The sequence below is a fragment of the Taudactylus pleione genome, unplaced genomic scaffold, assembly GCF_031769625.1.
Source record: "Taudactylus pleione unplaced genomic scaffold, aTauple2 ptg000016l, whole genome shotgun sequence".
In the NCBI taxonomy this organism is placed as follows: Eukaryota; Metazoa; Chordata; class Amphibia; order Anura; family Myobatrachidae; genus Taudactylus; species Taudactylus pleione.
This window is the reverse complement of record NW_028284418.1, coordinates 19,769,861-19,841,949: the sequence shown is the minus strand read 5'-3', so window position 1 is coordinate 19,841,949 and position 72,089 is coordinate 19,769,861. Positions and strand designations below refer to the sequence as shown.

General features: G+C 41.5%; 1 non-coding gene and 1 pseudogene across 1 annotated transcript; both read right to left on the bottom strand.

Moving 5' to 3' along the window:
- Nucleotides 1-13,910: 13,910 nt before the first annotated feature.
- On the bottom strand, nt 13,911-46,770 carry LOC148541859 (uncharacterized; annotated as a pseudogene).
- Nucleotides 40,021-40,127, bottom strand: LOC148541860 (U6 spliceosomal RNA). The gene has a single exon (XR_015878954.1). It is a non-coding gene; the product is annotated as a U6 spliceosomal RNA (small nuclear RNA).
- Nucleotides 46,771-72,089: the final 25,319 nt, after the last annotated feature.

The window sequence follows — 72,089 nt, the reverse complement described above, 5'->3', positions numbered from 1 at the left end:
TGTTTGGAGGAAACCAGGCACTGCTCATCACCAGACCAATACCATCCCTACAGTGAAGCATGGTGGTGGCAGCATCAAGCTGTGGGGATGTTTTTCAGTGGCAGGAACTGGGAGACTAGTCAGGATAGAGGGAAAGATTTATACAGCAATGTACAAAGACATCCTGGATGAAAACCTGCTCCAGAGTGCTCTTGACCTCAGACTGGGGCAATGGTTCATCTTTTAGCAGGACAACGACCCTAAGCACACAGCCAAGATATCATAGGAGTGGCTTCAGTACAACTCTGTGAATATCCTTAAGTGGCACAGCCAGAGCCCAAACTTGAATCCAATTGAACATCTCTGGAGAGATCTAAAAATGGCTACGTACTGACGCTTCCCATCCAACCTGATGAAGCTTGAGAGGTGCTGTAAAGAGAAATGGCTGAAACTGCCCAAAGATAGGTGTGCCAAGCTTGTGGCATTATATTCAAAAAGACTTGAGGTTGTAATTTGTGCCAAATGTGCATCAACAAAGTATTGATCAAAGGTTGTGAATACTAATGTACATGTGATATCTTAGGTTTTTTTTTTTATTAAATTTGCAAAAATCTAAAATAAATTTTTTTAAAAAATTGTCATTATGGGATATTGTGTTTAGAATTTTGAGGACAAAAATGAATTTATTCCATTTTGGAATAAGGCTGTAACTTAACAAAATGTGGAAAAAGTGAAGCCTTGTGAATACTTTCCGGATGCAAGGGATCCTGGAAAGGCAGGATGAATGTAGTAAAGAAGAACACCTTACCAAAAATGTTATACTTATACAAGCCCTAACAATTCATATCCTTCCATCATGGTTTCAGGCTATACTGTGATTTATTTGCCATTTTATTTTGGGAATAGTCACAACCTAGATCAGGGGTTCTCAAGCTCCGTCCTCAGGACCCCACAGAGGTCACGTTTTCCAGGTCACCCAGCAGGTGCACAGGTGTATTCGTTACTCACTGACACATTTTAAAAGATCCACAGGTGGAGCTAATTATTATGTGAGGAGACCTGGAAAACATGCACTGTTTGGGGTCCTGAGGACTGAGTTTGAGAACCTATGACCTAGATTGAACATAATATTTTAAACTGTTGAAAATATTTAGTTGGACTACAACTCCCTCATATCATAGTTACTATCATGCCATATTACTGAACCATATACATGAATGGACCCCCATGATAACAGTGGGTTATTATGAAGGAATGTTGTTTTAATCATCCCATAGATGTTCCCCCTTATCTCCTGTCACTTTCAAATGTTGTCCACACCCACTATGTCACTGGAGGAAGTTAAGAGTCACATCTCATCACCAACTTCTCTTTTTACAGCCTTATTATATAATCCTAACTCTGCCCCAGGTCTCCATACTCCCTCTTTCAGAAGCAGGTGTATTCCATGTCAACCAGATGGTGTGCTTGTGGGGCTTGTGCTCCTTCACAGATATACAGGCAGCCTGGCACTTGCCACACTCAGGGGTATATTTACAAAAGTGCGGGTTTTTAGAAGTGGAGATGTTGCCCATATCAACCAATCAAATTCTAGTTATTATCTTATATAAGGTGCTTGATAAATGTAAAGTAAAATCTGATTGGTTTCTATGGGCAACATCTCCACTTCTAAAAACCCGCACTTTATTAAATATACCCCTCAGAGTTTTGGAAAAGCCTTTTCTGTCCTCTCAGTGGCCCTTACCTCTTTTGAATATATTAGCATCTTAACTCAGACAACCTCCCACTCCATTCCAACAGATTCTAGAGTGATATGTCCAAAGGGACTCCAGTTTCTGGCTTTTAAATATCTCCTCAGTCATGACTGGTACCTATAAAAAGTTTCTTCTGAGGCACCATAACAACACCACAATGACTGTGATCTCAATCCTTTGGAGATCATCCTTGTCACCCTGCTTTAGGCACTGGTTTAAAAAATAGGTATGGATGATATTACCTTCTCCTTAGCAGGCACACTAATTTTTCAGCCACCCGGCTGCATTGGTTGGAGTTCAAGGAAACTGTTCTATGCCTGTGAATGGATATGGTGTAATTCATTGCCTCTTTTCTTAGACTTGTACTTTGTTGATTTGTTTTGATACCACAATTTGCCTCCTTCATTTATATGAGTGACTTACCCATTCATTATTCCTCTACCCATTCCCTTTTTAAATTTTTCATTCCCACCACCCCATATCTCAATAGGGTTTTATGTTTTTATGTTCCTCTTATACTCAGCTTATTGTGATATCTTTTGCAATGTATACAGTATGCCTAGACACAACACATAATATGTATTATGATTTATTCTCTTTTTCTGTATATGTTCCCCAGTATTACAATTTTCTGTGTTGCTATATGTTTTGGAACTCTTCCACCTTTTTTACATGTTATTGTGTCTTACAGTATATATCTTGTAATGAGATTTTTGTTCAATAAAAACAGTTTGAATGAAACAAATTGCACAAAAACTTACAGAAATGGATGGACACTATTTGGTGCTTTTCTATTACTTTTTATTTACCACATAATTTAGCTTAAGGAATCAAGTATTTCACTTTGATTTCAGATTGTATTTTTGCTGCTAAAATATTATACATGCAGTCACTGATTGCACAAAATGCCCAGAAATATTACAGACCACAAACAGCCTTTTTGACAAAGACCTCTTATTTTTTATAACATTTTGAATCAACAAGATTAATGTGTGTGTGCAAAGTATGGTACATGTTGAAATTGACCCAGTTGTAATGCATACATACTGTAATAATTCCTTCATTATCTGTATTGATGAATCCTGAAGAATGTCTTAATGGGGTGAGTCATTTTGTTATGACATTTTGAACAGGTTGACAATGGTATGTTTCTTCATAAAGGCAGTAATGCAGAGAGCTCATGTCTGTGAATGAACTAATATTGAAGCACTACTATGATAATAGCATAAAGATGATTCTACAGGTGCTTTTGCTGCCTTGGCCAATACACTGCCACAGTCATGTAGTCTTTAGTTTGACTAGAACTGTTTGTACACAGATTGGTTGTAAGTGGGCAAGTACAGTAGTACAATGGTACAATGGCAATTTCTAAGAAATCAACTATTGTGGATTTAAGCTCCCTGTACAACTAAGGAATTTTTGTTTGGGAGAAATGGAATACAGGTGGAATTCAGTACCTTGGACACATGGAACATGACCACTTCTTATCTGCTAAAACCATATGATGGCAGGAAAATGGATGAAGCTACCATGGTAACATAGCAGTCAGATCTTTAGGGATCTGCTGTGCTATTGGGTGCTGACTGTCATACAAGCAATTGTAATTTATTAACAATTGTTATAAACAGTAATTTGTATAGCACTCATAAATTATGCAGTGCATCAAAGAGAAAATTGTGGCCATTAAATCAATCCCTGTCCCAGTGGAACTTGCAATCTCTATGCACACTAGGTTTAATTTTTGTCAGAAGCCAAATATCCTGCCACTATGTTTTTGTAATTGTAACCACTCTCACTCTCTACTGCCCTTGTTTTGATTAAAAGTATATTCTTAGTCATCTTGTTTGCCTTCTGGAATTAAGTTTCACCTGTAGCTATAGTGGTTGAAACTTCATGGAAATTATGGATTTTATTAGAATAGTTAGTTTGCATTAGATAAACTGATGCTGTACTACCTTCTATTCCTAATGAGGAAATTGATGATGAAAGTGTTGAAATTAACAATTGCATGCTGATGGTAGCTGATGATGGACTGCTTCTTACTAGACATAATTTTACAGATTTTTGGTTAACCACCGGAGTGAACTTGCTGAAGATGATGTAAGAAGGAGGATGTTACATCAATTTTAAAGTTAATACATTTACCATTATTTGGACTACAGATGGACTGAAAAATGTTGTCTTGAAAATATTCTGCATGAAATAGGTGATTTTTTTGTCTTTTGCCAAGACAAGATAAAGTTTTTATAAGATACATGAGGTGGTGCTGTGGTGTCTGCCTTACTTGAACACAATCAACATCATCTGGATTATCTTGTTCAAGTACAGCACATTCACATTCATTATATTCATTATTGTCATAGCTATAATTATCCTCCTCATTGCATTTTTTTTTTGCAGAAGCATCCTCAATTTCTAAATAATTTTCAATTTCAAATGGAAGAGAAATTGTGGAAGGAGGCTGCTCCAAAATTACAATGTCAAAACCTGAAACATTAGATTCATATAGCACCTGGACACCTATGGATTTTCCTCACAATTCTTGAATGCCAATTTTGTTATTCAGCCTTGGTGTACTTTTCAGACATTGATGTCGTTGTTTTGCTGGTGACCCAACTCATTTCCATTAAGTATAATTAACTGGAGTAGCAGGACTACTACTTGAAAAAGGGACCATGATCTGAATATTCCCTTGCTACTACAGGTGGTTGGTTAGAGATTTTTTTTTCTGACCAAAACACAAATTTCATCAGTAATTTTCACTTCTTGCTTAAATCAAGAGATGATGTTTTATTTTGGATTGTCAACATTGTATTTGATTTTGAGTGGCTTTCTTAATCTTTCTTGCCATATGAACTTTTTCACTAGTAGATGTTGAAAAAGTATTTCTTCTGCTAGTACTCAGATGCTCCTATTCAATAGATTAATCCAGAGGATCTCAAACTCCACCATTACAGTCTAGGTTTTAAGAACATTGTGTACTCAAGCTGCGTATTGCAGTGGGTAATTTATGCATGCCACCTGTAACGGTGTTCAAATGCACTGACATGTCTGCATTTTGTCGACCATCCCCCATCAACACCACCAAATGCTCACTTCCTATCAATCACACTGCGTTGGGTCTGCGTGATCTCTGTGATCGTAGTGCTACATTCGCGCACTCGCACTGCGATGCATACACATGTGCAGTACGCAACAATCGCCTGATTGAATGCAGAATTGTACCAGTAATCTGTGTTTGTCATACTGTTCAGTTTTTCTTATGTATTGTTGCAGTGTTTTTTGTCTTTGCTCTTTGGGTTGTGTTTTGACTATGGGAGGGGAGCGGGTGCAAATTACCTGTGCCCGGGCTTCCAGAGGGGCCTGGGTCTGACCACTGCCCCCCCCTCCTTCACAGCAGCCCAGCACACAGCATCTCCTATGCCTGTGGAGTGGAGTGATCACACTGATTGCACCCCTCCTGGCTTTGCACCGGTCTGAGGGGGCTCAGAGTGCCCCCCTTGCCAGCTCCACAATTTTTTTCCCCGAAGGGGGCGTGACCACACCCCCTGCAATTAGGCCATGCCCTGTGTTACCCGGGCCCACCCTGGCTCTTGGCGGGCCTGGGTGTGTGTATATGGTGGATAGGTGGATGTGCAGGGCTTCATTGGCAGAAACATAACTAGACTTTTTGGTGCCCTGTGCCAGAGAGAGCATTGGCGCCCCCACCCACCCCCATTTTTTAAATAGAAACATAAGATAGTGCACCTGAAAAAGGGCCATGGCCTCATGGGGATGGGCCAGGGAAGACATAGGGGAGGCCAGGAGATGCTGGGGATAAAAGAAGAGGAAGCTACAAGTGAGAATGATAATAAACAGGAAAATTGACAGGCCCAAACAGTGCCCCCTGCCCTGCGGTGCCCTGTGCCATAGCACCCTTAGTTATGGCCCTGTTCATTGGTATGTGCTGTGCTATTTTGCTTATACAGGTTTTTTACCTTAACTCTGTGAGGTTTTAGTTAAATTACTAAGCACATTTACTGGTGGAGGAGAGACCTGACAGTGGGGGATTCCAGAGATCTCACTCGAGAGCATCAATAGCTGGGATCCTACAGAGGAAGTAAGCTTTGGTTTTGTACCAGGCTTGCCTACCCTCCCAATTTGGTCGGGAGCCTCCTGAATATCGGGTGCCACTCCCGAGCCCCCAGAAAGGCAGGCAAGCCTCCTGGCTGCTGCATGACCCCCCCAACTACTACAAGAACCCCTTGCAGCGGGGGGTATGATGACGCAATTCGTGCTGAATCGCATCATTGTGGCTCTGCCCCCTGCTTCACAATGCCAATATTTTTGGCATTGAAAAGAGGGGGCGGAGCCATGATGACATGATTGTGTGGCTTCACCCCCAGCTCCGCCCCTTAAACTGGATCATTATCTGCCCCCTGCAGTGCACAGACGGAAGGAGGGAACTGAATATCAGCATTTATGTTTTGTATGTGATCTATCTACAGTCTCTCTCTCTGGTGGGTTTCTACATTTATCTATTTATTTAACCAGTGTCTCTTTGTTCCTGGGGGATTTCTACATCTACACCATTTAGCCTTTAGACAAGGTCAGTGTCCCTTTTGGCCTTTTTGGATGTTGCTCTATTTTTGATATTTGCAAAGGTGCCCCCATAACAGCACAAGCATCATGTCCCCTAAAATGTAGATCCACCACTGCTCTTTGCACTTTAAACTGCTCTTTTAGTTTTGGCATACCATGGCATGACTTGGTAGCACCAAATGTGTTTTTGTGCAAATTTGTATCTTAAAATCCCTCTTAGTCGCACAGCGATGTGAATAGGACACACAGGCATCTTCGGATTATTAAATTGATCTGCGGTATGTCTATATTCTGTTTGCGGCTGTGGGTGTATCTGTGTGCAAAATGCTACTTTACAGTGACAGCACATGTGACGCTGTAACATAACATTTCACATGCAGATACACCCACAGATGCACACGCAATATAGACATGCCACATATTATTTTAATCAGTAGAAGCTGCTTGTCTGCACTGTACATGTCGGTGTGCATTTAAGATGCATTAGAAGTGAAAATTTTAATGTGAAGACACTCTTTGCTACCAAGTCACACTGCACTCACAAGTTTTGTGTACCGCTACTTGTAGCGCACGAAGGACAGATGTATGTTGACACATCTGGCATGTGAGTAGTCGAGGGCTCTTGCTATGTCAGGGGTGTGTATGCTCCAAGCATTCTCTATTGAGGAGGGTATGATGTCTATGACGAGACTGGTCATATCTATATGTTCTTGTTTTTAGATAAGTAATTTCATTTATGTCAAATACTATCTGTGTATGGGTGCATGATAAGCTATAAATGCTACATATTTTGAAATTTGTACGTGAACTTTTTTACTCAAAAATCTTTGAACTTACCCTTTTTTATGTTATACTGATTTCAGTTTAAAGGACCTTCTTTCAAATCTGGTAGTACAGACTGATACTGAAAGCATGTAAAAAAGAATAGAATGCACTGCACAGAAGTCTGGGATGGAGCATGTCGTGGATTAAGGAAGATAACATTCTGGCCTGAGAATTGCCTGTCATCTTCACTGGTTCCTGTGGTAATGCAGAAGGAGCTATAGATTTATTTGGCTCAGCCAGGGAATTTTTTAGACTTCTGATACAGTTCTTGCATAGTAGCAAATTGTTTGCAGCACCATATAATTTAAAGACATTGGCCCTCATTCAGAGCCGCTCGTTAGCGCAGTACGCTCGTTCCGAGCGATGTTTGCACATCTGCGCATGCGTACGGTTTTTAGTACGCATGCGCGAACCAGTCAGTGCGGCCGAAAATCGTTTGTACGCTATATAGCGAGTGCCTGCTATTTTGAGTGACAGAATGAGGCGTATGTGGGTGGTAACAGGGGAAGGTGCTTGAAAATGGGGAGTGGAGATCCGAACGCAGGCGTGCTTAAAGGTCAAAACGGGCGTTTTATGGGTGTGTATATTTAAAACAGCAGCGTCATTGACCACGTCACTGGGTTATTTTATAGCCAGAACTGCTCGCAAATTTGTGGTAGCAAACACCAACCACAAGAATAGCGAGCAGTTCATACGCTGGTCGATGTACTCGATTAATCTAATAAATAGCGGACATGACGTATGGTGCGAGCGGCCAGGGGGCGTTTGTAACAAATAAACGAGCGTATGTTTTGCTCGTTCGTTCAGACTTAGAGGTGTGAACAGACTGCAATGTGCGTACGGATCATTTGAATAGCCACCCCTTGTTTTTAAACGAACGACCGCAAATAGCGAACGGCTCTGAATGAGGGCCATTATACTTTATACTTTTTTCTTATAATAAATATATAAATAATAGATTTAACTGAAACATTTTGCCATGACTTTCTCTTTTTGTATTTTTCTATTTTTATGTGCTAATGTATTAGTAAACAAGGCAGTGGAAGATATTCATGAATACTTTATTTCTCTTAGGTCAAGTTGTACTATGGCAGGAAGGGCTATGTTTTCTGTTGATCTGAATTTTTTGGAGCACCTACATCGAAAACTTGACAGCCATTTAGAAGTTTTAATTGCAATACTCATTGTTTGTCACCATTTTTTTAGTGTAAACTGTGATTTGATTTCCATTCTAGAAGATATATGCTGGCATACAGTTTTGTTAACTGAGGACATCCAAAACAGAATCAATCATTTATGTGACTGTAATTCAATGCCAGGATATTCTGCATGCCTTCTAAATCTTGGTGTAGGTACGCCAAGGTAAGTGTGATTGTATTCCACTTATTCATCTTGTTTTATAAAAATACTAACAATAAGAAAAAACAAACTTTAAAGGTTAATGTACATGAAATTTGAAAAATTGGTGCTGCCATCCAATGCTTAAATGTACTGTAATCCCAAACTGTTTTATTTAAAAAAAATAATAAAATAAAGGGGCTGTCATCAGGATCCCGGTGGACAGGATTTCTATGCTCCTAATGTGGAGGTATCCCCACGTTGAGTTTTTTGTTTAATTTTAAGCTACAGTATTGCCGTAGGGGGAAGGTTAGTGTTGTCTGACCAATGGGGAGTGTTTAGTTTAGTCTGATAAAGGGGACTGATAGGGTTAGGCTATGGGTGTGTTGGTTTAGGGCTAGGCTTCGAATAGTCATTGGGATCCATTGTCATTGTTACTTTTGGGATGTTGTGATTCTGATCATAGGGATCCTAACTATCGGCATATCGTACTCAACTGAAATAAGTTATTAATTACGTAAAATCTAATTAATTTAGTACAAGAACATGCCCTTAATGCACCAGACCAACACCCCTTAAAATCCCGGCTTTTACCCTGCATTTGAGCGCCCGGTAATTTTTTTGCTTTTAGAATCAACCCCCTTTCACACAGAAAAGTAAATTAAATGGTAAATAACTTTTACCAGGTATTTTGCTGATCAACACGGGTATTTTTCTGTCTGAAATGGTCAACCCGTTTCGAAATTGCCAGGTCTCCGACCATGGTAAAAACCAGGATAAAAATTTAGTTAAGAGTTCCAATATTGCGCTGTCGATGTTCAATAAGCAGGTATATTGAATAAACAAATAGTCTCTTACTTCAAAACCAACCAACAAATATTCTCATAAAGTTCCAAAAATTGTTTCTAAGCTGATGGTTCTTTTCCTTGAAAGTTTGTCATCATACACCATAGGTTTCTTTCGATATGACTCTGAAATAAAAAGACATAGTGCAATTCCATTTGATACACAAATTATGACAATACTTTTATTGGTTGCACTCACATGATATTAAAATAGAAAAAACATATAGTGTTGCCTATATGATGCAATATATAATGGGATCAAATGGACACAGGTACCGCAAGGTCTCTAGATGGAAAACAGTGACAAGATGGGGGTCCCGGACACCAACCCACTGCTCACTAGACCCTTCAGTCCACAATCTCCACATCCCAAAGAGTAATCGACTCACCCGCTTAACGCGTTTCCGACTTGGTCATCCTTCCTCAGAAGTATTGTCATAATTTGTGTATCACATGGAGTTGCACTATGTCTTTTTATCTTTTTATTTGAGTCATATCAAAAGAAACCTATGGTGTATGACAAAAAACTTTCAAGGAAGAGAACCATCACCTTAGAAATAATTTTTGGAACTTTATGAGAACATTTGTTGGTTGGTTTTGAAGTAAGAGACTATTTGTTTATTCAATATACCTGCTTATTGAACATCGATAGCACCTGATTGGAACTCTTCCCTATATTTTTATTCTGCCTATGGGAAAATAAGGATGCCCTTGAGTCTCCAATAGGCTGCAGTTGTTGTGCATATCTAGAATAGTTTTTGTATTTCCACATGGTAAAAACCAGGGTCGGAAACCCGGAAAATGCATCCCGGGTTGACCCTTGCACACAGAAAAATATCCGTGTTGATCAGCAAATTGCCCAGTATGTGATAGGAGGAGAATGATATGATATATTTTGAATTAGTCATTAATGTACTTAAAAATTGACATTTTAAAATAAAAATTGCTGCACATGACCAGAAAAACTTATACAAGTTCTGCATAATGTTACAATAGTATACTTTCTGATTGTTTTATTTTTATTTCTTTATCAAGGTTCATTGTTTCTAGAGAACAGATACAATATTTGAGGGAACTAGGCTTTTCATGGACCAGAATAGCTAATTGCTTAAATATAAGTATTTCAACTCTGTACAGAAGACGACAAGAACTTAACCTGCCTACATCCTCTGACAACATATTCAGTGATATATGTGATGAGGAACTTGACCAGCATATTTTGGGTTTTCTAAATTCTACACCAAAAGCAGGTGAAAGTCATATTCAAGGTAGTTTGAGAAGCAGATCATTGAAAGTACAGAGGTGGAGAATTAGAAACAGACTGCAACTTCTTGATCCTGTTGGCAGAGCTGTTCGTAAAAGATGGGCTATTTAGCGGAGAGTTTACAGTGTACCAGGCCCAAATCATTTGTGGTAAGAACATGATTTTGCTTGTTTCTCTCTGCTATGGACATTTTCACATAAGAGTAAACAGTCTAACTAATAATAAATTTATATTGCTTTTAAGTGTCAATTTATTCTTGTTCTGTCTAATGTACATTATCTTTGCATAAGGTGCATAGTAATTCTACTACTAATAATGATGATATTTCAAATTATTTTTGATACAATATCAATTTAAAAAAAAAAAAAAAAACAATTACCCTGCATTGTAGACACGAAGGCTGTTCTGATCTCCTAGATCAATGAGACCTCTCCCAGTAGCAAAGAAGGTCACACCCTTTACATTTTACACACATAGAAAATGCCTTCTGAACAGCAGGGAAAGGCCTGCTTTTACCCAACCTCTTCCTTTTAACACACTGAAACATTGTGATATGTGGTTGATACTGCTATTGCAATTTAATTGGTGTGCAAGCGCTTGTATGCTCTGAGATATGCAGATTTTTAAAACAAAGACCGATCTGTATTCTTCAGCTACGTCGTGATGTACATCTTAAAGAGGTCATTGTGCTTAAATGTTTACTTAAGGATGTATGCCTTGGTTCAGTATTACACAATATTTAACCTACCTCCAGTATCATAATTGTATTATTATATGCTCAATTTTTAAAACCTTCATATCTTTTAAAGCAATATAAAATCTATAATTAGAAAGTCTTGTTAAATTTTATAGAGTATTAAATATTTTTTTTTATATTTGAAACAGGCTCATCATAATAACGAGTATTTCTCCATTCTTTTAGGCATATTGACAGCAACCATAAGCTAATATTTTGGAGATTTGTATTCCACGGATGCATAGATGGCTTCAGCAGAAATATAATTTATCTTAAAATGGCTATAAACAATAAGGCATCAACCACACTGCAATTATTTCAAGAAGGGGTATCCAGGTTTGGTCTTCCATCACAAGTAAGAGGAGACATGGGTGTTGAAAATGTTAACATAGCACGTTACATGATTTAACAGAAGATTACCTAACAGGGGAAGCTTCATAACTGGAAAGAGTGTTCACAATCAATGTATTGAACGCTTATGGGCAGAATTAAACAGAGTTGTTATCTATTACTTTAAAGATTTATTTTCAGGGATGGAGCAAAGAGGAATACTTAATACTAACAATGAGTGCCATGTATTTGCTTTGCATTATGTATATCTGAGAAGAATTAACAGTGCAGTTACAGAGTTTGTACAACAATGGAATAATCACCCCATGAGTACTGAACGATATCATTCCCCAATGCAGTTATGGACTACTGGAATGCTTCATAGTCCTATGTATGACACAAATGTAAACATTGCTGATTATGGCATAGATAACTATGGCTCTATAGCCACAATTGAAACCAATAATAATGTGGTTGTTCCAGATAATATCATTAGCTTAGATGTTAATGAGATGACAAATCTTTGTCTTCAAATTGATCCCACAATAAATGATTTTAACCATGGAGTAGAACATTTTAAAAGTACCATTGATTATCTGGAACAGCTAAATATTTTGTAGTAAAGTTAATGACTATTTATCTAAAGATTGTAAGCAGGGCCTTTCAACCTCTGTGACTGTATGTTCTTACACATGTTTCGTAACTTTTGTCTCCAGTTGTAAAGCACATCAAAATTTTCTGCGTTACATAATAAACTGTCAATAAATTAATATACACTAATTCTGCACTCTCCTTTATTCATTCATCTGTATATTAACACTGTAATTGAAATTATTAAAGTAGAGCATGAGACAGTATTAAGTTAGGGGTTTGTACTTGGTGGGGTCTCCATTATTTAGATATTGTTACAGCCCTATGTTCACTTTTATATAGGTGGATTCTCATTAGCAGTTATGGGCTCTGCCCTGCAGCCTGTCTTCAGCACACTTTAACAAGATAATGACTGTTGATTGCACATGGAGGTATACAATCAACAGTCATTACCTTGTTAAGTATCTTTTAACAGGTAAGGAAATATGCTCAACCCCTACAGACTGGAGAGACTGTAGGGGTTGAACATATTTCCTTATCTGGATTCCCTCAGACTCAAGGTTTCTTTGTTCTTAAGTCTTTGGAAACTGGTTTCCTTGATGCACCATGTTGTTAACGAGCATTACTGGATTGTCAACCACAAAATATCGTACCTGGTCACTGAAAATAGCCTCCAATTATTGTGTACAATTAACTGTATATTATGCTAAATATGTGAATGGAATCCCATAAAGAGCACATTACTGTACATCTATTCCAACGGTTCTCAAACTCGTTCCTCAGGCCCCACACAGTTCACATTGTACTGTTCATCCATTATGGGAAAATGTATCACCAATTGTACATTTTAAAACTCCACATGGCGAACTGTAAAACATGAACTGTGTGGGGTCCCTGATGAGTTAAAAAACCTGTGATCTATTCCTTGATACTGGCCAAGTATACCACTCAAACATCTTCATGTGCAAAGGGTCTCCTACTCATGCTTTAATTAGAATCATGTCAGAAACAGTTTCTATGTGCTATAACAGTTCATTCATTTATTTTAAACGAACTGTTGCACACTGGTTACATGTAGGACTGGAGGTGTTTTTACTCAAATTGAAAGACTAATTTTGTTATTTTTTTTTATTGAAGCACAAACATTAACATCTCCTAAACAGCAAAGTAGAATTGTATGACATGCTGAGAGTGAAATTACAATTTTCAAAATAGAACTTAAAAAAATTGTATATGATCAATATAAAGATAGTCACTGTAATAGATACAAATTAAAAATCCATAGGGATTGTTTGCATAATATACAGTATAAATGTTTAAAACGATGGTTAGCACAGATAAAATTACACAATTTCAGTTCAACAATGGGTCAAATGGGCAATGAAAGATATGGTTAATGACCAGCAGGAGCATGCATCACTGGTCGTTGATGGCATACACACTGGCCGATATTGTGAACAATTAAGATATAGTTATCGTTCAAAATAATAGCAAGTGTGTACGTGGCTTAGAGTTGATTATATGGAACTTTAACTCTCTCCTATTTATCACTTTTCAAGGCATAGTGGATCTTCCCATATATCTGTAACAAAACATATTTTAAGTTAACTTTAAAACAGGGTATAAACTACCATTTCCCTTACAAACATTTTTACCTTCCAAACTAACTAAGGATGACCAAATCCAGGTAAATTTTGGATTCCAAAATCCAAATTTGTCTTAAATTCGTTATAACTTCTGTAAAAGGGGAGTCTTAGAACATTTCCACAAGTGTTAGCCTCTGGAAATTTGGAATGTTCATCCAGAAATTCAATAGATGGTTGTGGGTCAAGCCCAATTGGTGGAATTTGGTTGGCTCCTGTCACAAACAATAGAATATCATAAAGGTGGGTGCTGCATTCTTTCTCTGAAAAAGATAAAGGAACAAGCAAATGTTTAAAAAAACTAAACACCTTTCTGTTATTGACAATTGTACTAGTCTGTCATAAATATATATGTTTTTTACACTCTCACCCGCATTCAGTTACAAAATAATTAATTTGCCATCACCCAACATGTAATAGCACATTCTTAATATATCAGTTTTATGCCAATGTGTCCAAAGGTAAATTGGCAAATTTAAAGAAAGAATAGCATCCCACCGGTCTGCGATCAGGGCTGCCTTGGATACTGGTTAAAGCAACCAACCTGAAGCTTGCCACTTTCTACAAGTGGGGCACAATTTGCCTATGCCACAGGTTCTCAAACTCAGTCCTTAGGATCCCAAACAGTGCATGTTTTCCAAATAATTGGCTCCATCTGTGGATCTTTTAAAATGTGTCAGTGAGTAATGAATACACATGTGCACCTGCTGGGTGACCTGGAAAATGTGACCTGTGTGGTGTCCCGAGGCCTGAATTTAAGAACCTCTGGTCTAGTGTAAGAGATATTGTATGATCAAACAGGTGCATGTCACCATGCAGAGGTGATAGTTCAATAAAGTTATTGCAGGATGAGGCCCGGTGGATTAATGTTTTAAATGTTATTAACATTAATGGACTTAAAAAATATTTACCCTTTGCAGCTTTGGCCACTTAAATTATATTCTAGATTTTTTTCAGGAAAATTAGTCTTATATATGCATAATATATATGTTATGCTATTAATATATACCATTTTAATTATGGAATTCAATTCAGCGCAAATTGAATAGTGCTGTAAGGGAGATCTCGTAGCTATCCAATTCAGCGTGCTTTTATGTAGGAGAATGCAGATTCTCTCGACTTAACATGGTGTTTAGGCATGAGAACCGGCACTCTCTGACTAAAGTGCTGGGTGTGTGGCTGTTAGCGCCGTGCTAAGCTAGATAACAGCTGAATGTTCGGCCCTTTTGATGTATTTCTCCTTGCATCCCCAGGGGGGTGCGAGAAGAAATACTTAACCTGTCTAAACACTGGTGTATTGAATAGCTTCGGGAGCTCCCTCCTGCAGCCATTCACAATCGCGTTGAGTTGAATTCCCCCCCAAAGTGAGTAGGCATTATAATTTGTGTTACTGTGTGACAAAGCTTTTGCGATGCATTGTACTGCAGTTTTTGACATTTCATTTCATTCATTTATTGTACTCTTTCAAGTTAAGGTGTTATGTCAATTTCCTTAGGAATGGGGTAGACACAGTGAGTCAGGCACTTAGTAACTGATGTCATGTTCTTGTGTCTCTGGATGGGTTTTGGGTCACATTCCGGTCTTCGTACTGCACGTGGGTGGTTCTCTTTGGGAATATTAGGTAAGAATTCTCTATGTTTTCTCTTATATTCAGAAAGCAGTCCTAAATAAAAGAGGAATGAAATGTTGAAATCTAACATTGGCACTTATCATTGATTATTACCTGAGTTCTGCACTTCTGTGGATGTTGTACAATATCTCAGTGAAGGTTCCGTGAACAGCATTGTTGCTTTGGGAATCCCAACAGCCAGCATATTGATTGTAATTATGCTGTTCTTGGTTACAGTTAAGCCATGTGGGTGCAGTGTTTTGATGTTAGGTTTAGGCACTAGAGGCTTTGTGTTAGGCTGGGAAGGGGGGGGTGGATATGGTGAGGGCGCAAGGAGGATGGTAAGGCACTAACAAGCATGGTTTAGGGCTATGCACTAAAGAAGAGGTTTAAATGTAAGCAATAACTGGGTAGGGTTAGCTTTGGACACTACAGCAAAGGTTAAGGGTTAGGCTGCAGTGGTGGGAGGGTTATGGAGCATACACACTAGACGATATGCTCCCTGAGCAATATAGTCTTGTGTGTTCCCAGCAGGGTGTCGTTCTTGACATTGAGCACAGCCGCTGAACAATATCATTAACGATATCATTCAGCACTGGGCTCTCTCCCCCATTCCTCAACATGCAGCAACCTGACAATATTGTCAGGTTGGCCTGCATGTTTGCCCGATGATCGATAAAGATGAACGACCTGCGGGAGCACGTTGGTTGTTCGTTGTTATCATTCATCGTTTAGGTGAAAAAATGGGTGATAAAGTCCATTATCATTATCATACAGTCATCCACTTTAATCGCCCAGTGTGTATGCACCTTTAGAGTTAGGCATCATGTAGGAAGGCTTAGGGGGAAGAGTGCTATTATACTTATCCAATGGTTGTTGGGATCCTGAGCATCAGATTGCTAATGTCTATGTTCTGACCGCTGGCATCCCGAATGCCTTCCATACGTATGTATTCCATGTAGATAGATTGATAGATAGATAAATATAGATATGCATTGATAAGTATTAACAATCTAGAGCTTACTTCATGTAATATATGAACCTTCACAATCCAGAAGAAAATCTCACCAATAGCCAATAGTTCGCTCTTCTAAAAATCTGGCATTGCTACCTACTGCACTATATGATACTTTAAAGAGAGCAAACATATCATCTGCATTCATCACATCCCTCGTCCAGATGAATGCCTTTTTAAATAACTCTGGATGTTCTGTCATTGCATTGAGGACACCTAATGTCTTTAGTCCCTCTTTAAATCTAAAATGAATACATTTATGCAATAATAGCTTAGCCATTAATATTTTTTGAAAAAAAAAATACCTACATATTATGAGTGAGCCATACTGCTTACAACTGTAATAGCCACATTATTCCATTATCCAAAAACAGGCTCAGGCAGTCAGGGGTTGATGTCATGGCAGGGAAATACCACGGGATTTACTTGTTAACACATTAACCAATCTCAAAAGTGGTTACCCCAGGCCTTGAATTCCTTAGGAAAGGTTCCCCCTAATAAAGGAGTACCCCCTCCCTAGGAAAAGACCAAGACCTGTGGAAAAGCCAGGTACTATGCCCTCGGGCACTGGGCGTGGAGTTTGAACAGTCAAAATTAAAAATATTATTCTTTACATTGGGACTGCAGGTCCCAGCAAGCCTAACCAAGCATCCCGGCAATTATAGAATCACTAGCAATAAGTGCCACAATGTCTGGACTTGTATGGGCCGCTTGCACTTGTACTCTTGTATAATGAAATTGTTCAAAATAAAAAAAAGAATAACAAATTACAAAGTTTTTGTTAAAACTCTATTTTTGCAATTTCGCATTAGCGTTACATAAAAAAGTAAACCAACCACAATTATTCAATCTTAATTTTAATCACTATATTTAGTTTTGTTTAATTAAATCTACTAATACAGTAACAAATATAATTTTACAGATACTAATAAAAAATATTTTGCATCTATTTTATCTTTATAAATCATTATTGCATGCAAGGCAACTTGTAATGGTTTCTAATTAACAGTAAAATACACAATATAGTCATAATAAAACCACTTGAAAATTCCACGCACCTAAAAGAATGTTGCACTATTATTTATAATTTTTAGTCATTTTATTACCTTTCTTGAGAAAGCATTGTTCTACCCCGTAAATACAAATGCAAGTAGTCTTGCACTATTTGGTGTTTAACTTCAACTGTCTTAATTACACGGAGACAGCCTGCAAGGTTAAGGAACATGCAGTTTTCATATACCACCTCTTGAAGAATGTCAACTGAGGTTGCATTGATTATCTGAAATTCAACAAAACAAAAAAGGTGATAAATTTATAGCTCAACATGACACTACTAATGGTAGATAAGTAAATTAGTAATTGTTATGTGTGTGTTAAAATAAAATAGAACACACACCTAATTAACTAGAAGAAAATTGCAAAAATTAAACCTAAGATTTTTACCTTCTGCATAATTTATTTTCCTTCCACATCTCCTAGACTTTGTAATCCGAGTGGAGTATTTTCCCAACCACAGGTCAGGGTGTTGTATAACACAGGTGAGAGAAAGTTTAGAGCTGGCCCACCGTGCACTAATGACACTGCAATGGCTACCCCAGCCAGAAAATATTCATCATTCCGCAAAGCTGTAGAAAAACATTTACATAAATTTTTTAAAAAAGATTGACAGTTAAACTGTGCAATACAAGTTGGGAATACTAATAAAACACAGCCATTACCTCAATATAAAACTGTAATAACTATCTAAATAAAAGTATAGTTATTAGAAGCCCACATCAGATTTACGCAGCAGGAAAACTAGCAGCAATGTAGCTTGTGCATTGCACAGGGTCACATCACCCTTTCCCTGTAAGTCACCCGCTGTCTAACTTTCACCCTTTCCCTGTCCTTCACCCACTGTATATACCTTTTACCCTCTCCATGTCAACCTTTGCCTATCCCTGTCACCTTCTGCCTGTCTAAGTCATGTTCTCCTTTTTGCCACAACTCTCCCTTTCCCTGCCACCCTTTGCCTCTTATGGTCACCCACTACTGTGTTGCCTATTGCGAACTTGGGGTGGGACAGAGGAGTGGGGCCCAATGCATAATTTTGAACCTGTGCCCAACACTACAAATTTACTCCACTGGATCTATGACTACACCAGTTTAAATATCATATTGTGCTTGGTGCAGCAAATGCACATGCAAAGAATTTATATTGTGTACACCATATCTATAGTCCCTTGAGTAGGATTTCTGGATAGATAGTGCAGTACTTTCCACATGTGCTCTGGGAGCATGCTACAAATGACCCGAGACCCTCTTCACAAAATAAATGCTGTGCCCTTGAGCACCTCTATTCATTACTTATGCTACCAAGGCTGCACCCAGGTGTCACCCTTGGATGAAGTGACACCAGAATGCCAGCTCCTTTGCAGTGGCAGGAGATAAGTGTTGCAGTGTGATAGGAGCCTGGTGCTGCAGAAGAATGTTATATAAGAGGAGCCAAGAGTGCAGACTGCCCAGCCTTTGGGGACAGTCCAGCATCTCCAGTGATGCCGGGTTGCCCCCATAGTGATGTTATTGAAATCCACAGTAAGGTCACGGCCCCTTTATTTAGGCCATGCCCCCATTTTGGCAAGATGTGCCTCCGGTGAGTTGGGGGTATCCAGAGTGTGCACTGGGTGTCACCAGACCAAGTTCCACCTCTGCTGCCTATGGCTTTGATAGCAGGATAGTGTCTGAAAAGTAGGACTGACCTACTACCAGTAGGGGCAGATTATGAAGAAAAATGTCCTTTGTCAGTCAGTTCTACCAGCCCACATTATGTTCAAGTATAAAGCATTTAATTAAAAAAATAGCCCTATACCAAAGCAAGTATCCAATGGAAAAAATATAGGGCCTGATTCAGAGCCGTTCGCTATTTGCGGTCGTTCGTTCAAAAACAAGGGGTGGCTATTCAAATGGTCAGTTCGCAAATTGCAGTCTGTTCACACCTCTAAGTCTGAATGAGCGAGCAAAACATACGCTCGTTTATTTGTTAAAAACGCCCCCTGGCCGCACGCACCATACGTCATGTCCGCTATTTATTAGATTAATCGAGTACATCGACCAGCGTATGAACTGCTCGCTATTCTTGTGGTTGGTTTTTGCTACCACAATCTTGCGAGCAGTTCTGGCTATAAAATAACCCAGTGACGTGGTCAATGACGCTGCTGTATTAATTATGCACACCCATAAAACGCCCGTTTTGACCTTTAAGCACGCCTGCGTTCGGATCTCCACTCCCCATTTTCAAGCACCTTCCCCTGTTACCACCCACATACGCCTCATTCTGTCACTCAAAATAGCAGGCATTCGCTATATTGCGAGCACATGAATTTCGGCCGCACTGACTGGTTCGCGCATGCGTATAACGATCCGTACGCATGTGCAGATGTGCGAACATCGCTCGGAACGAGCGTACTGCCGCTAGCGAGTGGCTCTGAATGAGGGCCATAATACCTTCAGCATCACAAGACAATGTCTTTGAAATATCTGGTCCTTCACATAATTTGCTGCTTTGCATGAACTGTAACAGAAGTCTCATAAATTCCCTGGCGGACCCCCTAAGTCTACAGCTCCTTCTGCATTACCAAATGAAACAGTGAAAACAACAGAAATGCGATTTTCAGGCCTGAATGTTTTTTCTCCTTAATCCACGGCATGCTCCATCCCAAACTTCTCTGCGGTTTATGTTGAACTTTGAAATACTTTCAGTCTCAATCTGTACTGCCAGATTTAACAGAACATCCTTCAAAGTAAAATCACTAAAACATAAAACAGAGACAAATCTTTTTTTAAAATAAGTTCAAATATTAATAGATTCAACATTCATAATTTAACATGCACCCATACTAGGGGTGTGCACCGGCCACTTTTCGTGTTTTGTGTTTTGGTTTTGGATCTGGATCTTTCTTTGTGTTTTGGATCTGGATTGGTTTTGCCAAAACCACCCTTCCGTGTTTTGAGTTCTGGGTTTTGTGTTTTGGATCTGTATTTTTTTTAAAAAAAGCTTAAAAACAGCTAAAATCACAGAATTTTTAGGTTTTTCTGCTTCTATGCTATTATTAACCTCAATAACCTTAATTTCCACTCATTTCCAGTCTATTCTGAACACCTCACACCTCACAATAGTGTTTTTATGTCCAAAAGGTTGCACCGAGGTAGCTGGATGACTATGCTAAGCGACACGAGTGGGCGGCACAAACACGTGGCCCATCTAGGTGTGATACTGCAGTGGCAGACAGGATGGCAGTTTGAAAAACTAGGCCCCAAACTGTACATAATGCTAAGAAAAAAAAGAGGTGCTAGATTGAATTGTCCTTGGGCCCTCCGACCCACCCTTATGTTGTATAAACAGGACATGCACACTTTAACAAACCAATCATTTCAGCACCAGGGTTTGCCACACGACTGTGGCTGAAATGATTGGTTCGTTTGGGCCCCCACAAAACAAGCTGGCAATTAATCTGTCCCTGCACAAACTGGCTCTACGGAGGCAAGATGTCATCCTCATCCTCCTCATCCACGGATTCCTCACCCTCTTCAGTGTGTACATCCTCATCCTCACAAAGTATTAACTCGTCCCCACTTGAATCCACCACAGGTCCCTCTGTACGTTCTGGAGGCTGGTCTCCCTGGAAGAGCTGATAATTCATTTTGATGAACATCATCTTCTCCACATTCTGTGGAAGCAACCTCCTACGCCTTTCGCTGACAAGGTTCCCGGCTGCACTAAACACTCTTTCGGAGTACACACTGGAGGGGGGGCAACTCAGGTAAAATAGAGCCAGTTTGTACAGGGGCCTCCAAATTGCCTCTTTTTCCTGCCAGTACAGGTATGGACTGTCTGACATGCCTACTTGGATGCTGTCACCGATGTAATCCTCCACCATTCTGTCAATGGTGACAGTATCATATGCAGTGACAGTAGACATGTCATAAATTGTTGCCAGGTCCTTCAGTCCGGACCAGATGTCCAAACTTGGTCCTGCCTACCCTGCATCACCGCCAGCGGGTTGCTTAGGATGCCTAAGTTTTTTCCTGGCAGCCCCAGTTGCGGGAGAAAATGAAGAAGGAGCTGTTGACGTGTCACATTCCGCTTCAGCTGACAGTGTGTTCACCAGCAGGTCTTTGCACCTCTGCAGGCTTGTGTCAGCTGGAAAGAGAGACACCACATAGGCTTTAAACCTAGGATCGAGCAAGGAGGCCAAAATGTAGTGGTCTGATTTCAACAGATTGACCACCCTGGAATCCTGGCAAAGCGAATGAAGGGCTTCATCCACAAGTCCCACATGCCGAGCGGAATCGCTCCGTCTTAGCTCCTCCTTCACTTTCTCCAGCTGCTTCTGCAAAAGCCTGATGAGGGGAATGACCTGACTCAAGCTGGCAGTGTCTGAACTGACTTCACGTGTGGCAAGTTCGAAAGGCTGGAGAACCTTGCACAACACGGAAATCATTCTCCACTGCGCTTGAGTCAGGTGCATACCCCCTCCTTTGCCTATGTCATAGGTGGATGTATAGGCTTGAATGGCCTTTTGCTGCTCCTCCATCCTCTGAAGCATATAGAGGGTTGAGTTCCACCGCGTCACAACCTCTTGCTTCAGGTGATGGCGGGGCAGGTTCAAGAGTGTTTGCTGGCGCTCCAGTCTTTGGCACGCAGTCGCTGAATGGCAAAAGTGGCCAGAAATTTTTCGGGCCACGCAAAGCGTCACCTGCATGCCCCTGTCGCTTTTCAGAAAATTCTGCACCACCAAGTTTATTGTGTGAGCAAAACATGGGACATGCTGGAATTTGCCCAGATGTAATGCCCGCACAATATTGGTGGCGTTGTCAGATATCACAAATCCCCAGGAGAGTCTAAGTGGGGTAAGCCACTGGGCAATGATTTCCCTCAGTTTCTCTAAGAGGTTGTCGGCGGTGTGCCTCTTACTGAAACCGGTGATACACAGCGTAGCCTGCATTGGAATGAGCTGGTGTTTCTGAGATGCTGCTGCTGGTGACGCTGCTGCTGTTGCTGCGTAAGGTGATACATCTACCCTGTGGGCTGTCACAGTCATATAGTCCTTAGTCTGCCCTGTTCCACTTGTCCACATGTCCGTGGTTAAGTGGACATTGGGTACAACGGCATTTTTCAAGACACTGAGGACACTTTTTCTGACGTTTCTGTACAGTCATGGTATCGCCTGCCTAGTGAAGTGGAATCTAGACGGGATTTGGAACTGGGGACACACTACCTCCATCAATTGTCTAAATCCCACTGCACTAATGGCAGATACCGGACGCACGTCTAACACCAACATAGCAGTCAAGGCCTCAGTTATACGTTTTGCTTCAGGATGACTGCTGTCGTACTTCATCCTCCTCGCTAAGGACTGTTGGAGGGTCAATTGTTTAGTAAAAGTAGTGGTGTTCCTACTTCCTCTCTGGGATGATGAACGACTCCCAGCAGCAGCAACAGCAGCAGCGGCAGCAGGATGCATAGCAATGCAGGATCCTCCGGAGGAATCCGGGATAGGAGAGTCAGTCATGCCAGTGACATGGCCTGCAGGACTACTTCCGATCCTGACTAAGGAGGAAATTGATGAGGAGGGAGTTGACGGTGTGGTTTGCAGGCACTTGGATACAACAGGACAACGGGACTTAGGTGTCCCTTGACTGCTTACGGTCTTAGCCAAAGTATCTGAACTTGACAGTAACTTAATATGAACGTGCTGCAGGTGCCGTATAAGGGAGGATATTCCTAGGTGGTTAACGTCCCTACCCCTACTTATTCCACCTTTACATAAGGTACATATGGCAAGACAGTTGTTGTCCGGATTTGGATAGAAATATTGCAAGACCAAAGAGGTGGAATGTTTGGTCTTCTGCCCAGGCATGACCGTGATGGGCTTTTTCATCCCACAGACAACAACTGTCTCCCTCGGAGCCTGATTTAAACAAACCACATCACCATCAGAATCCTCCTCACCAATTTCCTCCTCAGCGCCAGCTACACCAGTATCCTCATCCTGTTGTACTTCAACAGTGACATCTTCAATTTGCATATCAGCAAGTGAACTGTGGCTGCTCCTTTCAGCACTTGCAGGGGGCGTGCAAATGGTGGAAAGAGCCACCTCTTCCCGTCCAGTGCTGGGAAGGTCAGGCATCGCAACCACCACCACACTTGGACTCTCCTTGGGGATTTGTGATATCTTCTTAGAAAGCACAGTTCTTCGCTGTGCTTTTGCCAGCTTAACTCTTGATTTTTTTAGTGGGAGGAGGACTTCCATCGTCATGTGAAACTGAACCGCTAGTCATGAACATACTAGGGATCGACCTTAGCCGTTCATTGCCACTCCGTGTCATAAATGGCATATTGGCAAGTTTACATTTCTCTTCAGCTGATTTAAATGTTTTTTTCAAAGTCATTTTCCTGAACTTTGTCATTTGGGATTGTATGTGCCCTCTATTATGACATTGGGCATCGGCCTTGGCAGACGACGTTGATGGCATGTTATCGTCTATGTCATGACTAGTGGCAGCAGCTTCAGCACTAGGAAGAAGTGGTTCTTGATCTTTCTCTATTTTATTTTTATCGGAGAAAGTTTGGTCCTCCATTTATGTTATATCGATTTGATATATACGTGCGGGTAAACACAGAAAATATTTTTTTATTTTTGCTGGAGAGTAGTGCACTTTGTGGGTTACACCAGCCTTTAAGAAATGAGCCAGCCGGCTCTTTACTTATGGGACACAGGCGCACGCTTGGCACTGCTCCTTTGTTGATGCACGTGCCGCTACTGCGCACACAATTCACAAACACAGAAAATATATATTTTTTTGGTTTGGAGTGTACTTTGGGGTTTACAGCACCCTTTAACGGTCAAGCCAGCCGGCTCTTTACTTATGACATAGGCGCACGCTTGGCACTACTTTGTTGATGCACGTGCAGCTACTGCGCACACAATTCACAAACACAGAAAATATATATTTTTTTGGGATTGGAGTGTACTTTGGGGGTTACAGCACCCTTTAACAGTCAAGCCAGCCGGCCCTTTACTTATGACACAGGCGCACGCTTGACACTACTTTGTTGATGCACGTGCGGCAACTGCGCACACAATTCACAAACACAGAAAATATTTTATTTTTGGTTTGGACTGGAGTGTACTTTGGGGATTACAGCACCCTTTAACGGTCAAGCCAGCTGGCCCTTTACTTATGACACAGGTGCACGCTTGGCACTACTTTGTTGATGCACGTGTGGCAACTGCGCACACAATTCACAAACACAGAAAATAATTTTTTTTTGGTTTGGACTGGAGTGTACTTTGGGGGTTACAGCACCCTTTAATGGTCAAGCCAGCCGGCCCATTACTTATGACACAGGCGCACGCTTGGCACTACTTTGTTGCTGCACGTGCGGCTACTGCGCACACAATTCACAAACATAGAAAATATTTTTTTTTTGGTTTGGACTGGAGTGTACTTTGGGGGTTACAGCACCCTTTAATGGTCAAGCCAGCCGGCCCTTTACTTATGACACAGGCACACGCTTGGCACTACTTTGTTGATGCACGTGCGGCTTCTGCGCACACAATTCACAAAAACAGAAAATAATTTTTTTTTTGGTTTTGACTGGAGTGTACTTTGGGGGATACAGCACCCTTTAATGGTCAAGCCAGCCGGCCCTTTACTTATGAAACAGGCGCATGCTTGGCACTACTTTGTTGATGCACGTGCGGCTAATGCGCACACAATTCACAAACACAGAAAATATATATTTTATTGGTTTGGAGTGTACTTTGGAGGTTACAGCACCCTTTGACGGTCAAGCCAGCCAGCCCTTTACTTATGACACAGGCGCACGCTTGGCACTACTTTGTTGATGCACGTGCGGCTACTGCGCACACAATTCACAAACACAGAAAAAAATTTTTTTTTGGTTTGGGCAGGAGTGCACTTTGGGGGTTACAGCACCCTTTAATGGTCAAGCCAGCCGGCCCTTTACTGATGACACAGGCGCACGCTTGGCACTACTTTGTTGATGCACGTGTGGCTATTGCGCACACAATTCACAAACACAGAAAATATTTTTTTTTTTGGTTTGGACTGGAGTGTACTTTGGGTGTTACAGCACCCTTTATTGGTCAAGCCAGCCGGCCCTTTACTTATGACACAGGCGCACGCTTGGCACTACTTTGTTGATGCACGTGCGGCTACTGCGCACACAATTCACAAACACAGAAAATATTTTTTTTTTGGTTTGGACTGGAGTTTACTTTGGGGGTTACAGCACCCTTTAATGGTCAAGCCAGCTGGCCCTTTACTTATGACACAGGCGCACGCTTGGCACTACTTTGTTGATGCACGTGCGGCTACTGCGCACACAATTCACAAACACAGAAAATAATTTTTTTTTTGGTTTTGACTGGAGTGTACTTTGAGGGATACAGCACCCTTTAATGGTCAAGCCAGCCGGCCCTTTACTTATGACACAGGCGCACGCTTGGCACTACTTTGTTGATGCACATGCGGCTACTGCGCACACAATTCACAAACACAGAAAATATATATTTTTTTGGTTTGGAGTGTACTATGGGGGTTACAGCACCCTTTAAGGGTCAAGCCAGCTGGCCCTTTACTTATGACACAGATGCACGTGCGGCTACTGTGCACACAATTCACAAACACAGAAAATATATATTTTTTTGGTTTGGACTGGAGTTTACTTTGGGGGTTACAGCACCCTTTAACGGTCAAGCCAGCCGGCCCTTTACTTATGACACAGGCACACGCTTGGCACTACTTTGTTGATGCACGTGCGGCTACTGCGCACACAATTCACAAACACAGAAAATGATTTTTTTTTTGGTTTGGACTGGAGTGTACTTTGGGGGTTACAGCACCCTGTAACAGTCAAACCAGCCGGCCCTTTACTTATGAAACAGGCGCACGCTTGGCACTACTTTGTTGATGCACGTGCGGCTACTGCGCACACAATTCACAAACACAGAAAATATTTTTTTTTTGGTTTGGACTGGAGTGTACTTTGGGGGTTACAGCACCCTTTAACAGTCAAGCCAGCTGGCCCTTTACTTATGACACAGGCGCACGCTTGGCACTACTTTGTTGATGCACATGTGGCTACTGCGCACACAATTCACAAACACAGAAAATATATATTTTTTTGGTTTGGAGTGTACTTTGGGGGTTACAGCACCCTTTAATGGTCAAGCCAGCCGGCCCTTTACTTATGACACATGCGCACACTTGGCACTACTTTGTTGATGCACATGCGGCTACTGCGCACAGAATTCACAAACACAGAAAATATATATATTTTTGGTTTGGAGTGTACTTTGGGGGTTACAGCACCCTTTAAGGGTCAAGCCAGCCGGCCCTTTACTTATGACACCGGAACACGCTTGGCACTACTTTGTTGATGCACGTGCGGCTACTGCGCACACAATTCACAAACACAGAAAATGATTTTTTTTTTGGTTTGGACTGGAGTGTACTTTGGGGGTTACAGCACCCTTTAACAGTCAAGCCAGCCGGCCCTTTACTTATGACACAGGCGCACGCTTGTCACTACTTTGTTGATGCACGTGTGGCTACTGCGCACACAATTCACAAACACACAAAAATATAATTTTTTTAGCACTTGGGGGGAGCACCCCTGATGGACAGAGCACCCCCTGGACAACACTACAGCACCCCTTTAGGACTGGGACACTGCACAAGACTTTGGAGTGGACACTGCCCCTATGGAGAACTGACTGCACAACACAGTCCAGCCAGCCCCTATGGACTTTGAAGTAGTGGACACAGCCCCTCTTAACAACAGCAGCACAGCACAACACAGCCAGCCCCTATGGACTTTGAAGTAGTGGACAACAGCAGCACAGCACAGCACAACACTACTCTGCTCTACACTACACTACACTACACAGCCCAGCCAGCCTAACTCCCACCCTCCCTCTTCACTGTCCACAGCCGAGTGAAAAAATGGTGCCGATGCGGGTACCTTATATAGGTTCCAAAACCCGCGAGACTCGAAAGGCAGGATGATGACGTTTTGCCTCGATTTCAGATCCGAGTCAGGCGGGAAAAGTCGAGCCTGACTCGGATCTGCCTCGGATCGGGGGGGCTCGGTGGGGTTCGGATTTCAGAAATCCAAACACGCTCACCCCTAACCCATACAGATATTTCATTAATGTGAAATACTATCTATCCACACACAAGCACATACAGAAGTGCCTAGCTTCATCATAGACATCGTGCCAATGCAATTGCAAAAAGTGTGCTATTGAATGTACATGCAGTTGCGATCATATCCTTGCTGAATAGAAAATGCTTGTAGCATACCCTCCCATGACTTAGCATCTGCCCTGGAATACTCACCAAATGCGATGCATGGCCACATATCTCTGGAAATATTAGGCTATGTCTACCTGATATACTATACTGCTACTGTGATGCTGTAAGTCTGGAGAAAGGTCATTCTAACTGACATGAATTTCACCTTATAAAAGAACATAATGGGGTCAATCCAATTGTATGTGATGTACTCACGAATGTGAGCAGAACTAAGCGAAGGGTGCGAGGTGCTTTGCCATTACCGGTGTTTTTACATTGTAGCATTGACAACTCACACTCTTCGCATGGAATAGGATTGACCCCAATTTATCAAAAGTCAGGGGAGTGTGCACTTTATATAAATATACACAAACATTCTGCCCTCTGAATGTGTAGCGCTGTAAACTGTTAATGTGATAAATCACATACCAAAATGACACGTTGGTCGTTTTGCTATGCAATTTATCACATTAAAAGTCTATTTTGAAGTCACCGTGTGATGATGCTCATATATATATATTAGGGGTGAGCGGGTTCGGATTTCTGAAAACCGAACCCCCCCGAGCCCCCCCGATCCGAGGCAGATCCGAGTCAGGCTCGACTTTTTCCGCCTGACTCGGATTCTGAAATCGAGGCAAAACGTCATCATCCCGCCTTCCGAGTCTCGCGGGTTTTGGGCGTCGGTGCCATTTTCTCACTCGGCTGTGGACAGTGAAGAGGGAGGGTGGGAGTTAGGGCTGGCTGGGCTGTGTAGTGTAGTGTAGTGTAGTGCAGAGTAGTGTTGTGCTGTGCTGCTGTTGTCCATAGGGGCTGTGTCCACTACTTCAAAGTCCATAGGGGCTGGCTGTGTTGTGCTGTGCTGCTGTAGTTAATAGGGGCTGTGTCCACTACTTCAAAGTCCATAGGGGCTGGCTGAACTGTGTTGTGCAGTCAGTTGTCCATAGGGGCTGTGTCCACTCCAAAGTCATGTGCAGTGTCCCAGTACTAAAGGGGTGTTGTAGTGTTGTCCAGTGGGTGCTCTGTCCATCAGGGGTGCTCGCTCTAAGTGCTAAAAAAAATAATTTTTTTGTGTTTGTGAATTGTGTGCGCAGTAGCCACACGTGCATCAACAAAGTAGTGCCAAGCGTGTGCCTGTGTCATAAGTAAAGGGCAGGCTGGCTTGACCGTTAAAGGGTGCTGTAAACCCCAAAGTACACTCCAAACCAAATAACAAAATATTTTCTGTATTTGTGAATTGTGTGCGCAGTAGCCGCACGTGCATCAACAAAGTAGTGCCAAGTGTGCGCCTGTGTCATAAGTAAAGGGCAGGCTGGCTTGACCGTTAAAGGGTGCTGTAAACCCCAAAGTACACTCCAAACCAAATAACAAAATATTTTTTCTGTATTTGTGAATTGTGTGCGCAGTAGCCGCACGTGCATCAACAAAGAAGTGCCAAGCGTGCGCCTGTGTCATAAGCAAAGGGCCGGCTGGCTTGACCATTAAAGGGTGCTGTAACCCCCAAAGTACACTCCAGTCCAAACCAAATAAAAAAATATTTTCTGTGTTTGTGAATTGTGTGCGCAGTAGCCACACGTGCATCAACAAAGTAGTGCCAAGCGTGTGCCTGTGTCATAAGTAAAGGGCCGGCTGGCTTGAAAGTTAAAGGGTGCTGTAACCCCCAAAGTACACTCCAAACCAAATAAAAAATATTTTCTGTGTTTGTGAATTGTGTGCGCAGTAGCCGCACGTGCATCAACAAAGTAGTGCCAAGCGTGCGCCTGTGTCTTAAGTAAAGGGCCGGCTGGCTTGAAAGTTAAAGGGTGCTGTAACCCCCAAAGTACACTCCAAACCAAATAAAAAAATATTTTCTGTGTTTGTGAATTGTGTGCGCAGTAGCCGCACGTGCATCAACAAAGTAGTGCCAAGTGTGCGCCTGTGTCATAAGAAAAGGTCCGGCTGGCTTGACCATTAAAGGGTGCTGTAACCCCCAAAGTACACTCCAAACCAAATAACAAAATATTTTTTCTGTGTTTGTGAATTGTGTGCGCAGTAGCCGCACGTGCATCAACAAAGTAGTGCCAAGCGTGCGCCTGTGTCATAAGTAAAGGGCCGGCTGGCTTGACCGTTAAAGGGTGCTGTAACCCCCAAAGTACACTCCAGTCCAAATAAAAAAATATTTTCTCTGTTTGTGAATTGAGTGCGCAGTAGCCGCACGTGCATCAACATAGTAGTGCCAAGCGTGCGCCTGTGTCATAAGTAAAGGGCCGGCTGGCTTGACCGTTAAAGGGTGCTGTAATCCCCAAAGTACACTCCAAACCAAATAAAAAAATATTTTCTGTGTTTGTGAATTGTGTGCGCAGTAGCCGCACGTGCATCAACAAAGGAGCAGCGCCAAGCATGCGCCTGTGTCCCATAAGTAATGGGCCGGCTGGCTCATTTCTTAAAGGGTGGTGTAACCCACAAAGTGCACTACTCTTCAGCAAAAATAAAAAAATATTTTCTGTTTGTGTGCGCCTTAGCCGCACGTATATATCAAATCGATATAACATAAATGGAAGACCAAACTTTCTCCGATAAAAATAAAATAGAGAAAGATCAAGAACCACTTCCTCCTAGTGCTGAAGCAGCTCCCACTAGTCATGACATAGACGATAACATGCCATCAACGTCGTCTGCCAAGGCCGATGCCCAATGTCATAGTAGAAGCCACATACAATTCCAAATGACAAAGTTCTGGAAAATGACCTTAAAAAAAACATTTAAATCATCTGAAGAGAAACGTAAACTTGCCAATATGCCATTTATGACATGGAGTGGCAAGGAACGGCTAAAGTCTTTCCCTATGACTAGTGTGTGTCATACTAGTATGACTGGAATGTTCATGACTAGTGATTCAGCTTCACATGACGATGGAAGCCCTCCTCCCGCTAAAAAAATCAAATGAGTTAAGCTGGCAAAAGCACAGCAAAGAACTGTGCGTTCTAAGAAGATATCACAAATCCCCAAGGAGAGTCCAAGTGTGGTGGTGTTTGCGATGCCTGACCTTCCTAGCACTGGACGGGAAGAGGTGGCTCTTTCCACCATTTGCACGCCCCCTGCATGTGCTGAAAGGAGCACCCACAGTCCACTTGCTGATATGCAAATTGAAGATGTCACTGTTGAAGTACAACAGGATGAGCATACTGGTGTAGCTGGCGCTGAGGAGGAAGTTGGCGAGGATGATTCTGATGGTGATGTGGTTTGTTTAAATCAGGCTCCAGGGGAGACAGTTGTTGTCCGTGCAATGAAAAAGCCCATCACGGTCAAGCATGGGCAGAAGACCAAACATTCCACCTCTTTGTTCTGGCAATATTTCTATCCAAATCCAGACAACAACTGTCTTGCCATATGTACCATATGTAAACGTGGAATAAGTAGGGGTAGGTATGTTAACCACCTAGGAACATCCTCCCTTATAAGGCACCTAAAGCGCGTTCATAATAAGTTACTGTCAAGTTCAGAAACTTTGGCTAAGACCATAAGCAGTCCAGGGACACCTAAATCCCATTGTCCTGATGTGTCCAAGCACCTGCAAACCACACCGTCAACTCCCTCCTCGTCAATTTCCTCCTTAGTCAGGATCGGAAGTAGTCCTGCAGGCCATGTCACTGGCATGACTGACTCTCCTATCCGGGATTCCTCCGGAGGTTTCTGCATTACTACGCCTCCTGCTGCCGCTGCTGCTGTTGCTGCTGCTGGGAGTCGTTCATCATCCCAGAGAGGAAGTAAGAACACCACTACTTTTACCAAACAATTGACCCTCCAACAGTCCTTTCAAGTACGACAGCAGTCATCCTGAAGCAAAACGTATAACTGAGGCCTTGACTGCTATGTTGGTGTTAGATGTGCATCCGGTATCTGCCATTAGTGCAGTGGGATTTAGACAATTGATGGAGGTAGTGTGTCCCCGGTTCCAAATCCCATCTAGATTCCACTTCATTAGGCAGGCGATACCGAAACTGTACAGAAACGTCAACAAAAGTGTCCTCAGTGTCCTGAAAAATGCCATTGTACCCAATGTCCACTTAACCACGGACATGTGGACAAGTGGAACAGGGCAGACTAAGGACTATATGACTGTAACAGCCCACTGGGTAGATGTATCACCTTACGCAGCAACAGCAGCAGCGTCACCAGTAGCAGCATCTCAGAAACGCCAGCTCGTTCCAAGGCAGGCTACGCTGTGTATCACCGGTTTCAGAAAGAGGCACACCGCCGACAACCACTTAGAGAAACTGAGGGAAATCATCGCCCAGTGGCTTACCCCACTTAGACTCTCCTGGGGATTTGTGATATCTGACAACGCCACCAATATTGTGCGGGCATTACATCTGGGCAAATTCCAGCACGTCCCATGTTTTGCTCACACAATAAACTTGGTGGTGCAGAATTTTCTGAAAAGCGACAGGGACGTGCAGGAGATGCTTTGGGTGGCTCGAAAAATTTCTGCCCACTTTCGCCATTCAGCGACTGTGTGCCGAAGACTGGAGCACCAGCAAACACTCTTGAACCTGCCCCGCCATCATCTGAAGCGAGAGGTTGTGACGCGGTGGAACTCAGCCCTCTATATGCTTCAGAGGATGGAGGAGCAGCAAAAGGCCATTCAAGCCTATACATCCACCTATGACATAGGCAAAGGAGGGGGTATGCACCTGACTCAAGCATAGTGGAGAATGATTTCCGTATTGAGCAAGGTTCTCCAGCCCTTCGAACTTGCCACACGTGAAGTCAGTTTAGACACTGCCAGCTTGAGTCAGGTCATTCCCCTCATCAGGTTTTTGCAGAAGCAGCTGGAGAAAGTGAAGGAGGAGCTAAGACAGAGCAATTCCTCTCAGCATGTGGGACTTGTGGATGAAGCCCTTCTTTCGCTTTGCCAGGATTCCAGGGTGGTCAATCTGTTGAAATCAGACCACTACATTTTGGCCACCGTGCTCAATCCTAGGTTTAAAGCCTATGTGGTGTCTCTCTTTCCAGCCGACACAAGCCAGCAGAGGTGCAAAGACCTGCTGGTGAAAACACTGTCAGCTGAAGCGGAACGTGACACGTCAACAGCTCCTTCTTCAATTTCTCCCGTAACTGGGGCTGCCAGGAAAAAACTTAGGTATCCTAAGCAACCCGCTGGCGGTGATGCAGGGCAGGCAGGACCAAGTTTGGACATCTGGTCCGGACTGAAGGACCTGGCAACAATTTCTGACATGTCTACTGTCACTGCATATGATACTGTCACCATTGACAGAATGGTCGAGGATTACATCGGTGACAGCATCCAAGTAGGCATGTCAGACAGTCCGTACCTGTACTGGCAAGAAAAAGAGGCAATTTGGAGGCCCCTGTACAAACTGGCTCTATTTTACCTGAGTTGCCCCCCCTCAAGTGTGTACTCCGAAAGAGTGTTTAGTGCTGCCGGGAACCTTGTCAGCGAAAGGCGTAGGAGGTTGGTTCCACAAAATGTGGAGAAGATGATATTCATAAAAATGAATTATCAACTCTTCCAGGGAGACCAGCCTCCAGAACGTACAGAGGGACCTGTGGTGGTGGATTCCAGCGGGGACGAGTTAATACTCTGTGAGGATGAGGATGTACACAACACTGAAGAGGGTGAGGAATCAGTGGATGAGGATGAGGACGACATCTTGCCTCCGTAGAGCCAGTTTGTGCAGGGACAGATTAATTGCCAGCTTGTTTTGTGGGGGCCCAAACGAACCAATCATTTTAGCCACAGTCGTGTGGCAGACCCTGGCGCTGAAATGATTGGTTTGTTAAAGTGTGCATGTCCTGTTTATACAACATAAGGGTGGGTGGGAGGCCCAAGGACAATTCCATCTTGCACCTCTTTTTTTTCTCTTGAATTATGTACTGCTTGGGGCCTAGTTTTTCAAACTGCCATCCTGTCTGCCATTGCAGTGTCACTCCTAGATGGGCCACGTGTTTGTGCCGCCCACTCGTGTCGCTTAGCATAGTCATCCATCTACCTCGGTGCAACATTTTGGACATAAAAACACTATTGTGAGGTGTGAGGTGTTCAGAATAGACTGGAAATGAGTGGAAATTAAGGTTTTTGAGGTTAATAATAGCATAGGAGCAGAAAAATCAACACATTCTGTGATTTTAGCTGTTTTTATGCTTTTTTAAAAAAAAATACACATCCAAAACACAAAACCCAGAACCCAAAACACCGAAGGGTGGTTTTGGCAAAACCAATCCAGATCCAAAACACGAAGAAAGATCCAGATCCAAAACCAAAACACAAAACACGAAAAGTGGCCGGTGCACACCCCTAAATATATATATATAAATATATATATATATATATATATATATACTGTATACATATAAGCTTGAAAATATTTTGATTCTTTAAACTAATGTTTATGTCAAAGGGATAAAAACATACATGAGAATACATTTTACCGGTTCCAGTCTTTATTTTGATTGTGATCTACACTTTCTTCAGTGCATGCGATGTCCTCATCTGAAACTGGTAGCCCATCCATAAATCGGTCTGTGTAATGTCTGAATGATGAAAATTTGGTCAGCATTCAAATAGGGCAATTCGGAAAAACAAACAGACAAAAAATAAAGCATTAGGAGCCTACAAAATGCTATCACCTTTGACAAAGAACATCAAATGTTAGTCTACTTTGCCTCACAAAAAAAGAAAAAATGCATCTTAAAAAGACATGCAAAAAATATAAAACCAAGTACAATTAAATGTAAAATTTTTTAATAACATATATATATATATATATATATATATATATATATATATATATATATATATATATATATATATTTATTAATTAAGTGGATAGTTGATTTTCATTTTCAGATTTGTGTTAAAACAGTTCAAAATAAGATAAATGTGTATATGCTTGGATATAAATAAAATTTTGGTGGTGTACTTCTGAATTCTGCATATGGCACAGCGACATGACATGCCACCACCTGAATGAGAGCTTTATGCTGGCCATACACCTGCACGACCAGCTTAAGATAAGATTCACATACGACTCCCTAGAGCTCCCTGGCAGTCTCGGTGGCACAATTTGTTGTTTTTCTTTGCACACGATCTGTGTGCCTCAGGCGCTTATCAGGAAAAAGTTGTTGAAATTACATGAATGGATGAACAATGCATCGAATGCACAAAATACATGGTATGATCCTGCACATGATACGATGGACCATATGGGCTGCACATCTGATCATACGGTCTGTTTTAGGAGCTGCGGGAGCACGCATCGGATCATATCCTACTCCAAAAAACAGGATTTTAGTACTTACCGATAAATCCCCTGCTCCAATTCCACAGGGGACACTGGAGTTCAAGACAGTGGGGTATAGACGGTGGTAGAGCAGAGCCTGGCACTTTAAATAATTTAGAAGTATGACTGGCTCCTCCCCCTATATGCCCCATCAGCCCCAGTTTAAGAACTGAGCCCGAGAGGAGACAGAGGACAACAGAAAACCAAGGAAAAGGAGAAGACCACAGAACAGAACAAGACCGACTGAAGGAGAACAGAGGAACCCACTGCAGGGAACCATGCAGTCACACAATTATAGAAGGTACCAAACAAAACGGAAGGTACGCAGCACAGGGCGGGCGGCCACTGTCCCCTGTGGAATCGGAGAAAGGGATTTATTGGTAAGTACCAAAATCCAGTTTTCTCCTTCATCCACTAGGCGACACTGGAGTTCAAGACAGTGGGGACGTCCCAAAGCCAACCTCCTGGGTGGGAAGTGCGGAGAACTTGCTGATTGCTGGGCCAAACTGAAATAGGGACCGCCAAGAACCTGAGGCCCAGCTGAAGCTGAGGAGCAAGTGTCGTAGAGCACAGGAGACAAACACTATTAATCACTAACAGTCACAGAAACTTCCACAACGTACAGCGTAAGTCAAAAGGAACAGAACAGCTGGCGAGAGAACAAACACAGTTGAGAAATGTTAGAATCTGTAATCTCTGCTGAAAATAGACCAAACCGGACCATTGGTAGCAGAGAGACCCAACAAGAATCCCTAGGAGAAGGGCAGTAAATGAGAACAAACTCAAGAACTGTACTAGAGCCTAAACAGGAAGCTGCAACAGCCGCAGATAGCAGAATCCCAGCACTGCTGGACAAAATTGAATATATAGAAATATAACAATACCAATATACAGAAAGGGAGCTAATCCTGTCCAGACTCTGAACAAATAGTATGCAGGGAGGCAAAAGACAAGACTGAACAGTCGCCCCGAACCATCCTTGAGGTCCAACTACAACAAAATTGTTAACCAGTGGAAAGGTTAGACCATAGAAGTCTCCAATGAGTGGAGATCCCACTGGACATGAGACAGAGGCAAAAGAGAGAGGATTAAGACTATAACACCTTTCAGAGGGTGGGACGGAAGTACAACCCATTCTGAAAAAAGGGATAAAACAGCAACTGAAACACTGCCGCTAAAAGGAAAACAACAGACAACTTCCAACATGATGGAAGTGCGTAGTCAGTACCAACTGCTGGTCCGAACATAGGGCCCCATTTACAAATGAAGGGAAATACCAGTGGGAATTTTCGTTTAGTATCACTGTGATACAAACAAAAATTCCAGTGGTATTTAGCAATACTTACCCCTCCAGTGAGGTCCCACGAAGTCCAGCGGAATCCTCGTCCTCGACCAGGTCCTCTGCTGGGCTGCTGGCAGCCTAATGCTGCCAGCGAAGGGGTTCCAGGGTCATGCGCATGCTAGCCGGTCCATCTGCGCATGTGCTTGACAGGGAGACCCGGCAGTGCCTGGAAGGCTTCGTTGAAGCTGGAAAGGCACCGCTGGGTCTCCATTGCCGGCAATGGGGCCCGCATCACTCTCGCCATCTTTTAGATGGCGAGAGCGATGCTGTACAAACAGCGGTAATCTAAGATTACCGCTGTTTACTAAATACAGCAAGATGGTATAACCCCTTTAGCAAGCGCTAAAGGGGTTATATTTTGTTTGTACATGGGGCCTTTAGTATGAAAACAACCAGGAACCTAGCAGTAAAACAGCTGAATGCAACAGCCACCCAGGGAGAGCTACCAATATAGGGAAGCATCCCATACAACAACGCCAGAGCACTAGGACAACTATGTCAGTGTGATAAAAATATCAACAGATACTGAACAGGAACCCAACCAGGTCCCCTGCATGTATCACACTTATGTAAAGATGTGCACTAGCCTATAGGTGCACTTCGGTCCATAACCCCAACAAGTTCTAGTAGAATAGCATCGCTAATTCAATGTTGTAATTATACACCCACACACCAGGGAAGATCTAAAGTGTAGAGCCAACTGATTAAAAAAGTGGATGGCTGCTAGGAAAGCAGCTAGGGTGCATAAGGGTGAATAAAGCTATGTATGTCAGGTTGCATGAAATAGGAGCATCATCCGAGGCATTTGTAAGGTCTCACCTGTGAGCTACCAGAAGCCCTCTGGACGCTATGTAGAATGTCACTGACCTTTACCATCACAGAGCAACCTGCCACGTTAGGTATAGGGAGTAGCTTCAGTGGGTTAAGACCAATGCTCTACAGCACAGATTTCTGTCTGGGGATGTGCAGTAGAAAATACTGTGGAAACTAGCAAAAGGTTAGTGGAGACAAGAAGGCCATAGAACAGGACTCTATACCTGAGCCTGTTCCATTAGGGATGTGTATCTGTATAGCCGTGTTAGATTATACATATACCCCTAAAAATGGTCTGCTAGTTTAAGTATCCTTACATAAATATTTATAATGGTGAAGTGCGTATTATGCCCACTAATTGATTACAACCCAGGTCTGACCCTGCCTATATCTGCGGGTGGTCCTAGGCCTTCAAGATATGAATTGTACTTAAGGGCCCTTTAGAGACGCATTTTATTGAGATATGTGACATAATATGGAGTACCATAATCGATACTAAGAAGGGTTCTGTACCTAAACATAGAATACGTTGGTTATCCCAAGCAAAGAAGGGATATATCAGTAGTGATAACCACAGTAGGGGTTTCTTTTTCAATTATTAGGAAATATTCATACAAGGAATGGGTGTCTTATAAGTTTGCTACCAAATGCACCACTGTAATGATAATAAGTCCCCCAAAACCGAACTATAACCCCTGGAAGGTGTAAGTACATATCTTTATATACCTGTGAGGACATACAATAAGGCCCCAGGACATGTATAGAGTCCATACTAAAAGCAATGCCTTATGGAATTGTGACTATCACTATGTAAGCTGCAGCTCATGTATGGATATAGCCTACAGCTTCTGGTAATCCCAGGCGGCTTCCCATCCATGGCATTATAGGTAAACCTAATGATTGTGGAATCAGACATAAAACTGGTAAGAACAGATCCTACCGCTGCCCTTACGGTAAGGATAAAAACCGATATCCACATATGCATACGCGTACCTACATACAAGTTTAGTAGGCGATGATAATATTTTATTAGAATATGAGCGATAATTAGAGCCATGGAAGGAACTGAGCCCAAGAACAAAATTCACTCCAGCATGTATATGTTCTATAACAGGGCTTAGTATAAAATACATACATATATATAAATATATATATATATATGTATATCTACACACACACGTGGCTTAACTCCATGCAGGGAGACTGCTCATGTGGCGCATGTGGCCACCATTCTACAGTGGCGTAGGGGCAGGATATTATAGCAGCGTGCTGTCCCAGACTGTTTTGATCCTGGGACCCTTCTGATACTGGTGTACTCGTCTTATCAGATGAGCCATTGCAGCTCCAGATGAAACCACTTTTTTTTTTTGAAGAGAGAATCAAAAAGACTACCACAGTGCTGTGAGCCAGCAATGCCAACCACTACACCAGCCATGCATATCCTCTTCCTGTATGTGCTACCTAAGGGAACACCTAAGATAATTTTATATATATATGCACATATGCATACCTTCTAAGATAAGCACAGAAAGCTGGTGAGAAAGGTTTTAAGACCACACTATAATGTACGGTATGTGCATGGGAAGAGTACTGCCCCTCTTTATGGCGAGCCAATGTGAGGCATAAGCCTGGGGATGGGACGCAAAATGTGCTAACCCTGGTTGACTAAAGACCTTGGGTGGGACAAGGGCAGAGTACACTCTGGAACATGTACATTACAAATCTACAGCTGCGGTCTCCCCTCTGCTTAGTTCTGAGATCAGACAAGACTGGGTGTGTTCAGTGGGTGCCCGCAGGCTGAACTACAAGAAGCAAACAAGTTGGTATATAATCCAACACACTATGAGGCTAGCAAGGCTAACTATAGTGCTGACCTTTGTCCCTGTAGCGCTATCAAAACAGGGACAGTATTGGTCAAGTTTGTATTAATGTATGTGCTCCCAAAGCGAACACATATAAACATACCTCCCAACATTTGTTGGGAGAGAGTCGGGACCTGCGCGCGCCTGAAAAGGAGGCATGGCCTAATAGTAATGGGGGTGTGGTCTGATGACACACCCCCATTTACATCACTAATGGGGCATGCCCAGCATCTATGTGATGCTGCCGAGATGCTGGGCAGCCCCCGGGATCCCCCCCGTACACTAAATAGATGCATTGCGCATGCGCACAGCGTCTATTCTAGCTCGGCATGCATGCTGCTCTGCATAGCAGAGCAGCGTGTATGCTTCCTCCAACTTCCCCCCCACCGCGGGACACTGCAACCCGTGGGTGGGACAGCGGGACAGTCCCTGAAAAATGAGACTGTCCCGCTAAAGGCGGGACAGTTGGAAGGTATGCATATAATATGTATGCTATTAGTGTATGTGCTGCAAAAGTGAGCACATATAATATTTGGATGTGTATTGACACAGATCTCTTACCTAGTATATAAATATATTTATATACTTGTATAGGGGAGGATTACATAGAAGCCTAATCACCAGAGGTCACCACGGGAGACAGCACACCCCGATATATAATATATTATGCTGTCTGCTATGCCTAGCAACAGCATCCTCATTATGAACTGCCTTTAATGAGAGCTCCGCTTATGAAATAGCAGTCCTACAAGGTGCACACCGAGGTACAGAGGCACTCGCCGGGGTCTCCTAAACAGCTGGATTACAGTGCTATCAATAATTCTACAGCACCTGGTATTCCCAAGTGTTAAAAATATGGAACACTTCACGAATTTGCATGTCATCCTTGCGCAGGGGCCATGCTAATCTTCTCTGTATTATTCCAATTTTAGTATATGTGCTGCTGAAGCGAGCACCCAAGTACTAACCAGGCATGACCCTGCTTTCAAAATTGCAGGGTCGCACTGCAAGATCACAACTATGGGATCAGTTGGCTGCCACGGTCTCCTCTCCAGCAAGACCAGGGAGAAGGAGGAGCCCCCTGGGGGGCTGATTGGTCACAGTGGCATAGTGTCATGGGGATGGCTATTGTCTCCTCCACTCTAACAGAGGAGGCACCATTTTGTGACTGTCTTGGTAGGTCTTAGACACTAGACAGTCCACTCCTGCTAGACATGAGGACTAGTAGTTACAGCCCCCGTGAAGCCAGCACCGGTGCTTAATACAGAGGGCCCTGCTTAGAGCTCCCTATTCCTCTCCATAGCTATGGAGAGTGCTGACAGCCTGAGCAGGGAGCAGCCAACATAGCGGGAGCCGAGCGGATACTGACATGGCCATGTCGCCATGAAGCCCCACCCCCAATGCCACATTAATGGTGGTAAACCTCTGAGGGGGGGCACACGCTGAGAAAATCACCCCCATATGCTAACAGGGACTCCGATATGTAGGCACTGCCAGACATGACCCGCAACGCGCACACTGCTGTGCAGCAGGGCGGGATGAGAAAGTCTATCCAGCAAAGCAGCCATTTACAACCCTCATTAATGAGGAGGGGGAACTGGCCAGGCTGGAAAAAGTGAGCCCGTTTACTAGGCAGGCATAACTGATTGTGAGAGCCAGCATCGGTGCTTTCTTCCTACAAGCACCAGCGCAGCAACCTACAGCTGAGAGCGCTGTGAAGAACAGACATGCTCTCCAGTGACTTTGGGCATAAGCCAGCACTGGTGCTTCTCTCATACAAGCACCAGCGTGGCAACAAAAAGCCGTGCTGAGTCACTCCCCTTGAGCCCCGCCTCCAGCTCCGTTATACAGGGCTATAGTATCAAAATAGCGGAGCTGCTGTAGACTCCCATTATGGGAGTAGCGGGACATTGCAGTCTCCCTCCCTGTTGTGCATAGAGGAGGGATGAGCTGGCATCCTTAGTGATTTCACCAATGCTCCCCTTTGTACAAGACATGTTGTAGAGGGGCACCAGCACGGCAGCAAAGAGCCATGCTGAGTGGCTCCTTGAGCCCCTCCCCAGCCCCACTATGCAGTGCTATAATTGTGGGGCTGTACATTAAGACTCCCATTATGGGAGGAGCGGGACGCGGCAAGCTCCATCCCTGCATAGAGGAGGGAGAAACGGGCGTCTTAAGTGACAGCTGCGGCTAGAACTGCACCGTCACCAATGCTTTAGTAGAAGGGCCCGCGCATATTCCTCCCCTCCTATAATTAGGAGGGGGAACAGTGTTTAGGATAAGTCAGAGACCCGGATGCTGACTGCCGAGTGCAGCGGCGGGTCTTATCAGCAGCTCCAGCACTGCCATGTTAGCAATGCTGGCAGGGGAAAGGCTGTGCAGCATGCGCTGTTCTGAGCCCAGCTTTTTGGCCCACCTCACCAGCTAGCCAGGAGTGGTGGGATATACTCAAAGCTGCTGCGGCCAGGATGCTGGGCTGAGGGGGTGGTGAGGAACCCGGACACAAGCTGATGTCAGCAGTGGTGGGTCCTCGCAGGGTCCAATGACTCCATGTGTGCCCCCTCCATAGGATCACTGGACACAGGCTGCAGTAGCCATAGCGGTGCCCTTCCCGGCAGCTCCCACATAGCAGGCAGACTGCCACAGTAAGCAGCCTGCCTGTCCTCAATGCTTCTTAAATAACTTCCTCGAGGCACAGTTAAAAATAAAAATTATATGAGAAAGGCTGGAGACAGCCTGATGTGCGACCAGCTCTCTCGGGCACATTCTAAAAACTGGGGCTGATGGGGCATAGAGGGGGAGGAGCCAGTCACACTTCTAAATTATTTAAAGTGACAGGCTCTGCTCTACCACCGTCTATACCCCACTGTCATGAACTCCAGTGTCCCCTAGTGGATGAAGGAGAAATTCACGATTTCTACACGCTTCATCGTAAGACTCATCAAAAATCGGACAATTGGCCCAAAATTGTGTAGGTGTATGGCCAGTATTACTATCGCATGCGAATCCGTGCTTAATTCCAAACACATGCCATTTATCCAACATCTTTTTCCTGACATAATCCTGTAAATTATATCTTCTGTTACTATCTCCCATAGCACACATCACATCAGATAGAAACAAACACTCCACTATTTTACCTTACTCTCTTCCAGTAATGCATGAAAACCTGCCAGTTTTGAATACTTTGCGATTGTATCAATTACATGTCCTGGGGATGTCATAGTTTCCTTTCAGTGAAGGGAATCTAGCCGCCACCATGAGAGGTATTTGACTGAATGGATTTCTGGATAACCAGAAATCCACGCTCTGCTTTATAATATATGAGGACTCAGATAATTAATTTGTGCAACAGCTAATATCTTCAATATGTATCTGCCTCATCTGGTTGATATTTTTCATTAACATTGAAAAGGTGGGGTTTCTAGTAAACCAGAACCATCTCTCTGCATGCACCACTATTTCCAAGTGTGTCTTCAACCCTCTCTCTTGACTTCTAGGTCTCCAAAACCTATTATCAATATCAACCTGTATCTCTCCAACCCCCATTATCTTTCCTCTTATATCTCTAATGCCCATTCTTAACCCCCTGTGTCTCTCTAACCTTCCTCCTTCCATTACCCTCAAACCCCTATTCCCCATTCCCCCATTAACTTTTTAATGTAACAGCTTTTCGTGCATGTTCCACTCCCTGTGGCTTCATAGAAGCCATCCAGCAGCAGGACGGTCTGTTCATTAGACGCCTTCAATACTCACATGCACTCACCAGCGGTAATGACAACTGACAAGCATCAGTGGTAAGTGCTCAACATAAACTACATGAATAGGGGTGTTTCCTGTGATAAGCCACCAGCTTCACATACTAAATATGTTGAGTGCTTATCTCTGAGACCTATAAATTGCCATTACCAAAGGGGATCTGGAATGCATTTATAATCGAGAGTCGGCACATGAAAATATTGTCGTGATGACCGGCCAGCACTGTGGTGTTTTGTCATTAAAATAAGTTAAAGCAACTCAGCACACCCAGGGTGCATGAACTTGCACCCTGGGTGTGGACAACTGATGCACTGACCTCCTTGGATATAATGATTAATTCTAATAAACTATAAAAACTATAGAGAATTTAAGGTTTATGGCCCATATTCAATTACAGTCGAAAAGTCCGGACTTTTCACATGCCAGACTTTTCCCACCACATCGGCAGTTTTGCATGCGAAAAATGATCACGTGCTTCCCCGCTTATCCCCATATTCAATTCCAAAAGACGCAAAAACGCGTCCCTGCAAAACTTAAACAGGCGAAAAGTGATGGAAGAATTGGTGAAATCAGCCTGACACCACCCAAAAGATGTTCTGACTTAAGGGATCACTCTGGATACCCCCGAATAGCCTTGCTTGGGGTTTTTAAATGGTCTCAATCGGAGCATTTTCCATTTTTGCATAAGTGGTGAAGAATAGCATTTAGTAGGTTTCTTTTGTGAAAATAAAAACTCCCATCCAATTTGGGGTACATGAAAATGGGTGCAAGCATGTTTTTAATTGCCTAAAGTAAAGTGTTAGAAAGCAATAAAAACGCATCACCAGCAATCAGCTAAAACAAACAAACAGCTGGGGCATACAAGTTTGTACCCCAACTTTCAATTTTTTTGCCCCCTTTTTCAAAGTGCTTTTTTGGGGTGTTCTTAGTATTTTTTTTTTTTTAACGCAGTTAGCGTCAGGGGGGTGTACAAAGGATGCAGAGTGGTTATCGCACCTCTGCACCCCAATTCTGCACTTTTTTCCACCGGGTATTCATAGGCGAAACTTTTTTGCCTATTATATTGCATTGCATTTTTGCACCGGCAAAAAGTCACTACAATTGAATACGAGGATAAGTTTCTACTGGCAAAATACTTTTTCGCAGATTCTGACTTCGCTCCTAATTGAATACGACCCTAAATTTCAAAATTATGAGCTTAGGTTTTTTTTTTTTTTTTTTACCATATTCCCTTCATTTCTACTATTATGCAATAATGGATGCTTACTTGTAATTCTCAGCAAATGTGGATTGCCCAGAAGGGAATGGGTATGAAATACCACCGGCCGCATGGCCGGCGGTTCAATTCCCGTCAGCGGCAGCCCGACAGGAGCAGAGTGTGATGCAGCAGAAGCCCGACAGCATTGGAAATCCCGATCGTGGATATTTAAGTATCCACTAACCTAACCCCCCTAACCCTCCTTAGGGGTGCCTAACCCTAACTTCCCCCCCAAGTGCCTAACCCTAATCCCCCCTCTAAGTGCCTAACCCTAACCACCCCCTTCCCCGCTGCCTAAACCTAAGTCCCCCGGGGGGTGCCTAACCCTATGTCCCCCCCCTGGGGTGCCTAACCCCAACCCTCCCTCCCCCTAGCCTAACCCTAACCCTCCCAGGGGGGTGCCTAACCCTAAGTCCCCCCCGGGAGCCCTAAACCTACCCCCCCCGTGGCTGTCCGCTCGCGGTGCCCGGCATCACTACGATAGTGATGCTGGGCGCCGGTCTCCCAGCATCGGGGAAATGCGGTCATCTACATCTAGACGCCCGGCATTTCACCCTTGCCGGGATAAGACAGTCGGGAAGCTGGCTGCCAGTATATAGGCAGTCGGCTTCCCAATTGCTTCCCCCCAGAAGGGCTGTCTTGGTTTTCAGTGGCTTGGGAAGCAATAATTGCAGAACCCTGGATGGTCACAATACTAGCCCCATTAGATGGCTCACAAAGAGAGTCATTAGAGAGCTCCTGGTGGGCAGTCTTCAGTGATTCATCAACAGAGGAAAAAACATGATGATCAGGGGAAATTATTTTGTCAAAAAATTGCATTATGGAGTCCTCAAATGTTTCGCTATTGTTGACAGTGTCTTGAGTCGACTTTTCATTTATTTCAAGTAAGCAGCTCTCCTAAAAACGAACAAATTAAGTAATGCAAAATATCACATACATATTAATTTAACAGTAGACAATCCAAAAATAAAAAATTAAATCATTAACTTACATTGTGAGTAACATTATTTTCATTGTACAGAAGTACTTTTGAAGGCTGGATATAAACAGATTTCTGCTTGAATATCTTTGAAATCATTAGACCTGTCAAATGCTGATTCTCCATCAGTAGCAGCTTAACTAGTTTATTGTGGCAAGGTATAAGTAGATGTGTGCTAAAAGAAAATGTAAATAAAATGTAAAAAAAAAATAACTAAACAAATGTTGCTGTGTTAATACACTTCTCAAATCTATAAAGGACTGCCTTTTCGAGCTCCAAAGTGTATTGAAATTAAACGCATAATTATAAATAGCATTCAAATATAATATAAAGGACAAACTAAATGAATAGAAAATCAAAACAACACATACTCTATATTGTCTGTAAGTTTCTTGGAGAATACCTTTCTGACATTCTCATAGACCTGTTCTTCACTCCAATATTTGTTGAATTCAAAAGCATTTACTATGTGACCTGTTTCATATAGTTCTTGTTTTGATCCTAGCTTTACAATGCTATCCGTATTGGGGCCAGGAAGCATGATAAGTTCTTTGTTGAATGTAAGTGGCCCCCTGACATTACTAAAAAACAAACAAAATAAAAAAAACAATAAGACAAATCAAATGTAATTTTCAAAGTAAAAAAAAATTATAAAGTAAACATACAAATAAATCAACCTAACCTTTGCATTGCTTTTGGATGAGTAGCATTTCTTTTCCTCACAGAACTTCTTGTATAATGAAATTGTGGGCTTTTCCGTGAAAACAAACTTCTTACTTCACTTTCTACACTTTGGGCCTGATTCAGAGCCGGACGCTATTTGCGCTCGCTCGTTTAGAAAAAGGGGCTGGCTATTTAAATTGAGCGCTCGCTCTTTGCGGTCTGTTGACGCCTCTATGTCTGAGCGAGCGAATGAAATATGCGCTCTCTATTTTGTAAAGACGCCCCCTGGCCGCTCGCATCCTACGTCATCTCCGCTATTTATTTGATTAATCGAGTACATCGAAAGGCATCTGAACTGCTCGCAGTGCTTGTGGTTGGATTTTCCTACCGCAATCATGCGACCAGTTCAGGCTAAGAAACAACCAAGTGACGTGGTCGATGACGCTGCTTTGTTAATTATGCACACCCTTAAAACACCCGTTTTGACCTTTTGGCATGCCTGCGTTCGAATCTCCACTCCCCGTTTTCAAGCACCTTCCCCTGTTACCACCCACAAACGCCTCATTCTGTCACTCAAATTAGCAGGCATTCGCTATTTTGCGAGCACACAATTTCATACCGCAATGACTGGTTCGCGCATGCGTATTACAACCCATACGCATGCGCAGTTGTGCGAACATCGCTCGGAGCGAACGAGCGGCCGCTTACGAGCGGCTCTGAATCAGGCCCTTTTTGCCCTTGTAGAAGTAGTGGGGCATAAATCATCCCTAGGTTCAGGAATTTCTTGTCTGTGGTCTCTTTTTTGAGCCTGCATTCCAGAATCCAGCATTTGCCCTAGCTCATTTACTTGATCAGGTTTTGACAGCAATTCATGTATAATGTCACACACTGCCTTTGAATGATTATTCATTTTTGTTCCTGTAAATAATATATGAAACATACAGTAGTTACCAACTATTAAAAAATTTTGTACTTAATCATTAACATTGGGTACACACAAAACAATTATTAGCCTGGTATAGTGTGTATTCATAGACAGGTGCTGATTATTGGTCACATGATGTACTCGTGTTGGGTGTGCGACATAAAAGATTTGATAGAGGTCTTCTGACCAGTGTCGTGATTATGTTGCAATGATTTGGGCTGACGGCATCCCAAACACAGGCATGTTGATTATAACACACACACTTATTATCAAAGGAAAACAGTTTCATGCCTACCTTTGGTGGAGGATTCCAAAAAACAATAGATATCCAGTGAGGAAAAGGTTCAACACACTGTAAAGAAAACCTATATAAAATTATTTAAAAATATTAAAATAATGAATAATACTTAAAAGCAAAGTTCTGCACTCTTTCCTGCTGTCACTGTCTCTCCCACCATCACATTCTGAGGTAAATGTAGGTTTTAGAAGTGGAGATGTTGTCCATAGCAACCAGATTCTAGTTATTATCTTGTAGAATGTGCTAGATAAATGTTAAGTAGAATCTGATTGGTTGCTATGGGTAACAACTCCATTTCTAAAACTCACTTTAGTAAATATGCCTCGTAGAATGGGTGAGTCCAGGCAACCAGGTTCCCAAGCCAAGAGTGGCTGAGTATGGACACTGCATGTTTGATCTACGGAGGGGACCCCCACCACTGGCTGTACATAGAGCTAAGCAAAGGGCGCAAGTGAGAGACCAGCAGGGAACACGTGACACAGACCTGTGCCCCCACCGCTGCCAACTTGTGAGTGGCAGAATAAATACATACACAATATAAAGCCCTAGACATAGAATTGCATGTAGACATGCACATACAGCACCTATACAGTATAGATTATATACACTAAATAAACACACAAAGCCATGTAAATGTTATAATAATGTTTGGCACATGTGGGGTGTGAAAACCACAACCTACTGCCGATTGTGGCAGACTATAACTCTCTGACCAGCAGCCTGCATACAGTAACAGTACATCTAGCCAGACAATAGGGAGATCCTCCCCACCTGCTGGATTATGAAGGAGCCATCTTGCTGGCAGTCAGGGCACTCCCTAACATGAGCAGGGACCTGGGGTACTGGCAAGAAATCAGACATAGAGAAAGAAGAGAAAGGAGAGTAAAGAAAGACCTGAGATGAGAGAGACAGAAAGGAAAGTGAAAGTAACACTAATACATAACCTGCCTGTAGCAGGAGCCCGATCCTCACAGGAGAAAAAAGCTGAAAAGAGACAGTCTCCTATCTGCAACTGTAACTAATAGTACATGCAGTAATAGTAATGTGTTACATTACCATCATCAGCACAGCAAAGGTTATTACACCACTGACTATGGTGTTAGCACTCACCTCCACTTTCCAGCTCTGCCACACTGTACTCCTGCTCTTCCTTCCCATCAGCCCTGCTTATATAGGAGAGCTGTGATTGGCTTGCACTGTTATGTGCTTTTCAGTATATGTTATAGCCATTTCAGTATATGTCATATCCATTTCAGCATATGTCATATCCATTTCAGCATATGTCATTTCCATTTCAGCATATGTCATCTCCATTTCAGCATACGTCATCTCCATTTCAGCAAACGTCATATCCATTTCAGGATATGTCATTTCCATTTCAGGATATGTAATTTCCATTTCAGCATATGTCATATCCATTTCAGCATATGTCATATCCATTCCAGCATACGTCATATCCATTTCAGTATGTCATTTCCATTTCAGCATATGTCATCTCCATTTCAGCATACATCATCTCCATTTCAACAAACGTCATATCCATTTCAGTATGTCATTTCCATTACAGCATATGTCATCTCCATTTCAGCATACATCATCTCCATTTCAGCAAACGTCATATCCATTTCAGGATATGTCATTTCCATTTCAGGATATGTCATTTCCATTTCAGCATATGTCATATCCATTTCAGCATATGTCATATCCATTTCAGTATATGTCATATCCATTTCAGTATATGTCAAATCCATTTCAGTACATGTCATATCCATTTCAGTATATGTCATATCCGTTTCAGCATATGTCATCTCCATTTCAGTATATCATCTCCATTTCAGTATGTCTCAGCTCCATTTCAGCATATGTCATATCCATTTCAGAATGTCATATTCATTTCAGCATACGTCATATCCATTTCAGCATATGTCCTATCCATTATAGTATATGTCATATCCATTTCAGCATACGTCATATCCATTTCAGTATATGTCATATCCATTTCAGCATATGTCATATCCATTTCAGTATATGTTATATCCATTTCAGCATACATCATATCCATTTTAGCTTATGTCATATCCATTTCAGTATACATCATATCCATTTCAGCATATGTCATATCCATTCCAGCATACATCATATACATTTCAGCATATGTCATATCCATTTCAGCATATGTCATATCCATTTCAGCATATGTCATATCCATTTCAGCATATGTCATATCCATTTCATTATATGTCATATCCATTTCAGCATTAGTCATATCCATTTCAGCATATGTCATATCCATTTCAGCATATGTCATATCCATTTCAGTATACATCATATCCATTTTAGCATAAGTCTTACCCAGAAAGCAATAACTTAGGTATATGACATATCCAGAAAGCTGTAATTTTGACTTGAACGGCCCCTCATGTAGACACCCAGTTGGTTAAGCAATTGAAAAGTGGCTAAAACAGCAGACTATTCTCCACCCAGCTGCAGCTGTCAACACTGTATATATGCTTTGGTCAGTTCTTTTAGACCACATTGGATATGGCTGAGTAAAGTCACTAATTAAGGAAGATAGCTCTTGCTCAATCTCCAGTATATCATTAGATAGCACAATTACATCTTTCAAAGCCACTTTTGTATTCTACACAGTATGTACATTGCGACCACACTTAGCTTGTCAGCATAAGAGGGAGCACGCTGTTTGCTTCCAATAATTACATTCCAGACCCATAATACCAAACTGGGAATATTCTTGAAATATTAGTCACTGTAGTCACATATATGAGGTCCCTGATGTGTTTATCCATTATTTTACATTGCAGGTTCTTCAGTGGATAACAGTAAACGAACTGAATATCTGCTAGTTTCTATTTAAACCACTAGCAACTTCCTATTTTAAGTGGATAGGTTGTGTTCATTTGTCATTATAGTCCCCATTTCTGTAAATAGACAGCAGAAATAATTTGTGTTATAAGGGAACATAACTATGCTGCTTTGCAATGTTTCCAACTGGCCATAGGCATCTCTATTGTATGGTGACTTTTTTTCTGGTGCATGTTAATCATCTTACAAAATGTTTGCTTATTACATCTGGAAACTTATAATTTCAACATTTAAATATTGGGACAGCATCTTGCTAACTGAACTTGTTACATTCCCCCTCTGTGTTTTTCCAGCTGCCTGATGCTATGGAGCAAAGTAGTTCTATTCAAATACCCTCCACTGAATATGCTGTTTTTTACTGATTGTCAATGGAATGCTTGGAAAGAGTACAGAAAGTTTATTGTAGCAGAAGGCCCCACATTAATGTGATTGTTAAAAAAATTCATATTTTGCCCTCAGTAAACAACTCCTTCCCTATTTAAACTCACCCACCAATGGCTGTAAGAGCACTGGCATCAATATCAAAGTTTGTGAAACCACTACTAATATATTCAAAGGTCTCTGTCTTACATCACCATAAAATGACATAGAAAATGGGCCTCAGACTGCACACCCAGAGTGTGTGTATATATATATATATATATATATATATATATATATATATAACTCCAGTTATAGGATGGCACTCCCACAGATAAATAATGATAGTCCTGGTTGCCCTCTACAAGCATGCCAACACGTATCAGCAATGATACAAACATATACCGTCAGCGGCACTCCAGTATGAAAAAATCACAAACGCAGGTATCAACAACGTTTCGATGTATTTCTCACATCATCATCAGGGTACAAAACACATCACAATTGCACTTACTTATATCCCACCACCATACACCGTGTGCATCCCCGCAGCTTCCGGGTTACGGTCAATGAAGACGCCCACAGATGACGTCATCATGCACGGCCCGTTGCCATGGTGGTACTAAAAATACTTAAAAACACAAGGCAATCTGTTATACAGGTACTTATACACAATCGATACTTGGTAATCTTATATGTGCGCACCTATATGAACAATAATAACATATTTTACATACAGTCAAATGTTGTAATACACAAGCGTCACAGATAAATAAACAATTTCAATAGATACATAAATTACGTCAAAGGTGAGAGATACTGTCCATAAGGACCTGTACATACATATTAGTTCCAAAATACCTCAATCGCTGCCCACACTGAGGCAATACTGAACATACATCCACAATCGAAGGGTTGCAAAGACTACGTTACCGGTAATTATACAAGCAATTGCAGACAAGTTCCTAAGATCTATCAGCCTAGATAAAACAATGCAGGCCCAAATTATCATTTAAACACTTAGGGTACAGAGTGCCCAATCTATAGATCCAGCGCTACTCACATTGTAACAACCTACGTGACCTATTCCCACCCCTCACCATCGGTGGTATATGGTCAATAAGCATGTACCTAAGTGTAGATAGTCCATGGCCAGCGACCGCAAAGTGCCATGCTACAGGTTGGTCACTCGATCCGGACGTAATGGCCGCCCTAATTGCGGATCGGTGTACAGCCATACATTCCCGAAGGGTACGTTCCGTTTTACCAACAGAACTACACCCACATGGGCATGTTATCAAATAGACCACATATTTGGTGGTACAAGTTAATCGATGTCGAATCACGTATCTGGTCCCTTTATATGGGTGAGAAAAGCTATCTCCCGTGATCAGGTATCTACATGTCAGGCAGTTAAGGCATTTATAACACCCGTTTTTCTGTCTCAAAAAATGCTTCTCCATGTTGCCTTCCCTCTCACTTATATCAGCCCTGACTACCCAGTCGCAGATGTTTTTACCACGTGAGTAGCATGTCATAATACCAGTATCTGTTAGATTCAAGTCATCATCATCTTGTACTATATTCCAAAAATGTTTAGATATAGACCTAACACTGAATTTGCCTTGCTGATTTTGTACCTCAATGTCTAGGAAGGTTACACGTTCAATATCCACCCAAACACTTAACTTATTGGGACTGCTAGATGCATTATGTTCACTAATCACCTTTTCCAAAAGTTCCCTAGTGCCTGTCCAGAAGATATCATCGATGTATCTAGTGTAGAAGTAAATCCACCTAGATACATCAGACGATGAAAAAAATATATTATTTTCATCCAAAAACATGTATGCATTGGCGTACGATGGGGCCACATTGGACCCCATCGCACAGCCACTGCGCTGTAGGTACACCTTCCCATCGAACATAAAATAATTATGTGTTAGAACCATCCTTAACAGTTCAAGTATCAATTTAATATCAGGCCCTTTATACAATGGATAATCTTTCAACAGTTGAAATACAGCATCAATCCCTTCATCATTTGGTATCACCGTGTATAAACTGGATACATCAGCACTGCACAGAAAACTGGTGGGATGTCTCCAATGGCTAATAATTTTTACAAAAAGGAAGTAGTATCCAACAAGTAGTCTGGGTGACCTATTACACAGGGTTGAAGTAATTTGGGCCTGCATTGTTTTATCTAGGCTGATAGATCTTAGGAACTTGTTTGCAATTGCTTGTATAATTACCGGTAACGTAGTCTTTGCAACCCCTCGATTGTGGATGTATGTTCAGTATTGCCTCAGTGTGGGCAGCGATTGAGGTATTTTGGAACTAATATGTATGTACAGGTCCTTATGGACAGAATCTCTCACCTTTGACGTGATTTATGTATCCATTGAAATTGTTTATTTATCTGTGACGCTTGTGTATTACAACATTTGACTGTATGTATAATATGTTATTATTGTTCATATAGGTGCGCACATATAAGATTACCAAGTGTCGATTGTGTATAAGTACCTGTATAACAGATTGCCTTCTTTTTTTATGTTTTTTTAGTATCACCATGGCAACGGGCCGTGCATGATGACGTCATTTGTGGGCGTCTTCATTGACCGGAACCCGGAAGCTGCGGTGATGCACGCGGTGTATGGTGGAGGGGTATAAGTAAGTGCAATTGTGATGTGTTTTGTATCTTGATGACGATGTGAGAAATACATCGAAACGTTGATGATACCTGCATTTGTGATTTTTTTCATACTGGAGTGCCGTTGACGGTATATATATATATATATATATATATATATATATATATATATAGTGCTCAAAGTGGGAATTTTATAGTGGCGGTATGAAAATTTTAGTAGAACTCCCCCACCAAATTTTAGGGATTTTGATAATGAGATTCATCCTCAACCTGCTGCACCTCCCACCCGCTGAACCTTCCACTACTTTCCTCTCTTATCCCTGCATCTCTCAATGCTCACACTACCTGCTGTCCTCTCATATCTCTGCACCCGTCAATGCTCACACTACCTGCTGTCCTGTCATATCCCTGCACCAGTCAATGCTCACATTACCTGCTGTCCTCTCATATCCCTGCACCCCTCAAGGCTCACACTACCTGCTGTCCTCTCTTCTCCCTACACCCCTTAATGTTCACTACCTGATTTTCTCTCATATCCCTGCACCTCTCAATGCTCACACACTACCTACAGTCCTCTCATATCCCTGCACCCATCAATGCTCACACTACCTGCTGTCCTCTCTTATACCTGCTCCCCTCAATACTCACACTACCTGCTGTCCTCTAGAGACTCAAGTCCACCTCTCAGTCTATACAAATTGCCCCATCTGGCAGAGGCCATCTGCATCTACTCTTCCCAATCCTGCGGCTGGCAGTGAGCTCTCCTCGGCTTAGCATCAAGTAGGGAAACATCTTTGTTCAGTGTAGGGACTCCCCGGATGAGAACATTAGTGCAGAAATAGCAGTATCTGTTTAAACTTTACACCAGCCATGCACCAATCACGATGCACACAAGCAGCCAATCGCCTGCTTCTGATTGGATGTCAGTCCACAAGCCATGAATGGCTAGCGACCAGCTCCACATTTAAAAGGCCACCAATGCTTCTTTTTTATTGGCCACCGGTCCGCATTTCGTCCAAGCCTCAGGGACAAGTTAAAATGCAGCTGCATCTGCCCTGGTGCTGGATTCGATGCTCATTCAAGCCAGCGAGGTATGTGTGTGTGCACAACTCCATATTAACTGATTATATAAAAATAAATACATTTTTACAGTAAATAGAGGTTTTTCATTTTTGGAATTGCCAGGTCCATCTGCAGGAAAGGAATCTCATTGACTTTGATCCAGATTGGATTGATCTTTTGGACTTCTATACACAAATGAACTGCTATTTGGAATTGTTCTATACAAAAATTGAATGATCTTCAACAAGACAATTGCATTACAATGAATCAGCGCCCTTTTTCAATTCTTATATACATATATATATATAATTGGCAAATGGCGGCACTCGCGGCGACTAACAAACTGCACAAAATCCCGTTGATAATGTCAACGTTTCAGGGACCTTTATTATCCCTTTCATCAGGATATAGAAAACATAAGAAATAGAGAACATCCTACCTTAAATACCATCACCCACGAGTGAACAGATGCCAGGAGCCCATCGCAGACGTGGCTTCATCATGACGTCATCATACTGTGACTCACCCATCACCAAGGAAACAAACAACACATACACAGATGGAAGCCTAGGAGGAACAAAAATAATCCAATTAGGTACATTTTAGACATATTGGAACAAATGTTACTAGACAAGCCTGCCCTAGTAATTAATTACATTATAGTCATTGGAAAACATTCAATTTCATTGTAATTATTCAACATAGTTGATATAGATAGGTTAGATAGCCTATAAATACAATAGATTATATTAAAGTATGGCAAAGAGTTACCTTAGTAATAGAACCGGATAAAACATATATCAGAAACAAGGTATTAAAGTCCTTGATTATTAAAGATCAAGATAACTGATATAGATGGTCACAGAAAGCATTGTAGCCCTAGCTGTTCATTTAATCCCTTAGGGGTCAGCGTATCTAATAAAAAAATCTACTTGGATTCTAATTTTAGTAGCTGTCATGACCGATCGCCCCCTCTAAAATTAGGTGGGACGTGGTCAATAATTTTATACCTGATCAAGGCCAAACTGTGTTTCGCCTCCAAAAAATGTTTGGCCACTGGTTGGTCACTGGATCCCCTTTCAAGTGCCAATCTAATTGCACTTCTGTGAAGTGCCATCTGCTCCTTGAACATCCTATCCGTCTTCCCGACATAATTTCTACTACACGGACAGGTTATCAGATAGACCACATATTTGGTGGTGCATGTCAGGAAATGTCTAATCGTGAAGGATATATATATTCAGGGTGTTCAGTCTGAGGCCCATGTTCTATGTAATCCAATCAGTGCATTGCTTTGCACACCTGAAAGCTTGAGACACTTTCTACTCAGACTAGCACCCCTACCACATTGGTTTAGAGCATGGAGTCTGGCATTGTAATATTCACACCAGTCAGAGGCCCAATATAGGTAAGTCCTGCAAATATTTAAATTGTGTAGTGCAGCTTTGGTTCATTTTTGGGGCGTGGGTCCCCCTGGATTGCTTTGGTTGATCAGCTTCAGGGCACTGCATTATAACACATTTTTCCTTTACAACACAATTTACCACTTCGCTGTTTGTTTTTTATATACTGAATGTATTTCACTTTTTTATTTTTATTCTTTATATGCAGCTGCGGCTGCTTTAAACTATTTCCTTTACACTTCACTTATCTGATTAGAGCAGTGCCTTGGGGTGGTTCAGCTGGGCTAGTTTGGGGGTGCCCTGCACTCTGGATTTGAACCCTAGTATGTTAGGGACATACCCTACAGAGGTAATCCGGATGTTGTGGGTAGGCCCATAACCTTGGCCAAGATTATGCCAAAAACCTCTATTTACTGCAAAACTGTAATCACCTTAAAATTGTCTTCTTTGCAAATCAATCCATACAGTAGTATAATTAGATCTATGTTATAGCCATTGTCACAGTTGTTATAGAATGCCATGTTTCTAAACAAAAAATAAAACCTATACAATCAGTCAAGGAAATTGTATACACCAGTTTAACAGTAAACCCCATTTCATGTAGAAGAGTTATAATTAACTTCCACTGTACATATTTGGTATATAAAAAAACACAGCAATATATAGATAGATTCAGCATCCTTCTAGAACCAGTTCCAGTGACCTTAGGCCACGATGCCCAGTGCTGGCCTCCCAGATGCAAAGCCAAATACTGAAAATCCCAGTAAATCCACCCGACATTTTGCAAATATATATATATATATATATATATATATATATAATATTCAACTGTATAAAAGGTATATATACAATATTATTATCGTCTGGGATGGAGAAGAGAGTGATTTTAAAGATTTTTTAGCCAATTTACATGACAATGATTTTAATTTAAAATGTACTTACACTTTTAATCATGAACATGTGGAATTTCTAGACTCAGTGCTCTCACATAAAAATGATAATGCTGACCAGTAATTTCATCAAAACAGTGGATACCAATAGTTATCTCCACTATAGAAGCAGTCATACAAAGACCTGGAAAAATAATATCCCATACTCCCAACTTTACAGGATTAGGAGGAACTGCTTAGAGGATAATACGTATAGAGAACAGGCAGAAATGTACACCAATAGATCTAGAGAAAGAGGTACTGCAGAAAATAGCTAATTAGAAAAGGGAAGCACTACTAACCCAAAGAAGAGAGAAACATCAGAACAAGAAGGATAAGGAATGTGTACCCTTCATTACCCGATATAATAGTGAGGAAGGACATTTTACCAAATAGACCGGACATAGGGCCTGATTCAGACCCACTCGCGAGCGGCTGTCAGCTCGCAAGTGGGTCAATGTTATGCACTGAGCATGCGCACGACGGAGGGAGCTCCGTCGTGCGCATGCGCCAGACGCGACGAGCAAAGGAAAGTCCTTCGCTCGTTGTGTCTGATCAAAGGGGGCGTGCTGTCGATGTTGATTGACAGCACGCCCCCTTTGGTGGGCGTGCCGGGGGCGTGCCTCCCTGATAGGGGCGTTCCCACGGGAACGCCTCCCATCAGAAGCCGGCCCACTGACATCACTAGTGATGTCAGTGGGAGTGATTTTGGCTCTGATAGAGCCAAAATCACTCCGGAGCTTGCGGTTGAAAACCTCAACCGCAGGCTCTGGCTCGCAGTTTCGATGGTCGCGATGGTCAAGACCATCGCGGCCATCAAACTGCATGCTCATATAGCCTGTGGGTGGTCACCCACAGCTATACGAGCGTCCAGGAGGCCGCTCCATTTTCATGGAGGGCGGCCCTCATTCAGAGCGTGCGCTCTGCTCAGAGCGTACGGCTCTGAATGAGGGCCAGAGTCTTCAGGAGATCAAGGAACCTCAAAGAAATGTTGGCACCAAGTCAATAAAAAAAAAGAGAAAACTCACAGGCTACACATTTATCATTGAAATGCGTCAGGTCCTTTAAATGTGGCTACTGTAACGTATGTAAATATGTCCACCCCAACAGTCGATCCTTTTGGAACTTTAATGACACAAGAGAATATAAACTGAAACATTTCACAACCTGCAACACTACATAAGTCATCTATTTGATAGAATGGCATGAAATATGTGGCAAGACGAAAAGAGTATTAAAATTACGGATACAGGAACATCTTCGTAATATTAAAATTAAGGTGGAAAGCCATTCAATATGTAAACACTTTCGAGGTCACCGTATCTACAGATACTTTTACCTATAAAGCTATGGAGAATGTCTCCCTGGTCCTAGAGGAGGAGACTTGTTGAATCTACTGTCACAGAGAGAGATATTCTGTATATACGAACTGAATATGTTACATCCACACGGGTATAATGAAAGTTATGAAATTGCACCTTTTTTATAATTTTTGTAGATGAGTCCATATTCATTTACTCCTTTAAATTCTCCACGCCAATGTTTTCAGCAGTTAAGTTTTTTGTAAAAAAAAAATGTAAAGAATTTTTTAGAGAGTTTTTTATGAATTTTTTATAGAGAGTTCTTTATGATTTTTTAGGGTTTTTAGGGAATTTTTTAAAGGAAAATTATTTAAAAAAAAGCTTTTATGTATTATTTTTATCATTATATCATAATTGTGTCTCTAATTTTTATTTGATTATTGTCTTTGGATTTATAATATAATAACATACAGTTATAAGTGTCTTTTATATACTGGGGATCCTGCCTTTTTCCTATTAGAATTGCACTATATTACTATGCATGGAGGAATCATCAACAAAGTGGCCCCTCCAAGGGTGAAGACTAAGTGGCCCTATACCACTATTCCTCTAGTAATCTGTTACAATTAGAGCGTAGGATCAGTCTGGTATATAAGTAAACTAAGAATAAGGTCCTCCATAACCCCTGAGGAAGCCTATGAGGCGAAACATGTTGGGAATTATATCCAATACCCTGCACCATTGACTAGGAGACTAACCTGTGAATCCCTGGAAATCATGATTCTACAAGAAAACTCTCCCTTAGGACCAGCCACCCTGTTTTTAAGATAAGTTCTTTTACTTTTATTATAAAATTTTTTTAAAAATTACTCACCATGAAATAAAAATATTAATTATTGGGTACTAGTGACTGTAGTTCACTTTTAAGGATATCCAAATTGGTGGCATACTGGAGTCGGGGGAAGAGATCAATTAGAAATGTGGAATGTGAGGGATCCCTCTCTAAAGACAAATTTATTGTTACGCTTAATATACAATTGTACTTATGGTACGGGTACTCACTTTTAAAAAATTGTTCATTGTATTATCTGACAATACCACACTATCAGGCGCTTGTCCCCTCTCTCTTTTTCTAATTCTCAGCACACACCGTTATACCAGATGGCCTATTGAAGGGACAGAGCTGCCACCTTTTAGAAGAGGATTTTATAGTGTGATCACCAGAACAGACCTTGCAATATACAATATACTTTCCCGGCTACTGCGCCAAAGTCCCACTATATTTAAACACTCGTCTAATTACACCTTATAGTATTTCCACTTGTAAAAGACATTAAAAGTGAATAAGGGAATACACATATGTGATTTCAGGAAGGATTGATAGCTACTGAGTTCTGCTATTGGAAATAAAACAGTAGCTCTTAAGAAATTCAATATAGTTTTGCATTATTTTGTTAAAAGATTAGATAGCAACTAATGAAAACTATGTTTAATATTTAAGGACATATGAAAAAAAACAATGCTTGTTAGTTTTAATTAACAAGACCTTAAACCATATAAAGAATATTTTACAGTAATTTATTAGTCTGTGAGCTTGTAGGATGCATTCAATTTCCATAAATATGTGAATATTGATGTGCTGTACTTACACATCCACTTCAATAAAATAGACTTCACAATTTTATTGTATCATATGTAGTGCTTATTAAAAGTGACAGATGGAAAGCATTATTTGTAGTCAAATATTTACTGTATGATCAATAACAAGGTTAGAACTCAACTCAATAAAAAATGTACATAATTATATTTATCTTATTTTGCAGTATGTATTGCTTGTAGCATTGTATTTAAAGTATAATTGTATGCCATTTGAAATGTATCAAGCATCACATTCTGAATGGGATACATCCTGCCACTTACCACATGCATAGCAGCATTTATTAATGCCACATTCATGTTGCATGCTTTATTATATGTCATTATTGTGGTTATGTTACTATATTGTGCAATTAAAATTGCTATCTCCTATGTAGGGAAGTGTTGTCAAAGGACGGTGGAGGCTCTCCTTTTGACGCACATAAGGGAACATGATTTTTTGAGGGTGAAGTGTCAGGATAATGCTTATAGAGTAACTTTCACATGTCCTTGGTAAAAAAAAAAAACAGTGTTGCTAAGAAGAACTTGGGAAGAATATGGGAGTAGAACAATACTACATCTGCTAATGTTACTGAATATACTATTTAGAAAATTAGATGAGTGTGACCTAACAGAAAACAGTTTGAAAAATTGGTAAATACTAATTATTGGGTGAAGAAAGGGTGGTATAAAACGAGTTTACATTTCTATTTGTGGCCTACGACCGGACGAGGAGTATCATGTCCATATATCATTGCTATTCCATAGAGAGCTATGCAAACTTAATGGTCCTCCATGAGACTTATTTAGTAGTGGTCTGGAATCTGTGCAGACTCCAGATCTGTACTGCACATGTGCAGTATGGGTCCTGCGTGTTTGCATGCATAGCGGCAGCAGACTGTCAGTGAGTGACAGTCTGTTGCCATTTGAGGGGGTCGGCGATGACCTCTGTTTTACAAAATAGATGCGTGTCACCACCATTGGGGGGGAAGGGAAGAGGCCAGGATCTTCGTCAGCTGATGGAGATTTCTTGACTTCTTTCCCTCATCTACAATGGCCAGCCTGCATGACCCCATGGTCACTCAGCTGGCAGAGGGATGCGCAGATGTTCTGGTGCTGTGTCAATCGAAGCAGCTTGGAATATTAATGCATGCAGGAGGCATGATGTCTCCTGCTGCATTACCATAATTTCAAGGACGGAGTTGCAAAGCTGCTTGTGTGCAGCTTTGCAATTCTGCCTACTGTAGAATCAGGCACTGAAAACACACCAGACTTATTATTGATCATCACTGTAGCTAAACATAATATATTTTACATAATAAATATACTTTTGTTCTGAACTCCTGGAATTGTTGTGGTGTCACTTTTTAACTGTTATATACTTTACCAAGTGATAACAGTCCATTTAGCAACATTCGGTTGGAGGAGCAGGGTGTGTAGCAGCCAAAAAAAGAATGCTGTTAGTAAATTATATAGAAACAGTATAAATAAAATGATTTACACAGCTGCCTGTGTTAGCTAACCTGAACTGGTAATTGGCTCAATGTACAAATGAGTTAAATGGGAAATGATATACAATACTTTTAAATAAAGTTAATCATTTTGGTAGAGACTCAGGGCAATTATTTATGAGACTAACCAGTAAATTACTGTACCTATTGCACAGTACAGTGCACATTAATAGGTCGATACAATTCAACATTAATGCTATACAGCCACATACATGGACCACAGATTTCTAAACAGCTGCTTAACACTTTTGTTAGCAATTGCATTCACAGATTCCATCATGTTTTGTTTTTATCCTGACTCCATAGCAAATAATATTAGCTAGCTCTAGTGAGACAGAAAGTTTGAGCAAAATATAAAGTAAAAAATGTGTTTACTTAAAAATAGTTTCATGTACTTCTATATTGAGCCTCCATATCCAGCATCTATTTTTTGATTTTTATAATACAGCACCAACGTGAATGATTAAAAGATGCTTCACAGTGTCTCCCCTAGTTATATTATTTAGTTTATCTTCTGCAGAGTATTGGCATTTTTAATTGCAATAACTGTTATATCATTTAGTTTAATTAAGTTATGAATTATGTACCAGGCACACAAATTGGTTAATTTTTAGCAGAATCTAAATTTTAAATAAATAAATGTCTCCATTTCATGTTACAACCCATCAGAAAAAATATATGAATATGGGGAATGTAATTTGATTCAATCTAGGCAATTTTAGGCTGCTCTTCATTGAAATGATACAGTCCAGCTAAATTATAACCCTATAAATGTAATGCATGTTTTATTCATTATTCTGCCATTCTGTATTTCACACCCCAGAAGACACAAGGCCACTTATAAGGCAGCAAACATTTGCTATAAATGTATGCATAGAGCTTGATGATTAGGGTTATATTTTCCTGACAGTATTATTGAGAAAAACGCTATTAAAATTAGTTGCGCACAGGATAGTTTAGGTAATATTTCTGCTTTCAACATTGTATGTTTTATAGTGTTGCCAATAAGTTCTATTTTCTATATAATGTAAAAATGCAGATATAATAAAGCATTGTAGAGAAATCTGAAGAGCCATAATAATATAATTAAAAAACATTTCTTTTTTCTCACTGTCAGTTACAACCAGACAGTGCCTGGTTGAATTTCAACACTTAAAAGATACCTCTACGTGAGTCTACCTTCAGTTTCACAAATGAGTAATTGCACGCACAATACATATGTGGTCCCTTTGAATAACACACCGGGTGAATTTGGTGTTTAAAGATACCTTTCAAGGAACCACTCTCCATTCATTTCTGTGAGTGGGGAATGCTCTACCTCGGTGCCCCAATCTCCGGACCTATAAAAGACCAGCATCAAGACATCACTACTCCATGCGTACGTATGGTGGCGTTGTTCTCCGTACGCATGGAGTAGTGATGTCTTGATGCTGGTCTTTTATAGGTCCGGAGATTGGGTACCGAGGTCGACAGACATCTATAATATATGCGGTTATGACATGTACTGAACGTAGGTGACTATGGAACAGCCTGATGGCTGCCACATTTAGTTATGCAAGGAGGCTTAAGCCGATTTCTATGTATTGGGTGGTGATGAAGAGTCGATTGATCACATTGGAACATTATTTTTGAACAAATATGGACTAAGTTCATGTAGTGCAATAAAAGTTTTTCTATTTTTGAAAGTGAGTGCCCTCTGGTTTTTGGAACTATATATATATATTTATTTAGCACATATATTGGTTTTGATAATGCTCATCATCAACAGTATGAATCTTGCTTCAGGATGTAGCAGCTCCAGTACAACTAATACATCCCCTGACAGATACTGTATATATGCAGATGATTCATACTGTACTATACAACCTACATACTGTATTGTGCACTAAACACTAAACCTGTTTTTGGGAATGCTGACCCGCCACTTCCCTTCCCATGTCTACCTCTTTAAATGTAAGGAGTTGTAGGTATAAAATATGCCCAACTCTACAAAGGGGTACACTTTAACACATGTGCAATACAATAAAGAAAACTATGCAAAAAAAACAGGGCTTACATCCAGCTCTCCATCATCCCTATTATAATTATACTTTTGACAGAATTTACAGTACAAGAGGTAATTAAAACAGAGCATATAAATATAACCCACCATTCTCTTAGTCTTTTTACATGGACTGATGTTACAAATTTGTATGTACAGTAAGTTTGTACTAAATTGTTTCCCTGAAATGTTACTGCCTCCAAACTCCATTGCAGACAGCTGAAGTAATATTCATATACATAATATTGTGTCCTAATGGGTTAGATGCAAGTAAACAACTTAAATCTTCAGATAAACTGTATACATTAGTGACCTTTCCCCATGAATAAATCAACCACTACACACAGTGCTTTTGTATATAGAGCATGTCTACAAGTTTGTCATTCACACTTTTGTATCTCAGTTAGGGATGATAGAAAATTACCTCTATCCTGGTATGGCATCCTGTTGTAAAGTAGAACATGAAACACCTCAGTATTACACAAAATATATATGTATAAAAATATAGACACCAATCTGCAAGCCTGAACTCAACCCCACAGTGAGCAAAATAAATACAGAACTGAAAGCAAAAAGGAGGTGAACAAAAAAGGCATCCAGAATCAAAGGAGGATGTATAAAAAAATACACAGAAGGAACACAATCATTCAATATGCATATAGGTTAGAGGTTAGAAGTGGGGGTGAAGTCATTTAAAAATTGTAGGGTCCTAACTTTTTCATCAGCTCTAGACATGATCTTTAGATTCCCTTCAGATTTTCCTACATGTTCCTTATGTTCATAAGGCTTATGTGTCATAACACCAGGGGCTGGCTGGCAACTTTCAGCCTGGGGGGCAAACACAAGCAAGTGGCCCAGCAAATGCAATTTTAACAATGGGTGTGACGATAATGTTGGGGGTGTGGTTTACGTAAAATCAGGTCAATTTAAGGCTGTTTATTGCAGTGGGATAATTTTTTAAAAAAGAAAAAGGCTTAGACTGTGCTAAGGTCACGGTAGATATAGGGGCCTCTTCATGGTGAGGTGTTATTCAGCTATGGCCACTACTGTCCGCCTGTGTCTAGCTGCCGGTCCGCCCTCGCCTCTCACTGACAATTACAAAATGACCAGCAGCTTGTGTGTAGCATCTAATAATGCCTGTCCTTCCGGATTCTAGCCCAAAGCATTCAGCCTGCCATATCCTTCAGGTAAATTCATGTGCTCTGGTGTCTTGCAGTCATAGGGGAAAGCTGTACGTACGGGTGTGCTTGCGTGGATTGGGCTGCTGGAGACATGGGGCCTGATTCAGAGGTGGACGCTAATGCGTATGCAGCCGTGCTTCCCCACGCTCGCAGCTGTGAAAATATGCTAATGTTAGCAAAGATCACCGGAGCATAAAGACGCCCACTGATGCGTTCCTACTTGCATGCACGATCGCATGTACGCATAAATATCAGTAACATCAGATAAAGTGGATGGAGATAAAGTACCAACTAATCAGCTCCTAACTGTCATTTTTCAAACACAGCCTGTAAAGTGACAGTTAGGAGCTGATTGGTTTGTATGTTTTCTCTATCCACTTTATCTCTCTCCAAGGGCTCTATTTATTAACATTATTTTTACTAAAATAAAGTTTTCACACCCTTTTCACATTATTTTAGTTTCACCTGTAGTTATTACAGGGCAATTGGAGTAGAATTAGTAAAATTCTACTCCAACCCCCAGTATCACTTATTTTTAGTAAAGCAGATCGAATTTCCCATAATTGTAATTGGAAATGTGATCCGACCACAGTTACTAAAAATAAATTGTAAAAAAATACCGGGGGAAGCCCTGTGATAATAACGCCACCTGGAGGTGGCGTTATCCAGGGTCTCCCACGGTTACCGGGCTCCCACTCTGCTCTAATGGGGAGAGCAGAGGCAGGAGCCGGTACTAGTAATCAGCTATGTGGTCTAAGCAGACCGCAAGCTGATTACTGTAAAAAAAAAGAAAAAAAAAATTTAATTTTTTTTTTTTACTTACCTGAATCCAGGGACCGGTGATCGGGCCTCCGGTGATGGCTCCTCTCTGGTCAGCTGGTCTCACATAGTACACTGGGGCCTGGTCATCAGGTGATCGGGCCCCAGTGCAGTATGGGAGATCACCTGATCGGGAAGCCCGGAGAAGATCATCAGAGGCCAGGAGGTGCAGGTAAGTGTAATGAAGGGAGGGGGGATCGCGGGGGGGGAGGGGGGGTCGCGGGGGTCCGTGATCGTGGGGGGCGGGGCTTAGCACCGGGGAAGGGGCTTAGCATGGTTGGGGGGGTAGTAGCGGTGGTCGGTCGGCGCATGCTCGGGCTCTTAGTCGTGGTATTTTTTCCGAAAATACCGCGACTAGAGTGCGGATGGGATCCGCAGGGACAGAGCTTTATCGCAAGGTAATATCACACTACAATCCACATTCAATATGCGGATTGTAGTAAATAGAGCCCCAAGTCTTAGTACATAGACCTCTAAAGTTTTTTATCTGTTATTATTATGCTGTATGCACAGCAGTTACCAGTTAAAAAATAGTGATACCGTGGAACTAATGCAAGTTACAACGGTACTTCCGTATCTATGTAGCCCCCTGCTGGATGTGTGTTGAAGATACGGAAGTAGCGTAAACTTCAGGAAATACTATTCGGACCCTGAGGGCTCGCTGCACTCGGCACGCTGCGGGCACAGTGGTTCGCTTCGCTCACCACATGGATTTATTCCCCTTCCATGCACACTTGTATAGTAGGGAATGAAACTGGATGGTAGGGACTGACATTTGACACAAGCTTATAAACCAGTGTCCAGCGTGATTCCCTACCATCCATTGTCGTTCCCTACCATCCAAGTGGCATGGAGGGGGGATAAATCCATGTGGCGTGGCGAGCGCAGCGAGCTCACTAGGGTCCGAATAGTATTTGCTGAAGTTTATGCTACTTACGTATCTTCACTGAATAGTGAAGATATGCAAGTAGCGTAACTAGGGGCCGCAAAGATACAGAAGTACCGTTACAACTTTATAACCAATCTTTGGTCACAAATATTAAACAGAAAAAAATTAAACAGTTGTGTGGTAACAGTTATCTCTGTGTGTGTGTGTGTGTGTGTGTGTGTGTGTGTGTGTGTGTGTGTGTGTGTGTGTGTGTGTGTATATATATATATATATATATATATATTTAAAAAAAAAATTTATGGCACCCTTGGAACTTAAGTGAGAGTCAGAGGGTGGGATATATATATATATCCCACCCTCTGACTCTCACTTAAGTTCCATGGGTGCCATAAAATTTAGTTTTTCAGCTCCTCTTCCCACTCGATAAGCCACGCCCCCTTTTCCCATTCTCCAGCCTCTTGGGTTTCTGGGTAGAGAAACCTGGCTCCCCATTGGTCGAAGGCGGCCATCTTTTGTAGTCTCTTATGGGGGCAGCCATTTTCTTTTAGTCCCTGCACTTCAGTAGGATCTCTCTCTAGCTGGGCAGCGGCTGGGGAGCAGAAGAAGCATCCTCTGCCTGCCGCAGCCTGGTGGTCCTAGAACACTGGATTGCACCGGCCCGGGGGGCAGGTGGCACCCTGCCCCCTGGCCCAGTCCCCTCTGCATAACACTAAGGCTAAAGAATAAACTGTGTGTTCACAAACTTTACAGATCTCTGAGGAGAGTTTAAGGGTGTCCACAAGTGCTATGTGTGAGTCTGACATTGCTGTCAATGTCCACAAGTGCTATGTGTGAGTCTGACACTGTAATTCTAGAGAAGCCTTTTTCTACCATTTATGTTCCCTCAGCAAATGTGAGGATGGGTAGTAGTAAAATTAATGATTATGAAAGAAATTAAGGATGCTACTGTAAAAGTGTAAAATGATGAGGGGGATATTTGTGTATTCATGTGTGAGGCTTTTGATGGAAGAAGTTGATAATCTTCAGGAGGAGGATATTGTTTGTGTCAAAGTAAGTCAGCCACCAGTGGCAGCAGTTCTTGCCAGTGATAAGAAGAAGAAGAAGGACATTATCATGCCTGAATATAAGACAAAAAAGCCATCTTTTTGTTGTGGAATGATTTTTTCCTTAACCCCGACAACATTTGTCAAGCCATCTATACCACTAGTAGGGCCAAAGTAAGTTGAGGTAGGGAAGTTAACCATCTAGGCACCTCCTCCATGTTATGTCTTTTGCCACATTGATGCTTTTCAGCAAAAAAAAGCCCAACACTAGAAGAGTTGCACGGGACCTGGCAGCTCACTCACACCAGGCATATCATGATGCATGGTGTATTGAGGCTAAATAACAGGGACACACCTTTTAGTTCATGTGAATTATATATCAAAATCCTATAAAATAATGACAAGCAGTCTAGCATTAGCTCCCAGAAGCATGGATATTTCCCAGCATAAGTAATCTCTACTGCCAACACCTTTGTCATCCCCTGCATCCACTTTTCAAAAGCTAACTGACTCCTCTCCTATCCAGGATTCCCAAGAAGAGTCACTTCCTCCTAGGGCTGCTTTTGGGGATGAATCTTCATCACATAAGGGAACCAAGAAAACTAGTAGTTTAAAACAACAATTGACTGTGGAACAATCATTTGCAATAGAATGCAAATATAATAGTCACTATCCAGTTGCATAACAAATCATTGAAGCCATGACAGCAATGTTAGCATTAGATCTGAATCCACTATCCACCATCAATTCCTATGGTTTTAGTTGAGGTCATGTGTTCACGCTACTAAATTGCATCTTGATTCCATTTTACCTGGTCATTAAAAAAAAAAGTTTTCTTTGCCTAAAAAATGCCATTATCAACTATCCACATAACTACAGATATGTGGACCAATGGTTCTTGTCAAGCTAAAGACTACTTGACTATGAAAGCCCACTGGGTTGGTGTATCACCTTCAGCAGTAGCAGTATCTTACACACGACAGCTCATTCACAGGCAGGCTACTCTCAGCATCAATGACTTCACTAAGAGGCATACCAATTTCAATCTGTTGTAAAAACTCAGGAATGTGATATAAAAATGGCTGACCCCCACTAAGACTCTCCTCAGTATTTGTCATTTCTGATAATGCACTTACTGTAACAATGAATGAGCATTGCAATGAGGTAAACTTCAACATGTACCATGTTTTGTGCACACAAATTTGTTGGTTTAGAATTTCTTAAAAAAATGATAGGTGCTTGCAGAACATTCTGACTGTGGCACAAAAAAATATCTGGACATTTTCGACATACAGCAACCACATGCAGAAGATTGCAGCTGCTGCAACAACAATTCCATTTGCCATGTCACCAACTAAAGCAAGAGGTAGTAACTAGGTTGAATTTCCACCCTTTACATGCTTTAGAGACAGGAGGAATAGCAAATAAGCTATCAAAACATACACAACAAACCATGACATAAGAGAGAAGAAACAATGTACCTTAGACAAGCACAGTGGAGAATACTCTCAGTTTTAATGCAAGCTACTAAAACCATTTAACATTGCAATCAATGAAGTAAGTTCAGTCACTGTCATTCTGAGTCAGGTAATTCCATTAATTAAACAACTGTAAAAGCCACCAGAGAAACTGAAGGAGTTGAAATAAAGCAATTCCGCTAAGAATGTTGGACTTGTAGATCAAGTTCTTTATTTGTTTCACCAGGACAAAAGGGTTTGCAACATCTTGCAATTGGATCATCACATTTCGGCAATCATGCTAGATCATAGGTTTAAGTTGTATACAATGTGTTTTTTTCCAACTGAGACATCTTATAAGATGTAAAAAGGTTCCTTGCAAGCAAGTTGTTAGCTCAAGAGGGATATGACACAATGACCTCTCCGACTTTAGTATGTCCAGCAAATACAGTTTCAAGAAAAAAATATATTTTCCAAGACACCCACTGGTGATGATTATTATTATTATCCTTTATTTATATGGCACCACAAGGGTTCCGCAGCGCCTTACATAGTACATAAACAAATATGCACACAAGAAAACAGATATTAACAGAACAAACAATGCAGGACAGATACATGATTTATACATTGCTGCATAACACTTAGATAAGTAGCATGGTGTCTGTAACCAAGGGTTGGGTGCTGTTGTAAATTATAGTACAATTAAGTGAAGGAGAAGCACTTGAGGGAAGAGGGCCCTGCTCGTGAGAGCTTACATTCTAAAGGGGAGGGGGCAGACAAACATGGGTGACACAGATGGGCTGGGTACAAGGGTCACAGTAATCTAACATCTATGGAAAGGTTAGTCTAAACTTAAGAGGAAAAAAAACAATGAATACAGCAAAATTGCACCAAGCCTCATGATTTGGGGGCCAAAGCCAAGGACCATTTGAGAGGTAATCTTGCTACGTCGTTTGGTAAGTTATAGTTGGAGTGGATAAGCAGATTGCATGGGGAGATCAGGAGGGATGCTGGCAGCATTGGGGATCCAGGTGCATGCACCATCCATAGGCATAGTGGAAATGTGGTGGTAGATAAAAGCAGTCCTCAATAGCAGAAATTGCTGATTTGTTAAATTCTCCTTCTGTTCTCCTCCTGTTTAACTCCTGAATAACTCCAGCATGATGAGTGCAACAGAGTAAAACAACACTATGACATTGGGTCATTAAAAGAATTGCCTACAATAATTGACATCTCTACCATAACTCAATTTTATACAGTAAGCATCAATAGAATTGTGGATGATTATTTTGATGGCAATTTAAAAATTAGCTTCTCACACAGACCCTTTGAATAATGTGAGGAAAAAAGACAATTTGGAGCCCTTTGTACAAACTTGCTTTGCATTACATAAGTTGACCACTCTCCAGTGTGTACACAGGAAAAGGGGTTTAGCACAGTTTGACACCTTGTGAGTGATTGGCATAGGAAACTAGTTCCATAAAATATGGAAAAACTGATGTTTATAAAAATGAACAACAAATTGCTGCGCTAATATTTTGTGATGATATCAACACTGATAAGTGTGAGTATGAGGGTGATAATGACATCTTCTGACTGTAACTAGGCTGTTACTCTGCCTTGAAACTTGGTTTGCTGTTTAGATAAATCTCATTGGGACTTTGAAAGCTTGTTTTTAATAGTGTTTTCCATGTCTCTGATTTGTTTGTTTTTATTAGTTATATTGGTACTGTAGTCAATCAATCAAATCAATCAATCTGGCTTCTACTATATACTCCACTTACATTTTCCTGTGCTGACCTCTGGACTCTGATCTAATTCTTCACTAATGAAAACATTCTATAGGATTGTATAGTTTATTAAACTGCCATCCTGCCTGCCACTGCAGTACCACTATGTTTCATAGATGTGCTATATTTTTTTTAAACTGCCATGTGTTTGTGCCACTGCTCTTTCGCTTACTTTAACCAGCCAGCTCGCTGCAGCCTTTCACCAATATAGGTAAAAGCAATATTGTGAGTTGCGAGGTGGTCAGACTTGAGTGGAAATGACTGTAAATTAATGTTATTGATGTTCATAATACTGTAGGAACATAAACAGGTACAATGTTCATAATTTTAGCTGCTTTTATCAAATTTTAAGGAAATCCAAAACCAAAACAGAATCAAAGCCTTTGAGGGTGGTTTTGACCAAAACCAAAGCACGGGGGTGTGTGCACATTTTAATATTTAGTCATACAAATTTAAAATAAATTTCTGGCTTAAAGAACAGTATGCTTACATTTTACTACAACTCAATTACCTTTTATTCATTTTAAATAACATAGATATTTAAGTTTGAAAGAATAAAAATGATGCTTGAATACATCTAAAGCTTGACAGAAAGCCATAGTAATGGTTAATAGAACAATGTGTGAGACAGAAGAAAATTCAACAGAGTAACTGGCTTAAGAGTGAATAAAATGTGCTGGCATTTACTCAGTTTAAATACAGTACAGTTCTATTCTGCACAGCAAACTCCCGCTCTCTCATTAAATTAATTGGGTGTGATTCTGTGAATTCCTGTCAGAACTCTCATCACGTGAATGGATTATGCATTTATTGAATGTTAATTTATTCATTACCAAAAGAGCCACTATTTTTCTTTGAACTATTTAAATTCCATATTTCCCAATCTAGTTTATGATTCCTCCCACTTGCAGGTACTGGGCTATATGTGCAATAGGTCCATTACTGTCCTTCTCGTAACCTGTGGTAAATCCATTCACAATAAAAATTTAAGTCAAAACAAAATGAAAAAGATATTAATAAGCGTGGTGATGTCAAATCCTTTAAAGAGAAAGTAGCAATCTAACAAAAAAAATATATATAAAACAGGACAAGTTTGGCTGAGAGGGGCCATGGTCACATTTGGCAAGGCATGCTTAGTATGTCAACTTTCATTTGAATGCCATGCACACCACAAAAGATCAATGGTGAATATGACTTAACTCCCCTTCTGCCAGGCTTAATTATTCTAATTAAGAAGGTGGGACAGAGCCCTGAAATTGTGACTGTCTCACTAAATCAGGACAGATGAGAGCTATGCTATAATTCAATAGGTTTAAGAATCTGGCTAGCAGGGTGTCTAGAATGGTACCCTGCAGCCAGAATCTATGCAGCAGTATATGGCACCCTGCAGCCAGAATCTATGCAGCAGTGCAGCCAGAAGCATCCTTAGGATGTTTCAGATGGTCACACCACTGCCCTTACAGCTCCCCGGAGCATCATCAGGATGCTTCGGGCATTGCTGTAATCACCGGCGATTGAGGCCACACCCTGTGTGACGTCACATGGAGGGAGCGTGGCCAACACCGTGCCCGCCAAAAATGTTATATACAGTATATCAAAATGGCCCTCAGCAGAAAAAAGGTTTCCCACCCCTGATCTATCTTCAGGAATATGTGAGACAGAATCTCACACAGAGTCATGTAAATGTTGTAAATGTTCCTGTATAAGTCCTTACTTGTTGTTATAAGTAAAGATCTATGGGTCATGTTTTAGTTTTGGTTTTGGTAAAATCACACTGAAATATTTTGGTTTTGGGTCTAGATTTCTTTAAAACTTAATAAAATTGATAAAAACTAGAGTTGAGAGGTTTGGGTTAGACTTGGTTGTTTTCATCAACTCATGAAACTTTGGATCTGAAAATGAAGCAAAACACCATCTTTCATGGGGATGCAGTCATATGACCGATGGCCGCAAAGCGGAATGCTTGCTAGGGAATTATGAAATACTGATGCCTATCATAATCTCGATGCTGGAAAGCAGAGGATGCCATCCCGAATGAAGGTAAGTACGGGGCGCACTTAGCATTAGCTGCAG